The sequence below is a fragment of the Phyllopteryx taeniolatus genome, chromosome 13 (assembly GCF_024500385.1).
Source record: "Phyllopteryx taeniolatus isolate TA_2022b chromosome 13, UOR_Ptae_1.2, whole genome shotgun sequence".
In the NCBI taxonomy this organism is placed as follows: domain Eukaryota; kingdom Metazoa; phylum Chordata; class Actinopteri; order Syngnathiformes; family Syngnathidae; genus Phyllopteryx; species Phyllopteryx taeniolatus.
Genome location: NC_084514.1, coordinates 16,065,206 through 16,137,294, shown reverse-complemented (window position 1 = coordinate 16,137,294; position 72,089 = coordinate 16,065,206). Strand labels below are relative to the sequence as shown.

The 72,089-nt window shown below is 41.1% G+C and overlaps 3 protein-coding genes across 10 annotated transcripts; 2 read left to right on the top strand and 1 right to left on the bottom strand.

Moving 5' to 3' along the window:
• Nucleotides 1-24,006: 24,006 nt before the first annotated feature.
• gchfr (GTP cyclohydrolase I feedback regulator) lies at nucleotides 24,007-27,666 on the top strand. The gene is made up of 3 exons (XM_061795819.1): nucleotides 24,007-24,163; nucleotides 25,450-25,544; nucleotides 26,100-27,666. The coding sequence occupies exons 1-3, from the start codon at nucleotides 24,128-24,130 to the stop codon at nucleotides 26,227-26,229; spliced, it is 261 nt and encodes an 86-aa protein (XP_061651803.1). The 5' UTR covers nucleotides 24,007-24,127; the 3' UTR covers nucleotides 26,230-27,666.
• A 3,663-nt stretch (nucleotides 27,667-31,329) lies between these two features.
• dnajc17 (DnaJ (Hsp40) homolog, subfamily C, member 17) lies at nucleotides 31,330-66,813 on the bottom strand. Of its 6 annotated transcripts, none has more exons than XR_009791480.1 (12): nucleotides 66,621-66,813; nucleotides 59,801-59,870; nucleotides 58,544-58,602; nucleotides 58,367-58,454; nucleotides 58,153-58,229; nucleotides 57,264-57,381; nucleotides 56,037-56,131; nucleotides 54,803-54,880; nucleotides 52,872-52,952; nucleotides 52,143-52,250; nucleotides 44,941-45,016; nucleotides 31,443-31,579 (listed from the first exon to the last, which is right to left on the bottom strand). XR_009791480.1 is itself a non-coding variant. In XM_061795122.1 (12 exons), the coding sequence occupies exons 1-11, from the start codon at nucleotides 66,699-66,701 to the stop codon at nucleotides 45,002-45,004; spliced, it is 870 nt and encodes a 289-aa protein (XP_061651106.1). In that variant the 5' UTR covers nucleotides 66,702-66,813; the 3' UTR covers nucleotides 31,448-31,579; nucleotides 44,976-45,001. The 6 variants fall into 6 exon arrangements, 5 of the variants coding, with proteins under 5 accessions (XP_061651101.1, XP_061651102.1, XP_061651106.1 ...); XM_061795122.1 differs by having other exon boundaries at nucleotides 31,448-31,579; nucleotides 44,976-45,016; XM_061795123.1 differs by lacking the exon at nucleotides 31,443-31,579 and adding an exon at nucleotides 40,934-41,603 and having other exon boundaries at nucleotides 44,976-45,016.
• Nucleotides 44,956-47,543, top strand: LOC133487887 (cdc42 effector protein 3). Of its 3 annotated transcripts, none has more exons than XM_061795126.1 (3): nucleotides 44,956-45,104; nucleotides 45,247-45,336; nucleotides 46,487-47,543. In XM_061795126.1, exon 3 carries the CDS (start codon nucleotides 46,521-46,523, stop codon nucleotides 47,229-47,231), a length of 711 nt encoding a protein of 236 aa, XP_061651110.1. In that variant the 5' UTR covers nucleotides 44,956-45,104; nucleotides 45,247-45,336; nucleotides 46,487-46,520; the 3' UTR covers nucleotides 47,232-47,543. The 3 variants fall into 3 exon arrangements, with proteins under 3 accessions (XP_061651110.1, XP_061651108.1, XP_061651109.1); XM_061795125.1 differs by having other exon boundaries at nucleotides 44,992-45,104; nucleotides 45,186-45,336; XM_061795124.1 differs by having other exon boundaries at nucleotides 44,972-45,336.
• Nucleotides 66,814-72,089: the final 5,276 nt, after the last annotated feature.

The following is a 72,089-nucleotide window of genomic DNA, read 5'->3' as shown; positions in this document are numbered from 1 at the left end:
GACAAATTCCCCATACAAACACCAGAGATTTACATGTCATGATGCCAATAGAAAACCATTTTACATGGCATTTGTGTGTGAGGGGGGGGGGGGGGGGGGGGGTGAAATCAAGTTCACAGTATGACATGTCAAAGCCATGGTGATGGACAGCAATGGAGGAGCATAAGCATCTATCATAACATACTTAAGTTTCATGGTGTCCTCACGTAAGTACTGCATATAGCCACTTATCAGACAAGGCACCAATAATTCATTGCTGCTACTGCAGCATAAGCGGTCTGCTGTCTGTCACTTTCACGCTACTCTGCTCCAAGCTCTCCTCGCTGCAATGCTTTGAGCCAGACCAAAACAATTTAGCAATAAGCTATTCGCGTCTGTGGGGTTTAATTTTTAGTTGTTTTTGCATTCTCCTTTTGTAGTGGCCTCTGATTGCATGACAGAATTCCCGCCATTCGCTGAGGGAATAACGGCTGACCATTCTGCTGAAAATATGTCGCTCTGTTAAGACTCTGAACATGCAAGCATGTTGTTGACAGTGTGAGTGGGATTTGATTTCAGAATGAAAACTGAATGACAATTACACTTCTCTTTCACTTCACTTCACTGTGCCTATTTTTATGGATGAAGAAAAAAAGAACATAGAAAAAAAATGTATTCATACTTTTTTCAATATGTTCACAGTGTGCCACTCATAGTGTACATACCTACACAACGTAATTGGTCAATTGTATATTATTTCCACAAATTCCCTGGCAAAGTCCTCAGTAGCTTTTCCTGTTTGGGATTATGCCTCAAAACACTTTGGGTTAGGGAAATATTATGGCTTGGTTGTCTTGGTTGCAGTAACAACAAGAACTACAAACAAACAGCTCCTATTGCTTTTAATGGCCTTGTGTTTTGTCAAAAGTGCACGTTATTTTGCTGCGGATACTAGCAGACGATGTCTCCTGTTTTGGTGCAGGCCACGCCTTTCTTTCTCCCTAGAGATGCACCTGAAACATGCACTGTCCGCTGAACATACAGGATAGTCATGCTGGGACATAATGTACAACCCCAATTCCAATGAAGTTGGGACATTGTGTTAAACATAAAAACAGAATACAATGATTTGCAAATCATGTTCAACCTATATTTAATTGAATACACTACAAAGACAAGATATTTAATGTTCAAACTGATAAACTTTATTGTTTTTAGCAAATAATCATGAACTTAGAATTTTATGGCTGCAACACGTTCCAAAAAAGCTGGGACAAGGTCATGTTTACCACTGTGTTACATCACCTTTTCTTTTAACAACATTCAATAAACGTTTGGGAACTGAGGACACTAATTGTTGAAACTTTGTAGGTGGATTTTTTCCCCATTCTTGCTTGATGTACAGCTTCAGCTGTTCAGTCCGGGGTCTCCGTTGTTGTATTTTACGCTTCATAATGCGCCACACATTTTCAATGGTAGATAGGTCTGGACTGCAGGCAGGCCAGTCTAGTACCAGCACTCTTTTACTACGAAGCCACGCTGTTGAAACACGTGCAGAATGTGGTTTGGCATTATCTTGCTGAAATAAGAAGGGCGTCCATGAAAAAAACGTTGCTTGGATGGCAGCATATGTTTCTCCAAAACCTGTATGTACCTTTCAGTATTAATGGTGCCTTCACAGATGTGTAAGTTACCCATGCCACACTTTTCCACTTTTCATCAGTCCATCTTAGATGAGCGCGGGCCCAGAGAAGCTGGGGGTGTTTCTGGTTGTTGTTGATAAATGGCTTTTGCTCTGCATAGTAGAGATTCATGTTGCACTTAGCGGATGTAGCGCCGAACTGTATTTACTGACATTGGTTTTCTGAAGTGTTCCTGAGCCATGTGGTCATATCCTTTACACATTGATGTCGGTTTTTGATGCAGTGCCGCCTGAGGGATCGAAGGTCATGGCCATTCAATGTTGGTTTTCGGTCTTGCCACTTACATGCTGTGATTTCTCCAGATTCTCTGAACCTTTTGATGATATTATGGACCGTAGGTGATGAAATCCCTAAATTCCTTCCAATTGTACGTTGAGGAACATTGTCCTTAAACTGTTCGACTATTTTCTCATGTACTCGTTCACAAAGAGGTGAACCTTGCCCCATCTTTGCTTGTGAATGACTGAGCAATTCAGGGAAGCTCCTTTTTTACCCAATCATGGCACCCACCTGTTCCCAATTAGCCAGTTCACCTGTGGGATGTTCCAATTTGACCTGCAACACAATTCTAACCCCACAAGATGAAGTGTTTCTTATTGTTACAGCGCTGCAGCATATGCATTGGTAAAGTACTTGGTAGATTTTTTTAGCTATGTGTACTTCACTTGAGTGATTATTTTTCTGACGAGTTTTTAGTTTTACCCCCTCCTTACTTTGTCAAAATGGGCTCTTTATTTTTTCAACCCCCACGACACGACGTAAAAAGACAAGTCGAGAGAGGTCGAGTCAACTGCGGTTGAGATCCTGATTGATTGCAATCTTGGGGTCTTGGAAGGCGGAATGCTACAAGAATGATTTGTGGCGAATACATTTACTCGTGCCAGCCTGAAACACACCAGCTTCTGCATTTCAAAAATTCTCAATCTAATCTTGAAAAACACTTATAAGCAAGATGAATTTTTTCCGTTGTTATCATTGGCTAATTTAGTGTTCTTTGTTCCTCAGTTCACTGATTTAGCAAGAATATGGGAACACTTTGCTTTGATAGCATAAAAGTTAAGCCAATGCTAGCGCGCTCTACAACATGCGAGATGTAATGTGATTTTTTTGATTCAGTACAATGTAGGCTAAAAAGAGAGAAACTATTTTGTGTTTTGTGTAAGTTTTTTTTTTTTCCTCCTGCCAAGTTATCAAAATGGGCATTGTATATAATTGACAGAAATTACTGTACCTATAAGTTTAGACTGTGAGTTCTTCTGCCTCCTCTGGCATCATGATAGGTAATATTATAGGTATATTATCCAACAAAAACATACATACTGGATCAACTGAAATACGTCTGCGTTTGTGCCATGACTCAATTACTGGCCAACTTGGAGGATCCTTTTGCAGGACTCCACGTAAGAGGCTTTCAGGATGCATAGAATGTGTCTCAGAAGACCACTTGAGCTGGAGCGGAGGTGTGGGTCATAAAGGATAACATAGCGAGGATGAAGTGTGCTTATAGGGATGATGGTTGCAAGGTTTCGGAGACACCGCTTACTCCGCCTGGCAGCATTAGAGGCTTTGGCTTGCCTCTCCTCGCCTCCAGTGTGAGGAACCCAGCTCTAATCCTCCGAGGGAAAAACTGAGGCGACACCAAAGCTGATCATGCTTTGACTACTTATGTGGCCTTATTGTGTTCACCAAAGTAAGCCAAAGGAAAAATATGACATGTCAAAGCCATGGATTGCCAATGTCATATGTAAAAATAGCATTTCTGTGGCAGTTATTTATTACAACCAGATTATCAGCACCAACCACTTAGATTTTGCATTGAGCTGTTAAATTAAGAACAGCGTGCTGGATGACAACAACAAATGCACATTATAGGATTCAACCTGTGGCGTGTGACTTCATAGCATTATGTAATGTAGCTGGGCCTGTGCCAGACCCGCAGACAGGAACACCGCAGAGACATTCAGGTGCATGTTGTACAGCACGCAGCCCTCTCCGTCACTTGCCATATTTGGAAATAAAGGGTTAGACTTGATTACTGCAACAACAACACCTATACCCAAGTCTTTAATACTGAACGGGTGCCTGTGTTGCTCATGTTGACAATGGAACACATGCCTATACATATATATTTAAATTTACATTAATTAACTATGGCCAACACCACTCAAGGATGGGAATTTCTACGTTTATTTTTCCATGTTTTAGCCTTTCATCCACATGCAAACTGCATTTTGTTACAATGCTTTTCCAAAACATTTCAGCAATAAATAGATGGGGGAAAACTTTGGGGGTTGTAATAATCGTGTATTACAGTACTTAGTGGGTTACTATCTATCGCACGGGGGGATATTACACAATTATCATGTAGAAGTTGCGTGTGCGAGGGTCCATGCTTGGAGTGCGGGTGTGATTCGTCAACTATTTTGTTTCGCAATTGTCTAGTTCAGTCATGTTCAGACACATCACTCACACTCACTAAGCGGTGGAATAATCTTTACAGCAAGTCACTCAAGGGGAGAGGGAACGCAAAACGAAGGACGGCAGTGGCGAATTGTTGCATCTTTGGTTTTGTCAGTCAGTGCCTGTGGTGAAACATCCCCAAACTTCCTTCTCACCCCACAAAAAACAGCACCATCCAGAGCACACCCTAAAGACAAGAGTCAGGGGGTGTCTGCTCCAATTCTCCAAACCAGCATCACATTGCACAGGAGAACCCATGAAGCCAGTGCTGGACTTTGGCTGACTCTCCAGTAGCACAAGCGTCGCGGCATACCACCGCAACTCTCCCTCCTCTCTTCCCTCTACTCCTCCCACGCACACTCCCACCCCCCTGCCGTGTTGTATGCCAGGAACGGAGACGTATGGGCCTCTACTGAGAACTGCCTCCAAGGTAGCCGTCCTCGCCTCTGCCAGCAAAAATAAGACATTCTGCATTTTCTTTCACTCTCGCCTACCTTCTCTCCATCAGGTCTTTCAGCATCACAATGGTCAAAAAGCTGCCAGGAGCTAGCCGCAGCCAACAATAGTCCAATCCAATTTGCCCCCATTTCCCCTTTTGGATACTGGACTTGGCCCAGAAGAATTTATGTAGAATGGGGCCCACCAGCTTATGTGTTCTCAGAAACACGTTATTATGTACACACTGGAGCGCTAGTTGCCTGCATTGTTGTTTGTGTGACAGAATGTGTCCAAGACAGCACTTTTAAAATGAGACTCAGCACAGATGTGAGATAAGAATACACAAATATTGGTGTGTACAAACATATCAGGCGCTAAGACACACAAAATCACAGTGGTAGGAACAGGTAATGGACCTATTCAGGCTGTATGGTCCGTGGCTTTAATAGTAACAGCAACAACAACATGCTCCACAGTAAGCTTTATCCTAACTTTAACCTGAATCCAATCACGACTCTCTTCCAAACTCTTCATCCCTAGGCAGCCACTTTTCAAAATAATGACAAGAGTACTTAATTTGGACAATATTTGTTATTCTTGGGACATGTGATCATTCCAAGGATTGAAGAGGAAGGAAAAAAGGATTGAAGAGGAAGGGGGAAAAAATGGAGGAAATTTTGTTATGGCTCAATTGGGAAAAGGAAAACTAAATGTGCTGCAAACTTCCGTCCGTCCATCTATTTTCTGTACCGCTTATCCTCATTAGGGTCAAGGTTGAACTTGAGCCTATCCCAGCTGACTTTGGGCGAGAGGCAGGGAAGACTCTGACTTAGTAGTTTCTAATACTCTTCTCCCCTTTAGCTAAATAAGTTAATATAAGAACCACCTCTCATTGTGATGCAGTGCAGCTCTTTTTATGACTATACAGCTGCAAATGAATAATGATATTTGGCATCAGCGTATTGATAAGAGGAATCATCCCTATGTTGACCCCTGATGAACACATCTTTGCTGCAGTTTCACTGTGGACATATAAACATTTATGAGCTCGCTTGTGTCCTCCCGAAGAGAGCAGCTGAGAAAACAACACTTTCGACACAACCTGCAAGGGGGGGGGAAACAGTGAAAACAATGAAATTCTAGCGCTGAGATCCCATAGCAGTCATTTGGTTTGTCCCTACACGGCCGTCACACCTTCTCCTCAAATTCATAAAACACCGCACGAAAAGGTTTCAGCATGCAGTCCATCACTGATTTAGGACTAATCATATAAACTAAGTAGCGATGCTGGTGTAACAGGTGAGGTCTGATTGTGAAGATGAAGAACGTGATTTCACAGGAAAAAAACATACTAAAGGCCGCAGTCCAGCCACATCCAGTTCCATAATATTAGGGCATTTGTTTTACTTTCAAAAGAAGAAAATCAGGGCTCCAAGGGTTGAACAATGTTAGAATTGTTTAAAAGATAACAATTGTGTTTTCTTATTTTAAAGTACTGGTTAAGAGTCTTCAAGTCCTATTTCTTCCACTACTTTAAATGCAAGGTTCATGTCTACATAAAACATTTATTAATGCAAAATTAAACACTATCATTTTATAGTAAGATGCCTTAAAGGATGGACTCTTAAATCAAAGGATTATTGAGATATATCAGTTAATATTGGTATTATTTTTTTTTTTGTACCAAAACGTTCAGATATATATTGTACTGTATATGAATTGCTATATTTTAAAGTGTTGCTTTCACTGTTTGCAGATTTGCACAAAATCAGTTGGACAGAAACACAGCTACAATGACTCAACAGTCCCCTCAGCTTCCATTGTTTGTCTCCAACACCACTTTTTCTTCACACTCACTGTCCGCATCATGAGTCTCGCTGCCAAGCCAACAACAACTCCAAAACCAAAATAAGATGATAATATACAATAAATTACAACCAATCATCTTGCCTCTGAGCAGTCAAACTCAATCAATTGATAGTGTTTTATATGTCATAACACATCATCATCACTTTCAGTTAAGTCTCTAAGCATTGATTTATGGAGCTAACCAATATGTGTAATTGTGTATGTGAAAAGGGAAATGAGCTTTCATCAGGTCTGTGTTACATTCCAATAGTCACACATTTGCAAGTGATTATTGCATGAAATGCTTGAACATTGAAGCCAGCAGAATGTGTCTGCTTTATAAACCCATTAAAACGACTCGCTGCATTGGTGGCACTGTAGGATAAAGCCATAGTGTTAAAGTATTGAAAAGTGGTTGCACTCAGTGGCTGAATTTTTGACGGTGGCGTGTCATAGTGGAAACGTTTATGTAATGCTGCGACGGCTGAATGTACATAAATCTTCTGACCTTCGCATAGCTGAGGTTTACAAAAAAAAACAACAACAAGTGAATGCATGGTAATGACAGAATTGCAGAAACAAAGTAAATTTCAATCCATTTACCATTCTACTTGTTGGACATCAAATGTCAGAGCAGGTTGAGGGAAATTGCACTGTAACGATAAGGGACAGAAGGGAAAGATGCATTTCTTTAGGCCAGACTTCAATGGCTGTTTACTGAGTCGGTTTTTATTGGGTTGCCAATGGTCAGAGTGAAAGGGTTAAAAGGTATTTTATTTATCATCAAACACACATATTAGAATGGCAAATTGAATTTCGACTCATGTTTGTTGAAGTGCATGCTCCTCTTAATTGAGCTCAATGTTATGGCAATACAAGATTTAATATGTAACCACATTGCTACTTTGGGTCTCGAGTTGCCCCGAGTGACTTGAATGGCTAAATAAGATAAAGAGTAAATAAAGTGGATGAAAATAAACATAGCTTTCAAGGGCTACATCGCCTGTGCTATCTTTTTCACTTGATTTGCCAAGTTCCTTACATATCACTATACGTGCCAGCCTCAATGAATGGCTTTATCAAAGTCGTACTGATGCTGAAACGGTTGCGGAATGTAACATTTCTCTCAGGTAAGTACTAAGAGGAAACAGATAACGTTTTCTGTGTTCTTAATCCGGCTCATTCGCTCACCTGGCAGTCTATTGAGATGGGTGGCACAAAGAGTTTGTGGGGTTGGGGGGGAAATAGAGGAACTACACAGGAAGGTAGAGCACGCATGAAAGAAAAATAATCCTCCCAAATGAGCGCAACCGGGGGACAAAATGTGTGTCCTAACCCGGGCGAACAGCCAAGTCAAACAACCAAAGGGGGGCAAAGGGAAAGGTAAGAGTTCAAATACAGTGGATGGATGGTGGAGGGGGCTCATTTGCATATGGAAAAAGACGAAACAAAGAAGCCAGGTGGGATGCTGGGAATTGTGGCTGTGGTTACTCTACGGGAACAGTGTCTGGTTGCACGGCAACATGGAGCCGCCTGTTTAATGGTGCTTAACATAAACACAAACATGCTACACGTATTTTATATAGTGCAGAGTGCTTTCTGCATCTCTACTGCAGCCTTTGCCTTCTTCTCTTATGCACACGCACACACAACTGTGTGCTGTGTTTTCAGTGCAATGGAAAGTACTGCCAAGTCACACAGCTTGTGCAGCAGGGAGGTCCGCAAAGCCAAAGGGATGGTACGTGACAGAGAGCAGGCCGAGCATGGATGTTTGGAGGTGCAAACAAGGCCGTGCGACTGATTGCATAAACGCCTCCATACGACACGTATATGGTGAGTGGCAGTGTGCGTTGACAAGGATGTGCACGGCACGGCTTTAACAGCTGCAGAACATTGAATCGATAACATCAGCATCAGCCTTTTACCTCCTCAGCAACACTGCCAGAATCAAAATTTTACCATGAAAACCAGACTTGGAGGGACTTATTCGTGTACGGTACTTGAGAGTTTCTATATTTTTAGTGGCGCAGCAATTGCATGATTAAACAAAAGGTATCCTTTCAAACTTGAATTTGATATCATAAACAATATTTATGGTTTAAGTACCACTAAACTGTCACCGAGTTGACAATCAATTAAATTACTCATCTTAATTTCAAAATGTGTCTTTTTGGAATATATTTGATGCAATTTCAAAAGTTCTCACAATTACCCAGATCATTTAATTTATGTTCAAAATTCCATCCAACCATCCATTTTCTGGGCCGCTTTTCCTCACGTGGGTCGCGGGCGTTCTGGATCCTATCCCGACTATCTTCGGGCGAGAGGCGGGGTACACGCATGTTCAAAATTATTTTTCCTAAAAAAGATTCTTGCTTTACATGTTGAGTCCAGCGGAACGGTGAAAGACTGGTTAACATATCTGCTTCACAGTTCTGGGGACCGGGGTTCAGATCCCGGCCCCGCCTGTGTGGAGTTTGCATGTTCTCCCCGTGCCTGCGTGGGTTTTTTCCGGGCACTCCGGTTCAGGGTGTACCCCGCCTCCTCCCCGACAATAGCTGGGATAGGCTCCAGCAGCCCGCGACCCGCATGAGGATGAGCGGTAAGGAAAAATGGATGGATGGATGGATGGATGGATGGATGTTGAGTCCATTATGGACAACAAAATAATTCAAGCTAGCAGCATTATATCACAGTTGCTGATTACTGGATGAAGAGCAAAATTGACTGGTAAAAGTCTGCCAATTCACTTTATCCAAGCCTAAATCTACACCCCCTCAAAAAAACAAAAACAAAAAAAGCCAGGAAAACAATTTTTGGGGGAAAAAACCTGGCGTGGTGCAGGAAGTATAAATTATGACTACCACTTTGTGCTACATTAACAAAGGTATGTTTTATTTTACAAGCAGTCAGGATCTGGGCCACCCGTGGCCACTAAAAATATAGAAATGCTGATTTATCTCTCGGAGGTTAGACAACTGAAATGGCGTTCTCACAGGACTCGTTAAACGAGCTGAGACAGCTGCAGTACATCCAGAACGATGCTGCTCGGGTCCTGACAGGAAGTACGACCAGTCCTGACCTCAGGTCCTGACCTCTGCACTGGCTTCCTGGCTTCCTGTTGCTCAGAGAATAGACTTGAAATCAGCTTTGCTTGTGGACTGTATAAGTCTCTCCATGGCCTAGCACCAAAGTACATTTCTGACAGGTTGAAGCACATCCCGAGAACCTCCGATGCAGGTCTTCTGCTGGTGCCTAGAGTCAGAACTAACACAGTGAGGCTGTGTTTCAGTTGCATGCAGCTCAATTCTGAATCAGTAATCCTGATGACGTGAGCTAGGCGCCTATTTGGACAATGTTTAAGTCCAGGCTGAAAATGGTTCTTTTTCAGCTGAGTATTACAACTGAAAGTGTTCTACTTGCACTCTTCTATTTTACTTTATTTAGTTTGATTGATTGTTTTAATTGTAATTGTGTGATTTTAGCTTTCTTTTTTCCATTTTTTGCAAAGCAATAATTGCCCTGTGTATGAAAAGTGCTATACAAATAAATCTGCCTTGCCTTGCACGGCCGAGTTTGTTTTTGTGCGAGCAAATGGGACAGAGTACACTGACACACAACAGACACATCTGATATACATATGTTGAAACAGATTAAAAACATATTTCATTTATTTCAGTTTGTGGCTTTTCAGGGGGCTTAGTAGCTGTCTATGAAATAAAAACAAAAAATATGTGCACATTTGTCCTCTCCTTGTGGATTTCTTTGGGTGCAACTGCATGTGCATACAAACTGACTCTACCACAAAGTAGCGAAGAGAGGGCACACTGCCCTCATGGTGCACCAACTCTATTGCTTCAAACTCTGAAAGTGATTTTCTCACTGAGGAAATGATTCATTAGGCTGTGGCCCAGTTGGGATGGCTCTGACGTGGAGTAAGAAGCAGCCACCTCACCCGGGGCTCCTGCTTTTTTGGAGCGCATACCGAGAAGGATGACGGGAAGCAGGATTTTAAACAGGAGGAGTGAATGCAAAGAGAGGAAGAGCTGGAGGAGAGGAAGCTTGGCCTGCAAATGGAGGGATGGAGAGGGGACGAGGGGGACCATCTGTGCTTTTGAGTACATCAGCTCCCAGACAAGCTTTTCTTTCCTGGAACACCACAGGACAACTCAGCACAGAAAAGAATAATATCATGAACTAATCTTTCAAAGGTCAACTTGCAAACATCTTTGTCTGATGTTTGTCCAGTCACAGTACTGCAGTGGCGGGGACGCTCTGCCAGAGCATTGCTCCATATTCTGGTATGATTAACCCATTATAGGGCCCTCAATGGAATACTGTACTTACCTCACCGTACAGTACTGTTTTCCCATTATTGGGATTTTTCTTAATATATTTCTAGGGTTTTGCTTCGTAATAATGTCTATTGTTTAGTTAACCCATCCTTGTTTTAAGTTTTAAGTTCTCTAGTTAGCAAACAGTATACAGTGGACCTCCCCCTCAAAAAAGACAAAAAAGAATCGGAAAAAAAAGGTCAAACAAATTTGGAAAAAAATGTGAGAAAAGGAAATCTGCAAATGGTTGAATGCTTGAACCGCAAGTATGCACGGGTTCACTGTACCTTGCCACCGCTCTTCCTGGTCCATAAAGAATGATGAATAGCTGTACTACTCAGCTATAATCATCCGTTATGATTCTGGGGTTTGGCCAATTCCGTTGGTGTCTTAAGAGACTCAAATGTTGAAAATAAATTCCTGTATCTGGCTTCAGCTTCATCCAGATGCTAAAATAAATTAGTAGGTTATTCTTTTTCCCATGCATCACAGCTCAAATTGAATGTATTTTTTTACAGAACTGTGTTGTATTTGTCACTCTTTTTTACTGTTTGACTAATTCAAAATGACTGCTGTGAAATAGCTCATTAAAACATGTGGTGGGCAAAAACCTTTGTAAAGTACGCTATCGTAATATTATTCATTCTTTGGGAATGTAACGGTTTTACTACTTTAGAGTGAAGGGTGTGGGGTCCATTTTAAACAACCCACTTCAGTGAACAGATGTGATTGCATGACTGATAAAGGCCGACACAATAATTGAAGATCAGATTTTTTTAAAGTCTGTTTTAAAACATTTTGATAGTGCCACATATTTCACTACATAACACTATATGATATTTATTGAAGGGTTGCTTAAATGTGTCAGTGTGTGTTGACACTGAAACTGGAAAAGTCTACTGCAAGGTTTTCGTCATAGAATATGTCAAAAATGAGACCAAGATAAATCATTTCAAAGAATTTCCACCATTACTGTGACCGTTAACTTTTACAACGCAATAAAAAAATAAAAATCTATCGGAGAGCGGAAGTAAAAATAAAAAACTGAGATCATGTGGGTGCACAAGTGTACACACCAAGTTATAACTCGGGATGTAACTTTGTTCAGAATTAACCGATCACATTCAAACTCATGTTAAATCGGAGTCAGCACAAATAAAGTTCAGCCGTTCTATTAGGCTATTCCTGACATTTTTTTGCTTTCTCGCAGAAGCCTGAAGGATTTGTGCTAACACTGACTAATATTGGAACTGTTCCTAATCCTTGACTAAGGCCCCGATTACAGCTGAAGAAAAACAGTCTTTCAGCATGATGCTGCCACCACTATTAATCACTGTAGGCCTGGTGTTCTTTTGGTGGTGAGCAATGTTGTGTTTGAACTAAACATACCAAAAATGTTTCATCTGACCGTAGCACATTTCCCCACAAGCTTTTGGCAGATTACAAGTGTGTGTTATTTTTTTTTTTCTTGTAAGATAACGCACCCCATAGGCCAGACATATGACTAAAATGGGAGATTTAGGGTTAATCAGAGGCACTTTAAATGGTGGCGGGTGTGTGCTGACTCCCATGTACCATGAGTTTGAATGTAAAAGGTTCATTTTAAACACAACCACATCCCAGTTATAAGAGAGTGCGCACACTTGTGCAACCACAGTATCTTACTTCTTCTCTCTAAAATATGCATTTTTAAATTCATTTGAGTTGTACACGTTTTGGGGCACATTATCGGTGGAAAAAAGTTTGAAAATTATTTATCTTGGTCTCATTATTTTATATCACAAAAACATTTCCACCTTTTATATGCACTGTGTGTCTAGGCTAATTTAGAAATCTATTCTAGCTGTGACTTTAACAGGAATTTGAATAGAAAACTGTATCTGAATGTCATGAAGTTTCTGTTTAATTCATAATTCATTACAAAGATGCACATTGATTCAATCTAAGTAGATACTACAAGAACCTAACATACTTTCTGTTTTCCAAGTGAAAGCTCAATTTCAGTCCTGCCATTTTGCCCCAAAAAATGTTTATTTGACCTTTCTGTCTGATGGCTTTATAATATTTCCCTGATGATGAGAAAAATGATCTTCCATTATGCTGCCCTGAAAAATTATTGTGCTGTTTTTATTATTTGAGCAAAGCAACTATTTAGACATACTATAAGCCTAGTTTCGGGTGTAGTTTTGGTTGTTGATCTAATATTAAACGGATTACAGGAGGTTAGCGGTCAACCTTTTTTTGAATAGTTCTGAGAAGGCAAAATGAGCAAAAGGCCATCCCACATTATGTTTTAATTTCCTAATCTTCACTTGACAGCACCATTTACATCGATGATGTTGTCATTGCACAGAGTGGGGGGGGGGGGGGGGGAATGTTTTATCTACAAGTTCCCTTCAATGCTGTCTCCTAAAGTGTTTCACCACCATGAGTGCTAACAGGAGAAAAGGAGGACCTGACTTACTGCTATGAGGAATGTGTGGTTTTAAGGAGAGGAAAATTGAAGGCAGTAGTTTCCTAGAAGACTTTTGGGTGGGAGGAAGGTGGAGAGAAAGCAAAGAGGAGAGCAAAGACAAGGATTCAAGGGTTATATATCAAGCCTCATTACTTAGGCCCACTCTCTCTGTTTAATAAAGTGAGAGACAGAGAGAGGGTGAGATAGGAATGCAAACAGAAATAGCCCACAATCCATCCTTCCACTGTTCATCATTATAAGGAACTGGAGCCCATCCAAGCTTCTGGTGAAAGGCAATTCACACCCTGGATTGCTCACCAGTCAATCGCAGGGCACAGAGAGAGAGATAATCGTCCACATTCACATTTACATTCACACCGTCACTGAGTGAGAACAGAGCCCACGCTGCCTGCACCGGAGTGAGCCAAGTGTACCACTACATCATCAGTGATTAGCCCAAAGTCAAATTTTTTCCCACATTAATGTACACACAGCACCCCATACTGACAGAAAAAAAAAACGGAATTGATTTATTAAAAAAGAAAAACTGAAATATCACACAGCCTTAATCATTCAGACCCTTTGCTCAGTATTTAGTATAAGCACCCTTTTGAGCTAATACAGCCATGAGTCTTTTTGGGAATGATGCAAAACATTTTTCACACCTGGATTTGGGGATCATCTGCCATTCCTTGCAGATCCTCTCCAGTTCTGTCAGGTTGAATGGTGAACTTTGCTGGGCAGCCATTTTCAGGTCTTTCCAGAGATGCTCAATTGGGTTTAAGTCAGGGCTCTGGCTGGGCCATTCAAAAACAGTCACAGAGATGTTCTGAAGCCACTGTATGTATGTTAGCCTTCGGGCCAGTCTGAGGTTCTGAGCACTCTGGACAAGGTTTTTGTCCAGGATATCCCTGTACTTGGCCGCATTCATCTTTTCTTCGATTGCAACCGGTCGGCCTGTCCCTGCAGCTGTAAAATACCCCCACAGCATGATGCTGCCACCACCATGCTTGCATTGAGGACAGGCTTCCGTCTGGCCACTGCCATAAAGCCCCGACTGGTGGAGGGCTGCAGTGATGGTTGACTTTCTAGAACTTTCTCCCATCTCCCAACTGCATCTCTGGAGCTCAGCCACAGTGATCTTTGGGTTCTTCTTTACCTCTCTCACCAAGGCTCTTCTCTCCCGATTGCTCAGTTTGGCCGGACGGCCAGCTCTAGGAAGGGTTCTGATCGTCCCAAACGTCTTCCATTACAGGATTATGGAGGCCATTGTGCTCTTAGGAACCTTAAGTGCAGCACAATCTTTTTTTGTAACCTTGGCCAGATCTGTGCCTTGCCACAATTCTGTCTCTGAGCTCTTCAGGCAGTTCCTTTGACCTCATGATTCTCATTTGCGCTGACATGCACTGTGAGCTATGAGGTCTTATGTAGACAGGTGTGTAGCTTTCCTAATCAAGTCCAATCAGTATAATCAAACACAGCTGGACTCCAATGAAGATGTAGAACCATTTTAAGGATGATCAGAAGAAATGGACAGCACCTGAGTTAAATATATGAGTGTCACAGCATGAGTTACAGTGTCATCTTTGATTAGTTGTCTAAATAGTGTAGTGAGTTGCTTGTGACATCCGCATTATGGAATCAGACTTCAGACTTTGTCTGATGATGGTGAAAGAGATCTGCAGCAATCTTGATGATATCAGAACTTCACTACCCATTTCGGTTTGCTTGAACACGTCACCTCAACTTCCAATCACTGATGTGGGACACCCAAAGCAGGAAGGACAGCCCATAAGACTTAGGGCGCTGATCCGAGCCTGAATGACTACCATGACGACTGCACCTCAACGCACCCGGCTGTCAAACTCCTGAAGTTTGCAGATGACACCACTGTCATCGGCCTCATCAAGGACGGTGACAAGTCTGCATATCGACAGGAAGTGGAGTGGCTGGAGCGGCTGGAGCTGTGGTGCGGCCGACACAACCTGGAACTGAACACGCTCAAGACTGTAGAGATGATCGTGGGCTTCAGGAGGAATCCTTCGCCACAGCTGCCCCTCACCCTGTCCAGCTGCCTTGTGTCAACTGTCGAGACCTTCAAGTTCCTGGGAATTACAGTCTCTCAGGACCTGAAGTGGGCGATCAACATCAACTCCATCCTCAAAAAGGCCCAGCAGTGGATGTACTTCCTGCGGCTTCTGAGTAAGCACAGCATGCCACCGGAGGTGTTGAGGCAGTTCTACACAGCGGTCATCGAATCAGTCCTGTGTTCTTCCATCATAGTCTGGTGCTGCTACAAAAAGGACAAACTCCGACTGCAAAACTGCTGAAAGGATTGTCGGTACCCCCCTACTCACCCTTGAGGACTTGCACGCTGCCAGAACTAAGACAAGAGCGTGCAAAATCCTCTCAGACCCTCCACATCCCGGTCAGCAGCTCTTCCAGCTCCTTCCCTCAGGTAGGCGCTACCGATCAATGCAAACTAGAACTAGCAGACATTCCAACAGCTTCTTCCCTCTTGCAATCAACTTCTTAAACAGCTAACCTACAATTCCATTGCAACATGCTGGCAATTTTTTTGTCTTGAGTTTGTTGTCACATTTCTGTCGGGCCAATTATACATTACTCGTGCACTCACTGTAGTAGTCTCGCCACGCTGCACTATTTGCATATCTGTTGTTGACCAATACTGGCCACTCATGCCAGAGTAGCATCTGCCCCACTTGCAAACTGACTGAGGAGTATCTGCAACATGCATCTGGATAATGTGTTCTTACAGAGTATGCCCAGATGTATATTTAGCAGACATTAGGGCTCACCATTTGGAGCATCCACTGATTTATTAATGGAAAACCATGTCGGGCCTTCAGTGGGACAATGTAATGTCTGCTGACGCACAAAATTTAAGAGTCCTAATAAATCACAACAACAACAGGCCTCTTTTCAGGTGGAGAGTTAAGTGGTAGATAACAAGTAGCAAGGGTGACTGAAGAGAGGAATACATGGCATCAAGTGCTCCTGGAATAATGGCAACACATGCTGGTGTACAAGTGTTTAGAAATGTTTCAGTGTAAACCACTCTGCGCAAAGGAGGAAAGCCGCCTGCTATGCATTAAACAAAGTCAAGCTGTCCCGTCCCTGCTGCCAAGCTCATTGTCAGACTTGTTTCTCTAAAAGGAGCAGTTCCTCTTGGAGTGAAACTGCAGCGATACACTGAGCAGATTACGTCCTCCCAACTTGTTCGTAAACAAAAACCACATGCTGCTGCATTATAATAAAATCATGCCGATGACCAGGGGCCTGATGGGAATCATGATGTGACTCAGACCGAGCTGTATGCATCCATGCTGTCGTTCCTTTCTCCAATTAGTCTTCTCGTTTCGCCTCGCATACACGCTTTACTTGAACACATTCAGTGCTTATGAGTAACTGCAATCAGTCATTTGTACAATGTGAATAAGGATTAAATGCATTGTAACCATGTAACTTTTAACAGTGAATGTGATGTCTTCAGTCATGATCTTGCGCTCTGAAGGCCTTTTAACAGCACTGTGCACTGTCGACCGACCCATTAATTGTGTACCGGTATGTGCTGCCCTGGCACAGTGGCACAGTGCCGTACCGCGGAGGCTGGCGGCGCACGAGGTGGTCATCTGCCGCTGCGGCAGCGGTAACGCCACGTCCAATAGGCTAGATGGTGGTAGAGTGATTTCAGAGTGACAGCAGCAAGAGATTTTGGTGGAGTTCTACAGTAAATACAGCTGAGAAAAGCCAGGTCGGTTGAAAGTGGTAGAAACGTGTGATTTTAGCATTTTTAACAATAAAAATGCTACCTTAAATTATAATATAGCATAGCCACACATGCTTCACTTGTATCAGATCTTCTCTGCCTCCTTATTATAAGCAAAGCCAGAGCTGCCCGTTGTAACAGTGACATTACCCAGCTGTGGCTGACTTTACGTCAAAATCAATGGGCAAAGGCACCAGGCTACTTCCTGTTTGGTCACTTAGCAACCAGCGGAAAATATGGGCAAGCCGTCGTCCTTGTGCCGTTCTGCGTCCCACCCCGCAGCTAGCACCGCATTAAATTAACCAAGTGCAGTGTGTTACCGCTTTAACACATGGATAAGCTCCTTGATATAATTCAATATACCCTGTGTTGTTCACTAAAATAAACTGTTAAAGTAATATAATCATTACCTTTGAGTGCATTTATTCACTATAATAAACATTAAAAACTCAAAATAAGTAATGTTGTCTGAAAGAAACTTAATTTAAAGTGCAACCCCTTTTTAATGAGTGAGTTTTTGACATCTTTATTTCTATGAATAAAGGCCTGTTAATTTCAATATGTTTATTCGCATTGTTTTCCATTGGCTATTGTAATGTAATTAAGTTGTTTCTATTATTGATTGTATTAAAATATTTAAGACTTAATAGCAATGTGAAGATAAAATATGTGGCAAGGACCATTTTATTATCCATCCATCCATCCATTATCTGAGCCGCTTCTCCTCACTAGGGTCGCGGGCATGCTGGAGCCTATCTCAGGGTACACCCTGACCTGGTTGCCATTTTATTATTTTGTGACCAAAATGTTTGTAGATTATAATATTAAAACAAACTGTGTAAGGTTCCTCCCAGAGATTTTAGTGCCATTATAAAAAAATGTAAAAAAAAAAAAAACATTCCCTAAAACATCAGTGTGAAGCTTAGTAAAATATGTAATGACAAATAGTCCCACAAAATGTCCATTAGAACTTGAAAATGGAAATGAAGCAGGACTCAGACAAGGTGTGAAGTAAAAAAAAAAAATTATAATAATAATAATAAATAAATAAATAACATAACAATGCAGTATGACACAACCAAGTCATAAAGTAATTGTGAATTTTGTTTATTTTTGGTAAGATGCCAGTCAATACTGTTTGTGAGGTCTGAACTGAGATTATAGGACAAATGCGTGTGAGAGAGAGCATTGTTCCAATTTCCTGACATCACTGCTTGTAATCATTTGGATAAAGCATCCCAGAACAGATGACTGGCACCAAATGCTAATGTTATCCAGACAAATGTTTACCTGTTGACAGCATTATGCACGTGCAGCTATCATGGGTAGCGTTGTGTAACCATCAATCAGAAAAAGTGGCAAAAGACGTAGAGCTAAGGATGAAAAAAAAGGAAATGGAGCGATGAGGCAAAAAGGAGAATTATGGCTGCTGGATAATATCATCAGCTCTGAGACACTTTACGTAAACTGTGGGGTGTAATCTGTAAAACAGCAAAGGAAAGGAGGTTGGTGATCTATCTCCTTGGAGCAGAGGCCCTGCAAAGCTCTTCATAGGGAAACAATAAAGGCCCAAATAAAGGAGTCACAAAAAGAAACACATGGCTGCCCAATAAAGTGATTAATCACAATTAAGGGAATGTAAACCTATACGGTGGATAACCCTGACACTCCATCTATCAGAGGGCTGACTGCTGTCTTGAATCTCCCACAGTTTAAATTTGTCTGCTGAATATTGTAAAATCACTCCAGCATACACCTACGGTAAATCATACTTAAAGGCACACTGAGCGCTATGCAATCCATCCCAGTTCGCTCACTGATTAAAGCGATGGCTTTAGCAGGGCGGCTTTTCACCCACTCACATTCAACAAAATCTGTCTGCTACATTTATCACAGCGGGGTCAATATTGTGTGTGTGATGGGAGTGTCTGAAGCAGTATAAATTTGGCATTACAAAACACAGACTTTGTTTTGTTAAGAATGACTGCGCGTACTACAATTCTCACGTTTAAAGATGGAGTCCTGGAAAACAATTATACTGCACATCATAAATACAAAAGTATTGAGTCACAACTCTTAATGAACTAAAATGTAATGTGCAAGCCTCCCCCAAGGCTAAACAATCCTAATTTGGATGAGCATGTATGTGTGTTGATATTTATTCAACCCCTGCAGATGACGATGACATGTACAAAATATGTTAATAGAGACAGGTGAAGTCAACAGCTGATAAAACTGATTGAAAAAACATACCGATAAGGTAATTTATTTAGTTGTTGTCAATCGGTAATTTGGCATTTTTTTGTTAATCAGTTCATAAGGTTAGGAAAGCTATGGGAAGCATGTCCAGTGATTTGTGTTTCTTCTCAGTGCAAGCACTATGTATGGTATTAAAGATGGGAAACTATTTCGTATGCACGTTTTTTTTGTTTTCCTGTTGTGCAAACTTATTAAAAAGGACACTACATCATTGACAATAAAAATTCATTTAGATTTTTTACTGAAGTACAATTCAGGTCACTGGTAGTCTAGGGTTGCATACTGCTGCCTTTCATGCATACTGCAATGGGCTAGATATCCAGCCAGTGCCCCAAAGCTCATCAATGCCGGATTTAAAAAAATGGGTGACTTGTGAAAGGAAGGGAAAGGGGTGGAAAAACTGTGCCAAACAAATCATGAGAGTGACTCGCTGTGGCAACCCCTGACGAGACAAGGGCAAAGTCACAACAACTTAAGTACAGTTCAGAGTCTGTAGTTTTACTTTTACTTAAGCAAATGTGTACAGTGGTAAACCCTAGACTGGTCGCCAGTCAGTCACAGGGCATATATAGACAAAAACAACCATGAACACTCAAGTTCATATTAACACCTATGGACAGAGTATTCTTAGAGTCTCCTATGAATCTAACATGTATGTTTTTAGAATGTGGGAGAAAAACGGAAAAAAAACATGTAACCATGAGGAAACATGTAAATGCCACACAGGAGGCCTCAGTGGAGATTTCAAACCAGGACATCTCAACAATAAGGCAAACATGCTCACCACTAGGTAACCGTGCTGCCTCTTTCAGTCATTTTAGAAAATTCCAACCTATATTGTAGGAACAATTGGGCAGTGTTCCAGCATGACTGTGCCCCAGCGCACAAAGCAAGGTCCAACTCCATATTTTCTTCCATTATAACAATCTGTAGTCACGATACTTGTCACTAGAGTGCATATTGCATTCATAAAAATAAAAAAATAAAAAAAACATTGCTGTGAGCTTTTTGTTCGTTAAATTCCAAATAATTTAGTAGATAAACTTGTTTGAGCATTCCTTCAACATCACATCGCACGCCAGCTAAGAAGTTGCAAAGGCCTTCTCAAAAAGTTCAAAGAACTTCCTGTGGACCCAGCAGAGATGTTCTCCTCTATTATCAGCGGTCACAGAGGAGGTGACCCTGGGTGCCAATGACGAGCAGCAGATGAGCTAACGGAGTGGGAGTACAGGAAGATCTCTGGAGGTAACATGTTTGCCACTTCTATTGGAACAGTCCTTTTCTATTCTTTTTTCTCAACAACTGCATTGTTTTTACTGTAGGTGGAATATTATCTATTTCAATGACTACTGAAAGTAACAGAGTAGAAAAGTATTGTAGTGTACTATACTGTACTTTTTGGATGACAATGATCTCAGGAGCCAGTAGGTGGCAATATTCTCAGCCATGCTCAATAAACACCTGTGTAGGGTCTCTGAGAGTGAAGGGCCTACAGATTGAAAGCTGTTGATGCTTTCTGGAGGGTTCGTCACATTGTTGTGCCTGATGCTCTTTGCAGTAAACAATACAGTAAGGAGGAACTGCAATATATGTGATAGAAAGAGAAGTATCAAATACCTGTACTACCCAAAGCGTGATCAATGCAGTCTGGTTTGTTCAGATGTCTACCTATCGTCAAAACAATTAAACATTATTGTGGTTGAAATAATCTGTTCTGTTCAGAACGACACAATGACAGTATTATGGCCAGCACATAAGGCTTCTCAGCACATCACATTTATTGTTGATTTTATCAGTGCCCGGCTTGGTTGTTTGCCTCTGGTCTTTCATTTCCTCTCGTCAGGATGCGCTAGCACCATGGAGGAAATTTATCCATCCTGGAGGAGGAAATTACATCTCTACCTGGAGACACGGTAAATGTAAAGTAACATCAATATGCACAAAAGCAACATTAATTAGACAATTTGATTTGAATAATGTGAAAAGGGGAGATGCAACATTTTAGCATTTGTACCTAAACCTAAACATTCTCACAATATTAAGAAATGCAAGCAGTCTAATGAGATCCGATTCACTATTTAGTTAGATGTTTTTCATTGTTTGTTGTAATTTTCAGTATTTAACCGCATTGTACCATACTGGGATATGTTTCTAATAAATAGGTTACCTTAAATAACTACCTAAGAGGATGAAAATATTTTTTTTGCATCGAAAAGGAAATGTGTCTGAACAGAATTGAAATTTGCAATGCATAAGGCTATAGTGTCTTTATTAAACAGAATGGAAATGTATGTGGAAATTTGGACTAAATACTGGGAACAGCTGCACAATCGAATGGAATCTAACCAACCATTTTTTTTTTAGATGTTTATTATGTTGGTTATATAATTTGCAGTCATGTAATGCACTGAATCAACAGGTACATGCTCTATATATACGAGGTGGCTAGGAACACGTTATATTTACACCGTTACATTTAATCCGTTACATTTACTCAGTTAACATTTTGGATAAATTGTACTTGTCAGAGTAGTTTTAATGAAGCATAGTTTTTACTTTTACTCGAGTATTTATGTTGAGAAGAAACGGTACTTTTGCTTCGTTGCAATGATCTACATGCCGCTCGCTAGTTTCATTTATCAATAATTGCGTGCGCAATCTATTTTTAGACTTTTTGTTTTCGACTTCCGCATCGGGCGCCGTTGCTCCAATCCACCATGATTACCACAGTGATGTTTGACTCAAGTTCACCAATCAAACGACACAAGAAAGTCCCGTTCGCACACAAAGTCTTCTATTGGGCTTCGCGGGCCAATCAAAGTGAGTCGTGACAGCAGCGCACAACTCGTGTTTACATTACAGACTATGAAATAGTAGTGTGCGATACTACATATTTTGGTATCAATCCGATACCAAGTAAATACAGAGCCAGTATCACTGGTACCGATACCGATACCTTTCAATAATTAATGTTGATGCATTATCGAATTGCTAAATATAGATTTTCACGACCTTTAAGTATTTTTGTGAGGTTTTCTTTTTTTAAATTGTTATTAAATAAAGAATTAGGACAAAGTTTATTGGTTAAGATAAGTCACTAAAATATATGTATTATTTAAATAAATTTAAAAAACTGTGGAACAGTAACAAAACAATTCTTCCCCGTTCATTGTCTTGTCTGGATTTTTTTTTTTTGTATTTATTAACCTGTCCTGTTCAGCTGCATAGCCTTGCAGAATGCTGGATCTGTATGCCTTTTGTGGTGGAACAGTTTTGCTGTGCAACAGGGGAGTTTAAGGAGTAAGGGAGTATCATTTATTAATTATTCTGATTTTTATTGAAAATGCATCCGGACAGAGAAGGGTTTTAGTGGACAGACAGAGGGACAGAACGGACAAGGGGAATAGGGCTGCAAACCACAGCAGAACAATAGTTAGACAGTCGTTAGTCAGCGAGCCCCTCCAGCAGGGGACCATACCAGGGGGACGCCACCCACTCCCCAGGAACCGCGGCGATTCCCCAGCCCAAACGAAGCGCCCCGACCAGTCCCAAAGGGAGCGGCATGGGTACCGGACTACAACCCCCCATCAACATTTCAATTGGGTTAATGTATTATATCAAGGTCTTAACATAATTTATTTTTTTGACTTGGCTAAGGTAACAAATGGACAGTTTAACTTCGCAAATGAATTGCTGGTGGGCTGGCGGACCCGAGCCGGTAGTTTGCTTGCTTGTTTGCTTTGCGCTGCTAAGTCATGTGACAGCACAACATCGAAACAGTGAGTCTGGCGCTACCTATTTGATAAAACCGAAGCAGTGCATACTAGACCAAAAAAGGAAACTACTGTATCGATATTTCCACACTAGTATCAAGCCGATACCGATACTGACTTGGCAAAGATATTATCGATATTTGGATCGATCCGCCCACCACTGCTATGAAAAACAACAGCTTTAATATGCAGCATAGCTTTGTCAGTGCCCAAACTTCAACTTCAATTTCAGCTTGCGGTAAGTTACAGATTAATTCATACATTCATCTTCCACATCTGCCTCACAGTTCTGAGAACGCGGGTTAAAATCCAGCCTCGCCTGTGTGGAGTTTGCATGTGGGTTTTCTCCGGGTACTCCGGTTTCCTCCCACATCCCAAAAACATGCACGGAAGGTTAATTGAAGACTCTAAATTGCCCGTGGGTGTGAATGGTTGTTGTTGTTGTTTGTCCATATGTGCCGTGCGATTAGCTGGCGACCAGTTCAGGGTGTACGCCGCCTTTCGCCCAGTTAGCTGAGATAGGCGCCACCGTGACCCTCATGAGGAGAAACGGTTCAGAAAATGGATGGATGGATGGATGCTTCTGTAAGGCCCTGTGCCTGTGTTGTTGTTGTTTTTCCACTTCATTGAAATAGTGACAAGTGTGTGCGTGGACTCCCATTGAACATGAGTTTCTCCTCAGAACTCCATATAACAACCACTATAATTTGCAACAAACACACTGTAAAATGTATGCCTCTCTGACCATTCTGATTAGTATTGTGTTTTGAAAGGCATGATTCTCAGTACGGCTATACGTTGGATATCATTAGATGATATCCTTTTACCTAACGAAGTGGGTGTAAATCGAGCTAAAACGGAGAAATACATGCATGTTTGCGTTTTGTAGAACTCCAAAGTGGTATTTATGTTTAATAATCCGGTCAGTAGATCGAGGCGCGCTGTGATTGGTCCATGGCGGTGGGTGTTTCCGCATTCTGCAAATAGCTGTCAGTCGAAGCTCAACATGCAAAAGGGGAACTGTCGCCTCAGGAACCTCCTCGGTGTCAATATTCGAGGGAAGAGACGTGCGAATCTACGGAGGAGACATGCCTTACATACTGATCAGCACGCAGATCCGACTGGTGCGTAAATACAGGGTTTGGCTGTCGTGTCTCGTGTTGTACTTGTTTAGTGAGGGTGGAGCTGCAGGTCATTTATTTATTTATTATTTTGTTAAGTGGCCATTGCAACATTGTGCATGCTACAAATGAATGGGGGAAAATGTGCAGTGCAGACAGATGTTTGGCCATAGTACATTCAAATCAATTTTGCATAGGAAGATAGAAAGTGTAGATCTGCTTTTGCAAAGATATTCAGTTAACAATATAGTTTGTATGCTATTTATTATTTTTTGGTTGTGTGATGTGCCATTTGTAATATTTTAATAACCTCCTACGTTAGCTAGAGCTCCATTATGGTGCAGTACAGTTCCACACCACTGCAAGCTACAATACTAAACATATTGTTAAGTTAGTGTCCCACAAGTCACAAAAGATCTTTTTTTTTTCTGTCATTGATGCTCACAGTGTAGTACAAGCACCATTTGTGGTACGCTGCCTCCTGCTCGTTGCATGTGAAAGAATCACCGCCTAAGTACATTTCATATTCAAGAACTGTTTATTTCTAAACTATTATTTAGGTACATTTTTATTTAACTTGTGTGCAATACATTTTATTTGAATAATTATTTAGGAACAAAAAAGTTTAAGTAAAAAGTTTGAGAACCGATGATCTATGTAAATGCTGATTTTTTTTGATACGGCTCTAATATGGGATATCTTAAACGCAAAGATTCTAGATTCTGGTCATAGTATTGTGGCAGGCCGGTGTATACTTGCATCACATACAGTATCTGCAGAATAATTACATCTCCAGAAACATCACTTTTCAGGAAACAACAAAAAAAAAGAAGCCATTTGTTGAGCCATTAACATTGCATCATCAAAGAGAGGAAGCCTTTTGCAACTCTTTAGAGTGGTCAATAATTTGTAACAAATAACAGACCCGTGTCAGGGCTGACCAATAGTATAGATGTGTAAAAAAAAAAAAAAAAAAGATGTTGACCAAATTTGGACATAGTAGGTTTCAGCTCCAGCGATATACACTTTTCACACACAAAATAAATCTTAAAAATCTCAATGGTAAAAGACTAAAAGAATATTGCCCTAGTTTCCATTGTTGCCTGTACAGCTGAACTCACACAGTCTAATTCACTTCCCTAGCTGTGAGAATTGGATCATCTATTTATAGGTGGTCCACTTACATGTGTTTGGGGATTAGTATGCACACCTGCAAGTGAAACTAAACTTGAGTTGCACAACACCAGCAAGCAGAACTCAAATAAACGTGCTTCATTGCTGTCTTTCAGGAGAACGGCCCAACCAATGTGGGAGATGAGCATTCTGATCCAGCTGTCATGAATTACTTGGGAGCAAGGAAAACAACCATGCTGGGAAATCATTTGTGAGTACTGAATTGAGCGCTTCCCCATTGGTTGCAGGTAGACTTAATAAGGTACCTGCAGTAGGTAATAGTTTGACATTAAAGGAAGTCGTCGTTAACCGTACATCCTATCCTGATGTAATTATATTTGGGTGATGCATCATCCAGCTTGGGGATAATAAAGTGTAATGGCTTGTTCCTAATGCTGCTCGCAGGTCTTGTGGTTTTCAAATTCCCATATGTACAAAATGGTGTTAACTTTAATGGCGCAATAAACATGTCCATGGTGTCATCAGAACACAGTCACATGGAAGTATAAGCCCTCATATGTGGTGAGAAAGGCAACACTGCTGCTTTGCACGTTTTGAATAAGGCTTGTCAGTGTGATGGGAAACAGACTGGGGAGTTGTTGTCATTGGCAACAAGATCCAAACGCTGCTGGGAAATGGATGAAGGTGTGGAGAGAAGTGAACAAACTGCAGAACAATTAACAAGATTCAAACCCCCGAACAAAGTTTAGTGAGAACCCACATCTGCGGACAGTACTGGAATATTAACTCTGTTTATCTCATTTAGTTCAGAGTACCAAGTGGACGAGCCTCCTCGCCTGGTGTTGGACAAGCTGGAGAAGATCGGCTACCGCATGCTGACGATGACGGGGGTGGGGCAGACGCTGGTGTGGTGCCTTCACAAGGAGATAGAGTGACAATAAGACAGGCAGACATGGAAACATGCTAAGGACCTTTATTTTTTACTGCGGAATTTTCAGTGCTGCCAAATTATCTATCTATCATTCCATCCAGCCAGCCTTGTAAGTGCGCGTGTCCCTATTTCGGGTCGTGGATGAGCTGGAGCGAGGCTGGATTTTTTTTTTTTATCATTAATCAATATGTGATGACCAAATGTACATTTAGGGAGTGTCAGGTACTTTACTGTCTATGGGTATTGAAATACAAACCTCCAATGGAAACATGTGATGTGATATGATGACCTAAGAGTGTCTGTTTAATGATAATATCCAACATAACCCTGATATCTTCTCACGATCAGATGAGGAAAAGATTAAGTGGCTGTTTGATTTTGATGTTATTTCGAAATGCAGATTTTATTTTTAAAGCTTGAAAAAGAAGACAAACATTTTTAAAGCTTGAAAAAGAAGACAAGAAAGACATGACTTTGTGGCACTTCGGTCCTGGTGCTTGACTAATTGATTTTGTTGTTGTTTTAAAAGCCCCTATGGGCTGGGTGTACATTTGTATGCATGACACAATAATAATATTTCATTCATTGATATGAAACACTGTGCTTGATGTGTTTAAATTGACAATAATCTTGGCAATGCTTTGCACAAGTCTCAAATGCTTATGATGAAATGCCGGTACTTATTACTATTGGAAGTGGGCAATATGGGCTTAGTATTATAGAAAGAAATACTGAGATTTGTATTCTGCTCATTAAGCTAAAATGAGAATACAAAACATTGCTAATTTAAGATGTGGTAAAAAAAAAAAGACCTATTGTTACAGGCGGCACGGTGAACCACTGGTTAGAGCGTCTGCCTCACAGTTCTGAGGACTGGGGTTCAATCCCCGGTCCCGCCAGTGTGGAGTTTGCATGTTCTCCCCCGTGCCTGCGTGGGTTTTCTCCGGGCACTCCGGTTTCCTCCCACATCCCAAAAACATGCATGGTAGGTTAATTGACAACTCTAAAGTTGCCCGTAGGTGTGAATGTGAGTGTGAATGATTGTTTGTTTGTATGTGCCCTGCGATTGGCTGGCAACCAGTTCAGGGTGTACCCCGCCTCCTGCCCGATGATAGCTGGGATAGGCTCCAGCACGCCCGCGACCCTGGTGAGGAGAAGCGACAAAGAAAATGGATGGATGTTGTTACAGAACTCGAGCCGGGTGTTAAAAAAAAAAGAGAAAAAGGAAATGACAATGACGTCATTCAAAACAAGTTTTTGTTTTGTTTTTTCCTTCTGCGATTTGCTTCAATTCTCCTAAATACCAAACAAGCTTTGAAACAGTATTTTCCTATGGCATTAACTTGCACTAACATCCATAGAAATAATGAGAAAATGTTTTTTGCAGATCATGTGCAAATATAATTTTTAAAAAATTAAACAAGTAAACATCAAACGTCAACGTATCACCTGGTCCACGTTTTTTGTTCTCGTAGTATAATGCACGTCAGCGGGGGCTCGCGTTGAAGAAAAAAAAAAAATTAACTTGAATTATTCGGTAAAACTGATTAATCTCCAAGTGCTGCAGGAGTTGAAAATGGAAAAACGGTAGAAAGTAGCACTGGTGTGCTGTATTTCAGCTACAACAGTTTCCCACAGACAGTTGTGATGTGATTTTGTAGTGCGTGGGATTTTTTTGTCAAAGCATCGAGAAGAGAATTTGAAGAAACAAGAGATGACAGTTTATTGGGGTTAACATTGAATCACTCAAATTGTTCCACACCAGTCATCCAGCAATGCCTTGCCCCAAAAATGACCTCCCCCCTGTTTCCACAAACTTTGAAGCATACTTTGACTGAGATGACAAATTAAAATTCGAAGGGGTTGGAGACAGGATGCAAAGCAAAGAAGCTGATTCCAAGGATTGGGGTCCCAGTTGCGTGGTGGTTATTTTATTTATTATTATTACCGCATGCTTACTGAATGAAAGGTGATGATGACCCCTGTATAAATCAAAGTAATGATGATGATGATGGTGACGATTATTATTAGTCATAGTACTATTTGTGCAAACACTTTCATATGTCTACAGACATGACATCTTCAGCAGAGATGCGTGGAAGGTTCTGCTGGTAATGGTTTACAAAGGGGGAAGACCAACAGGCCCATCCTACCATCCTGGTTCGCATGCAAGCCATTGTGGGCTCAGAGCAGGTCTGGTAGTAAATTGGTTTCCTGTAATTACATTTCCTCTGTTGTCGTTTGAACAGATTTTTTTTTTGTATTTGTGGAATTTTTCTCTGTTGTTCAAAAAAGCCTACACATAAATAAACCCATGAGATGAAGGGATAAAGGGATATTGCAGGAGGAGAAGAGCAGATGTCTTCCACCGCACCACCATGTTCCACAGCTGGACATTGTGTAACAAAGCCACACAGCAGAGGTGGGAGTGGCACAGAGGTTGGATGCTGTGAAGCTCCCATGTGGCTCCTAAATAACGCAATGTCAGCAGAAAAAGCCACCACATGGGCTCACTTACGTCATAAAACTTCAAATGCAGGGAAAAAAATAAGACGCTTGTATGACTATTTGAGAGCATATAGATTAGTGACAACTTCTTTAGTGACACCGGCACACAAAAGCGGTGTCAGAAAGTTTTGAATAACAGAGTTGAATTATTGTGGTTGTAATCTGTGCACTGCATCATATTGGGAAGGGTTTCTAATATTTATATTAACTTATATAGCTACATGAGACGTGCAGTATTACATCACATAAGTGCAGGTGCAGCCAATGTTTTGGCCAGTAGATGCCTGCAAATGGTAAACTGTAATATGAAAAATTGATGATGATGATGAAAGTGATACCAGCTCTGCAAGATACAATACAGAGCACTTTTAGAGTGCATGTAAGAGGAACACAGTGCATGTTGATTTTAGTGCGGAATGCACTTCAAGCTTGTTCATGGATAGAAAAGATAGAAGTGTCAAATTGAAACTTTGAGATGAAGCTGTTGCCTGGGTCACCCCAAAATTCGAACATGAAATGAAACCAAATCTGGGCTCACCCCTATTGCTACATCATCATAATTTCAGAAAAAAATTCAAAATTTGTGTCCCGGCTGTGTGGTGTTTCCATGTTCTCCCCGTACCTGGGTGGGTTTTCTCCGGACACTCCGGTTTCCTCCCACATCCCAAAAAACATGCGTGGTAGGTTGATTGATTGCCCGTAGGTGTGAATGTGAGTGTGAATGGTTGTTTGTTTCTATGTGCCCTGCGATTGGCTGGCGAACGGTTTAGGGTGTATCCCGCCTCCCGCCCGTAGATAGCTGGGATAGGCTCCAGCAGCCCGCGACCCTATTGAGAATAAGCGGTAAAAAAAAAAAAAAAAATGGATGTGTACTCATGAGGAAGTTACAAATTATTTAAAGACTCTTTAAAGTAAAGCTTTTTAAAAATTGATTTAGAGTGGGAAGGAAAAAAACCTTTGGAATTTATTACATTTCTATAAATTAGGTCATAAAATGTGGTCTGATCTTCATTTAAATCATAAGAATAAACAATGAGTCTGCTAGAACAAATGTTATTGATAATAACACATTTTTAACTATAATATATAATAACTACATTTTTAGTGATAATTCACTGGACAGAATGAAAAGGGAAGTGAATCCTTGGATTAAGGTGCCTACCTCACTGGTGTAGAAGTCGCCAAGAATGGTGAGACCGATCAGTCGCGGAGACTCCAAGACCTGGGAAATATTAAAAATATTGCACCAGGAAGACGTCTCAGACACGTCTCCAGACAAGCTGACAACCTATTCACCCAGAAGTCGCTGATGTAGGCCTGTATTCATTCTTCAAATACATTTCTAATGTATATTGTGTGTGTTTATTAAAAATACAGAAATGGAAAGTTAATATTGATTCATTGCCGAGAGAGTGAGACGTCGGTTTCCATGATTAATTGAATGAATTAAATGCAGACCGGCTTTACAACAGCTTGCGATTCGAATGAAACTGTTTACACTTTTAACATACTGGCTTGGCAATTAATAAAATGTTAATCTTGATTTCAATTTTGGCTTCTCACAATTATATAAAAAAAAAAAAGCAGTTCTTGTTGCGTGCAGGCACAGCTGCAGGTGCAGATAGAGCTTGCTTACGTCACTAATAATTTATGTATTCTTTTGCTATCTGAGCATGTCAGTCAAGACTGAGTTGTCAATAAAACTCTCGTATTGTATCTCATGAAGATTGTGAAGGGGTGACGTTTGCAGTGGCTGCTTGAAAGCAAAGAACACCTTGCCAATTGCTTCTTATATTTAGTCATGTCTTCCTCAAAAAAGATACCCAAGCAAAATAAACAACATCATGTTGTCTAGTGTTAGTCCCAAATGCTCCCCACTGTTTTAAAAGTAAAGTTTTCAAATACATGAATAATTATGTAAAGCAATGATGGATGGCCTCTTGCGTGTGTATTTTATCACGAGACGTTCTCAAGTTCTACCTATAACGTACTAAAGTTGGCTTGAGGGTTGGTTCGTGGGGGAGAAATGAAATCCAAACAGTCACGGACTGTGGTTTGGATCGCTACACGTCTCAGCTGCTTTCACTGAGTTACTGGACAAGTGTATGGGCATGACACTGATGAAGGATGTTGGCTACATTGAAGAGTTGTCTCCCTTTGCCAGAAAAATCATACCTATTTGAATACATTGAGGTTTCAACAATGACTAAATTGCAACTGGATTTAATGGGCGTTAAATAATTTAACTAATGCAACCTTAACAATGGTGCAAGAGAATGTATCGTTCATTTTTGACTCAAAATTTTTCAACATCAGGAGGAAAGCATGGAAGCTTGCGAAATGAAGCATCTTAGGCCAGCCAACTTAATTAGATTGTTAGTTTTGCCTGAACCAGACTAAAACGTTGCAGTGATGTAGTCCACCTTATGCAAACACTGATATCCATGCATCCATACAATAATTACTGTACCTAAGACTTTATGCAGCACAATCCATACTTGCGTCCTGTAATCTCTGAGACCACATAACCCTGAATCCTACCAGCGCCCTCTCTTCGCTAGAGGAGAAACACAGCATGCAAATGAAAACCACAGACTTTATGTGGTCATTGATGATTTATTTGGCTGATTCAACACAAAACAACACGTTGAAAAATTAAACCTTAAAACAGGTGTTCTGTTTATTGGCTGCGGGCGGGTGCTGAGCCGGGTCCTCTGGCGCTAAGACATAGCTTCTTCTTCATCATCCTCCTTCTGTATCTGTTCAATGAGCCGCTGTCGCTCAGCTGCCTGTCTCATCCTCATCATCACCACACTCTCATAGTCACGTTCATTGGACAGGGAGCCCTGTAGAAGGAACACACACACACACACACACACACAAACACTCTCAAAAAGGTCGCCCATAAGAGAGACAACAGGTTAATGAAGTTTATTGTCACGTGTGATAAGCAATACAGTATACAGTAATATGCGCTTATTTTTCCAATACCCTTGTATACTATTTGTCCATCTTATCTACTCTCAACAAATTTTAGACTGGCACAAAGTTACTGGCCAGTTAAGGAGTTTGTTTATTTCATTTCATGGCAACACTGTCACCGTTTACTGTATGTTTGCTTTCACAACCATGCTGCATGCTCTCATCTCTCTAACCATCGCCATGACGGTAGGGAGGGTGAACATGCATGAGACAGCAGCCTGGACAGCAAGTGTGACAGGGTAATTCCGTTGCCGGAGGTCATTATACAGCCTGCATTGGGCCTGGCAGTGGCCTGGCCTCTAACGGTCTATGCCTGATTGCTTTGCAGGGTTTGGACTTAGACAAAGATACCAAGAGTTTCTCCTTACAGTGGGAAATCAGAAAATGGTCACTGGTTAATGGCTAATCAAGCAGTGTGGAACATAGAATATATCTCACTCACTCAGACGCACACAATTTGCGCAGTTACGGATGTCACACACAGGGCAGCACGCACAACAGAGTACACAAACATGGACCGTATAGGAGAAGACATGCAATTGTTGTAAATGTGAGCATAATTCTTTTTCGGGTTTGGAGGCCAAGCATCCCCAGAGAAAGCCGTTGTTTTATATGATCATAGCCAGAAAGTCTCCCGGGCCAAGGAAGTGTCTCTTTAATGAGACATTGTACTGCAGCAGAGATCAAGTGGGTCTGTGCAAGAAGGTCTGGGGGAGAGCTCCAGTGATCCAAAGAGGAAAGGTAGGTTTTGTCTATGCGCTCACTGGACTACAGCATCTGGAAAGCATCATGGGGACTCCAGCATCCATGTGCTGAGAGAATGAGGGTAAGTGTCGAGGAAGAGGAGGAGGGTCGGTGAGGGGAGGTTCGCCCCTACTCCCCCCACCATGCGGCCCCTGGATTGGGGAAAGCTGCTATTATCATTCCAGCAATGTGAGCTCAAGCCCTTGTCTGACACGTAACTATGAAACATCACGCAAACGCTATTAGATAGACTGAATACCTCTTGCATCATCAAATTAAACAGGACACAAGCAAGTATACAAGCATGCTGTTAAAAATGCAGTCACTTTGGCAACATACCGTATTTTCACGACCATAAGGCACACTTAAAAGTCTTATATTTTCTCCAAAATGGACGTGGCGCCTGATAATAAACCGAGTTCCAAAATCTGTAAATGTTGTTGTGTGACTTTGATGAGCTTGACTGACTGGGAGCATTTCCTGCCGACACGCTGCTTATATATAGGAAAGGCGGACGTGACTGAGGACAGCATGCGGACGTTAAAGGGGGAAGGGTGCGCGTGAAAGAGGACGCTCACGACACGCCCCCAGTAGGTATAAGCACTGTGCAAAACAACATCGCTTTGGCTAAGGACCCCCGAAAATAGCACCTACGAAGAGACACGCTTACGAAGCACAGTTTAAACTGCAAGCTATCAGTTACGCGGAGGAACATGGGAATCGAGCAGCCGCGAGAGAATTCAAGATCAACGAATCCATGGTTCACAAGTGGAGGAAGCAGGAAAAACGCCGGCATCATTGCTGAACAGCCCCGCGGCAACGAGACTGACTCCGACAATGACGAGAGGGAACCCGGCATGTTTGATGGAGAACTTGCCGAGCTGTTCATTTCGGATACAGAAGATGAGGACTTTGATGGATTTGTGGATGAGGATTGATCAAAAAATAACGTGAGTACATTGTTAAATACTTCGATAAGTACAACCGAACTCAGTTTTGCTCCCGCTGCCTTTTTAAAAACATACACTAGCATGCATGCTAGCGTATGTTTTAGCGTGCACGCATGCTACCGTATGTTTTGAGCTAGCGTATGTTTTACCATGCCTGCGCCCAATAATATGTGTATGTGTTAAATACAGAAATAGACCCCGTAACTGAGACTGCGCCTTTTAATACGCTGCACCTTATGGTCCCAAAAATACGGTAGTTGAACCCCAACCGCCCTCTAATGGTCACAATAGTGGTGTGCAAATCAGAACAGATAGGACCGTCATTACCAAGCTATGCCAGAGAAGTCAGATGTTTTATGGGCAGTGTAACACATTTCCTTGCCCATGGTTCCAACTAACAACGTACATGTTTAGCCAGTGCATCACTCCTGTTAACTCAACACTTGCTGTGCACATATACATGCATGTGTGCGTTGTTATAATGCTGGTAAGTAGGAAACCACAAAACACAAACAAGGGGGCCTGTGTAAAGTCAAGGGAGGCGTGAACAAGGCCACCACAGAGGCAGGATGGGAGTAAAACTCACACACGCACAATGAAACAAGCTGAGGATTAGCCCTGTGACATCAGCACATGGCTAGGCCTCAAAACAGCACACACGAGGCTGACCCCAGGCCAGTAATGACATCATGAATACCTCCAGTTCTGTGAGTCAGTAAAGTGTGCAAACGGATAGTCTGACACTCCTTCTCAGACACAGCAGGTGGCAGTTGTGTGTGTGTGTGTGGTGTACATAGACATGAATGAGTGCCAGTGAGTGAGCAACTGGACTGCCAGTGAGTGAGCAACTGGACTGAGAAAATTAACTCTAAGCACAGGGATAACACAATACAACAACTCCACAAGATTCAAACCCAGAACCTCTCGACTGGGGGGCAGAACTGCTAACCTGCATGCTGCCTCAACATGAATGAATGAATGACATTGCAAATGATCTTAAATCACAGAGCAGTATTTTCTGTTGCTCTGAATCCACTGCAGTAGACCAGATGTTATGCCACCAAGAAGTTAACAGAAATCAAGGTTTTCTTCTTTTATTTTTATAGAGGAACCCCCTTGTACAATTTCTGTATTTTGCTTTTTCTTTGGAATTGGATATATGTACACCAAAAGAAGGATGAGCCTAAAAAGGAGGAGTGGATAATATTTACCATCTTAAATTTAAAGCAGTATTCTTTCACACAGAATTTCCACAAAATTGACTCATCAGGTACATAATACAGCTGGCCTCTTTTTCACCCATTTTTTTTAACAGAATCCAATGAAGCGGGTCATTGCATCGTCTGTGTGCAGATTTATACCGTGGCATAGCTTCTTGCAAACAGATTAGATGTGTGCTTCTTCTTACACATGTATGAGAGTTAAGAATGTTAAAAACTGTTCATTGAAACATTGCCAGTACCGTTAATAATGTTTTATGATGGCAGGGACAGAATATTTTTTATTTCTATTGTTCACTGATAGGAAAAAAAAAACTGTTTTGTAATCCAAACAGATCAGAGGTCAATTAGCATCCTGTAACTGATTGTGTTTTCCAAGACTGAACACACAAATAACAGATTTGCATCCTTGTCCTTGTGCATCAAACTGGAAAAACATCCGCATTTTAAATAAAATTTTAGCAACTCTTACAGGTTCAAGATTCTTGCATCAAGACCCCATGGAAAATGTGGAAAACTGAAATGGAGTGGCATCGACGAGTGAAGTCTTTTAGATTACATATTACATGTCTTTTAGATTAAATATTACATGGTCCTTATCTTGAAGTCACAAAGGTGTTCAGGTTGTTTTTGATAATGGATTACTCATTAAAGCCATCCTCATATACCTTAAACTCAGTCGTCTCTGAGCAAAGAAAATTTGCAGGCATTGCTGCCAAAAAAGATATGGTAGCCTTGTGTGTCTCAACCAGCTTCTCTGCTTTTAATGCACCGGGTGAATTTAATCAAGGAACTATTTATCTGTTGGTGTGTGTGTTGCGTTTGTAGGACTGTTTGTGTCACAGAGAGATAGAGGAAATGATTTATGAGGGATTAACCCTTATGTAGAGATTATATGCGTGTATGTTTGAAAGAGAGTGTGTCCTGCTAAATGAAACAAACAGACAAGCAGGGTAATGCACACGCAAAAAAAGTGAATTCATGGACTCAAAGCTCTGGAAATGATGGTGGATTAATTATCACTCATTATGAAACACGGCAGACATAAAACCCCAAAGGTCTGGTCAATTACAGTGTTTTTCCTATTAGTGAAGAACAAACACAACACAGAGATTAAGGCCCAAATTGACTTCCTGCATATAAGCATTTACATGCATGTCTTGAGAACATCTGGTTCCCTAATGGAAGACCGCCTACGATCCAGCCATCCATCCTTCCATTTTCTTCTGCTTATCCGAGGTCGGATCGCGGGGGCAGTAGCTTTAGCAGTAGTTTTATGTCTCCCAGCCGGGAGACATAGTCTCTCCAGCGTGTCCTGGGTCATCCCCGGGGTCACCTCCCGGTGGGACAGGCCTGGAACACCTCACCAGGGAGGCAGGCGTCCAGGAGGCATCCTAATCAAATGCCCCAGCCACCTTATCTGGCTCCTCTCAATGCAGTGGAGCAGCAGCTCTACTCTGAGCTCCGCCCAGATGACCGAGCTTCTCACCCTATTTCTAAGGGAGAGCCCGCATACCCTGCAGAGGAAACTCATTTCGGCCGCTTGTATCCGGGATCTTGTTCTTTCGGCCCACAGCTGGTGACCATAGATGAGGGTAGGAACGTAGATCAACCAGTAAATTGAGAGCTTCACCTTTTGGCTTAGCTCCTTCTTCGCCACAACGGACCAATACAAAGTCCGCATCACTGCAGACGCTGCACCGATCCGCCTGTCGATCTCCTGTTCCATTCTTTCCTCACTCGTGAACAAGACCCCAAGATACGTGAACTCCTCCACTTGGGGCAGGATCTCATCCCCGACCTGGAGAGGGCACGCCACCCTTTTCCGACTGAGGACCATGGTCTCAGATTTGGAGGTGCTGATTCTCATACCAGCCGCTTCACACTCGGCTGCGAACTGCTCCAATGAGAGTTGGAGGTCACGGCTTGATGAAGCCAACAGAACCACATCATCTGCAAAAAGCAGAGATGCAATACTGAGGCCACCAAACCGGAACCCCTCTACGCCTCGGCTGCGCCTAGAAATTCTGTCCATAAAAGTTATGAACAGAATCGTTGACAAAGGGCAGGCTTGGCGAAGTCCAACCCTCACCGGAAACGAGTCCGACTTACTGCCGGATATGCGGACCAAACTCTGACTCCGGTCGTACAGGGACCGAACAGCCCGTATCAGGGGGTTCGGTACCCCATACTCCCGAAGCACCCCCCACAGGATCACCCGAGGGACACGGTCGAACGCCTTCTCCAAGTCCACAAAACACATGTAGACTGGTTGGGTGAACTCCCATGCACTCTCGAGGACCCTGCCAAGGGTGTAGAGCTGGTCCACTGTTCCACAACCAGGACGAAAACCACACTGCTCCTCCTGAATCTGGGATTCAACTTCCCGACGGACCCTCCTCTCCAGCACCCCTGAATAGACCTTAACAGGGAGGCTGAGGAGTGTGAGCCCCCTGTAGTTGGAACACACCTCCGGTCCCCCTTCTTAAAAAGGGGGACCATCACCCCAGTCTGCCAATCCAGAGGCACTGTCCGCGATGTCCACGCGATGTTGCAGATGCGTGTCAACCAGGACAGCCCTACAACATCCAGAGCCTTGAGGAACTCTGCCTGAGTTGCTGCTTCAGCGACCACCAAAGCTGCATTCCGTTTGGCCAGCCGGTACCCATCAGCTGCCTCAGGAGTCCCACAGGCCAAAAAGGCCCGATAGGACTCCTTCTTCAGCTTGACAGCATCCCTCACCATTGGTGTCCACCAACGGGTTCGGAGATTGCCGCCACGACAGGCACCGACCACCTTACGGCCACAGCTCCGGTCGGCCGCCTCAGCAATGGAGGCGCGGAACATGGTCTACTCGGACTCGATGTCCCCCGCCTCCCCCGGAACATGAGCAAAGTTCTGTCGGAGGTGGGAGTCGAAACTCCTTCTGACAGGGGATTCCGCCAGACGTTCCCAGCAGACCCTCACAATACGTTTGGGCCTGCCACGTCAGACCGGCATCTTTCCCCACCATCGGAGCCAACTCACCACCAGGTGGTGATCAGTTGACAGCTCCGCCCCTCTCTTTACCCGAGTGTCCAAGACATGCGCCCGCAAGTCCGATGACACGACCACAAAGTCGATCATCGAACTGCGACCTAAGGTGTGTACTGGTGCCAAGTGCACGTGTGGACACCCTTATGCTTGAACATGGTGTTCGTTATGGACAATCTGTGACGAGCACAGAAGTCCAATAACAGAACACCGCTCGGGTTCTGATCGGGGGAAACATTCCTCCCAATCACGTCCTTCAGGGTCTCATTGTCATTGCCCATGTGAGCACTGAAGTCCCCCAGCAGAACGATGGAGTCGCCAGCTGTTGATACCCTTGGCCAACCTGTTCGATGTCTGTTGCTCACTACACCAGTAGTTTCTTTCGTTTTCAGTGCATTCACAATTGTTGTATTGTCTATGCCCAGTGTTTGTGCAATAGCTCTGATCGATTTTCCCTCTTCTCTCTGTTTCAAAATGGTTTTCTTTTCTCCCATAGACAGCTTTATGGTCTTCATGTTTGCTTAACAGCAAATGCAGTTTTCACAGGTGAAACCCAAGGCCAAAAATAAGCACGATCTGTTTAAGTAATCAATCAAAAAAGGCAACTCCTGAGCAACTAGAAACACCCATCAGTCACATGTTCCAATACTTTTGCTCACTTGAAAAGTGGGTGAGTTCAAACAAAAGGTGCTCTGTCCTGAGTTGTTTAACACATCTAGATGTAAATACCATGAAATAAAAGCTGGAATTCTGAATTTCTATCTCAGATTAATTTTTTGATCTGAACCCCAAATGTCTCCGGTATACAACAAAAACAAAGGAATTGACCTTGCCCTTCCAATACCTTTGGTGGGGCCTGTATATGCAGATGTGTATGCAGTTGCATGTGGTCACACTATTGGACAGACTTGAGACCTTTGGACAGAGGTGTTTGGAAACGGTTAAATCAAAAGAAATAAACAGTGAAAAGAGAAACTGCAACAGAGGCCTGAACTCCTGGTGCCCTTGCATTTCTCTGTATGATGGATGGGCTCAGGGATCCCAGAATAGCAAGTTGTGGGGGTTTGGCTTCTTTAATATCCAACAACATATCGTTATACAAGCAAAATTATGTCTTTCAGGTCCTAGCCTTCCAGGAAAACCTCTCTGATGGCAACAGATTTCCCACTAAAGCATTCTTACCGTAAGACTGGTAAGAATGCAGTCCCAGCCTTGGAGATGTGAAAAAAAGGTCAGGCGTTATAACTGCCGAAAAGAAATGTTGAAATGCAAGTTCCAAATAAACAGACGGGTCGTGTCAGTTTCGTCTGCATTGCCATGTTAAAAAGACTCCTTATCATTTATAGTCCAGAACTGGTGGAACGTGTCCATGCTGTGGACTCCTTACTTGAAAGTTCTGCGTATAATGTAAATACCGCATGACTTAATAATTATTAATGATCACATGCCAAAAGATATACAGTAGCTTTACAATCTTAGCCTGCCCACCCACATATACAACAAAAAAGGTGTGGATCATTTCTAAGAGTATGTCCACTGTCCAGTACAGCAAATGCACAACAGAATTTCAGATGCAAAGAATGTATTTGTATTCATTAGGATCATTTCGAATGGAGGTATGGTCCTGTCTCATCCATCCATCCATTTTCTGAGCCGCTTCTCCTCACGAGGGTCGCGGGCGTGCTGGAGCCTATCCCAGCTATCGGGCAGGAGGCGGGGTACACCCTGAACTGGTTGCCAGCCAATCGCAGGGCACATACAAACAACCATTCGCTCTCACAGTCACCTACGGGAAATTTAGAGTTGTCAATTAACCTACCATGCATGTTTTTGAGTTGTGGGAGGAAACCGGAGTGCCCGGAGAAAACCCACGCAGGCACGGGGAGAACATGCAAACTCCACACAGGCGGGGCCGGAGATTGAACCCAGGTCCTCAGAACTGTGAGGCAGACGCTCTAACCAGTCGTCCACCGAGCCGCCTGTACCTAATTAATACAACCCCAATTCCGATGAAGTTGGGACCTTGTGTTAAACATAAATAAAAACAGAATACAATGATTTGCAAATCATGTTCAACCTATATTTAATTGAATACACTACAAAGACAAGATATTTAATATCCAAATTGATAAACGTTATTGTTTTTAGCAAATAATCATTAACTCAGAATTTTATGGCTGCAACACATTCCAAAAAAGCTGGGACAGGTGGCAAAAAAGACTGAAAAAGTTGAGGAATCCTCATCAAACACCTGTTTGGAACATCCCACAGGTGAACAGGCTAATTGGGAACAGGTGGGTGCCATGATTGGGTATAAAAGGAGCTTCCCTGAATTGCTCAGTCATTCACAAGCAAAGATGGCCTTGTAGACTTCTGCTTCTGAGAGCATCTTCCCCACCTGTGCCTCGTTTACCCTAATTACCCTATGCATTTAACTTTGTGTCTCATTCTTTCTGGTCGCCAGTTCCTTGTACCTTGTTGTCAGGTTCCAGCATTCCTTGTTTCCACGTCACTGACTCGTAGTAAGCCTAGACTCTGTTTTGATTATTGACCTTGCCTGTGCCTCACGTTTTTGGATACTGTTGCCTTCGCGGGTTGCCTGTCTGTGTACCAACCCGTGCCCGTTTATTAAACTACTCTTTTTGAAACTGTCCATTGTATTGGAGTCGTGCTTTTTGGGTCCTGTCCTTTGTTCTGCCCATGACAGTATCAGACCTACTTCTAAGTCAAAGGGTCTATAGCCTATTTTCTCCACATAATTCTTAAGTAAACTTCCCTACAAATGTATTGGTGATAAAACAGTGAGGTTCATGTCCAGACTTTGCATGTTCTGCCCGTGCTTGTGTGGGTTTTCCCCTGGTACTCCGGCTTCCTCCCACATTCCAAAAACATGCATGTTTGGTTTATTGAAAGTTCTAAATTGGCCATAGATGTGAACATGAGTGTGAAAGCTTGTCTATATGTGCCCTGTGATTGGCTAGTGACAAGTCCACGGTGTAACCTGCCTGTCTTCCAAAGTCAGCTGGGATAGGCTCCAATTCACCCACAACCCTAATCAGAAGTGCTATCGAAAATGGGTGGATGATTTTTCTGATCTAGTCCAAAAGATGCCTCACACACACAATTTTCGCAAAGGCAATCTCTAACACTTAAATGGAGTGACAAGGACTTTTTACTAGTGAATTAAATATTATATTATAATAATATAATTATTATAATAATATAATATTAAATATATACATTAAATATGATATAGCCATTGTGTTATTTGGTTATTCTGGTGTTATTTGGTTATTCTGCCCTAATCTTAAAGCCACAGAGCTGGCCAGGTTTTATTTGATAACAGCTCAACTTTATTTAAAGAACACTTTCACAACACCCTCAGCTGTAACAGTGTTGTACATAAGATGTAACATAAAACATAAACCAGAAGAAGAAAGAATGAATATTCTTTTTTAATTTTAGTCCATAAGAGCTCCTTTCACATTGGCATCGAGCATACAGGAGGTCCATAGTTTGAGTCCCTTTTGTTGCACAGTTCAACATGCTGTGTGAAGTTGTATGTAGATGCGAGAGAGGAACATGACTAAAGTCTCCTACGATGAGTGTGTATGTGTGCCGGAATGCTAAAATTGTAATCTTGCGATCACAGCGCGCATGTCACTGGCATTTGCTGCCATAGCTCAAGTTTGAATGTAAACAAACGAGTGCAGTTGTCTAACAGCCATTAGTTTGTCTAATGGCAAGCAACAGACATGCAGAAGGAATGGTTCAAATCCTTTCAACATTTAGTCCTTGCTCTCGCTTCACTTTACTTTATAGCCGGCCTCAAACCTCTCCATATCTCCTCCGGGAGCCATTTTTTGCCGAGTGGATGCCAGCTGGCTCCATGTTGGTGAGAAGCTCCTCGCTGTTGTAGGATCGTAGACACACGATATTCTCTGCTAAGAAAAATATCATTGCTAAAACGTTGCAATACAGTAGTACAAACGGTTTTGGAAGACACAAAAAGAATTAAGGGTGGAAAGTGTAAATAAAGGAGAAATTTAATGGTGCTGTAAACAGGCTGCCGATTCACATTCGCACAACAAAAACAAGAGCTGATATTCTCTGCTTTAAACTCAATAATCTCTTAGCCAAGAACAAACAGGCATCACTGCCGTGAGAAGAAATTCTGGGAGGTTTTATGGAATGATTAGATGGGGTGTCAAACTCATTCTTGTTGTGGGGCACTTTGTAGTTATGCCTTCCCTCAGAGGGCCCTTATAACTGTGAACACAAAAATGTATGATCGCCTCATATTATTACATACATGCAAAAAAAATTATGGATAACTACTTTGAGATCAGAAGCCAGGAAGAAGTTGTTTGTTAAACTATTATTCTGTTTGTTTTGAAAGGGGATTGGAGGGGAACAAATAAAAAAAATTAAAATAAATATAGAAAAATTCTCTCCATTTTATTAAAAGTGAAGACAACTTGCAATTTTGGTATTTTAGCAAGAAACATGAAGTCGCTGCACATGATTTGCTGTCGCAGCCCACATAAAATGATGTGGCGGCCCGGATCTGGCCCCCAGGCTGCAAGTTTGACACCTGTGGATTAGACCTTTACCTTTATCAAAGTGATACAATGGCTCAAGCTTCAAGAAATAAATGATCTGCTCATGATCTCAAACATCGAATCGCATCTGTGAAACTCAGTGGATATTAAAGTCAGGAATCTGGCGACAGAAATATCTTGTCTACTAATTTAAGGAAAGATGCAACCAAACTGATTAGATCTTTTATCAGGCAAAATGACCCAAATCACACTGCCAAAAACACAACAGAGTTATGTATTTTTAATTAGTGCTGTTTGCATCAACACACATTAGGACATGAGATAGCATTTTTGGTAGTGTCTCACCATTCACTATCAAGCCTGTTAATCTCCCCACTACACCTGCCCTGATGCACTATTGCTGAGATGAATTGAGGCTACTGTAAGATTTGTCAAGGACTGTTAGTCTCACCCTAAGAGTCAATGTCACACCTGGACTTTGAGTACCGGTGGATTAGTTTGTCTTGTGCCCATCTCGCAACAGAGTGCATGCGCTTCCTCTTTGTGAAGTTTCTTTTGGAGCATTGTCAAACCTATTCAGCCTTGAGTCATCTCAAAGGAGACAAACAATGATGAAAAATGCTCACTGAGGCTTTTCTCAGCTAAATTACTGGAAGGGGATCACAAAAGATAGCTACTAGGAAATAAATGTTTTAGCGATGACCACAGAAACTGGGCAACTAGTGAGCTACTCAAGTGAGCTGCTCTATTATGAGGAGAGAAAATGGGTGATCTTATCATAATTTCAGAATTTAAGTAAGCTAAAGGTACAACAGACAAAATGTGCCACCAAAAATGTTTCTTGTGTGAGATAATCACATACAGAGGTCACTGTAACAATTTAGCTACATAGAGTGGAAGCTGCAGCGTCCAAAATAACATGCCAAAGTAATCCAGAAAAGTCTCAGTTTGGGATTCTTGTATGAGTCAAAGAAATACCTGGAAACAGTTTTATTCTGTGGTGACAGAAATACACAGCATCCCAGATTTCAGACCCAGCATAGCTGCATCCACCACACTGGCCACTCTGGTCAGGAGACTTACACAGAAATCCAGTCAGGAATAGAGGGATCAGCCCAAAGGCTATATAGCATGACAACAAACCTAACACAGTAAGCCCATTCTTGGTGAGTCGGGGGGGGGGGCATGTGATCTCATTCCCATCCATCAATCCATTTTCTATACCGCTTATCCTCACTAGGGTCGCGGGCGTGCTGGAGCCTATCCCAGCTATCTTCGGGCGAGAGGTGGGGTACACGCTGAACTGGTCACCAACCAATCGCAGGGCGCATATAAACAAACAACCATTCGCACTTACATTCACACCTATGGGCAATTTAGAGTCCTCAACCAACCTACCACGTATGTTCTTGGGATGTGGGAGGAAACCGGAGTACCCGGAGAAAACCCACGCAGGCACGGGGAGAACATGCAAAATTCCACACACGTGGGGCCGAGATCTCATTCCCAAATACCTTAAATAACACTAGCTTCAGTCTGATTGCAGACAAGAGCATGAAAGTAGTTCTATTTCTACGGTTATAGGTGGATGTAGGAGAGGGCTTCTCAGAGGACAAATGTTCATTAATGTTGTGTTTCCCTGTTGAGTAAATGTTATGATAATTTCATTTGCGTGAGTAATTGCGTCTGGTGTTCTGGCATCAGTGTGTGTAGCGAGAGAACAAGAGGGGCAAAGCCTATTGTTTAACAGATCAATGTGAGAGATACCATTTGTCCATTTCCATTGCATCCTGCATGTTTATTATTACGGAACAAAAGGAAAGCACTGAACATGGACGAACTCCGTTTAATAAACATGATGGTAGTATCAGAGCAGGGTGGTAACCTCAATCTGTCAACTGAATGAAATAAGTGAAAGAAAAAAAAGCATCTGAAAAGGCTTTTCAACACAAGTTGCAAGAGATGCCAGTAAAAAAATAACAATGGCCTGTCCTTCACACCAGTAAAGGTTGTTTTTTGTTTTATATATAATTTCCATTCCTGTATCACTATTACATTCCAAAGTCAGGAGATGCGACAATTACAACTGTAAACAGTCAACAGTCTTGCGCTTATCTCTCTTGTGTAACCAGTGCAACATGTCTGTGTGTGATACTGTGCTTTGATTACACAGGGAAGCTGTAGGCCTCCAGTCAGGCAGAAGGGCCTGTAGAGTGGTAATACTTATGGGCTTTAGACAAGCCAACAGCAGTCAGGAAATCAGCAGACTAGCGGGACAATGTCATGGAGATTAGGGATCGGTTAACCTCCTCCTCTGGGCAGCTGGCCTGTCTGCTCACTGACCGTGACTTCCGGCTTTTTACAAAGGCACACACACGCTATGGAGCAGGCACACTCTAAAACACAACTTGTTGCACTATTGAAATTCAACCACTCTCACCCTTTCAATCTATAATGCAATTACACACTGGGCAGTAGTTGTGTACTTCAGTCTATCGCTGGATCAGTACCTTAATCAGTAGCTTTAACCCTGCGCCCACCCTCTCCCATAGGTAATACGTGCAGCCAAGCATCCGGCAGGACTTACTTTGACACTGGTGACTAAAGAACTAACTCACTTGGCAACCTGGATGATATCATCTGACGGCTGGCAACTATCCTAGAATGGAATGATTGTAAGGTGAAGTAAGAAATACCATTGTAAAAGCGCTACTACCTGGATGCTTTGACGCACTTGGACTCTGACCTCACCTGGTTTATCCCTCATGCAAAGACTTTCAACGGCAACACACCTGGAGAGTTCCACAGAGAAAATGGGAGTTAGCACAGGGAAGGATTATTGAAGAAAAGACCAGAGCTCTAATGGACTGAAAGCAAAAGGTAGATGCATATCTTAATGTAAAAACTCTGTTGTGTCACTGAGGAAAATCCCATTTTAGCTCAGTTGGTTTATGTCCCAAGGCTGCCTATTGAAGTCTTCTCTGCAACAGTTGAACAAGCCCCGTCATGTCATGTTTGTCAGTGTTCAGGTACGAGGCACAGCCAAGTTTCATGACAGATTCGAGTGTGCAAGCTTGGAGTTCAAATATCCAGTATTTGCTCAAGAACACAGGTAAGAACCAATCAATCTTTTTGGGGAAGGAAAAGCTTTAAATCATTCATTCTTAATGTTGGTTAATGTTTTCAAGGGTTACATTCCTAATCTTAAAGGTGGATCATTTATGTCAGTATTTAGAGACCATTTAGAGTGTTTCTTGGCCTATCTGCTTTAATGGGCTTCTTTAATTTAAACTTGGCAATGTCGAGCGTTTCCTGGACAAAAACCCATGGCTGAGTCTCCTCCTTGGCCAAACTGACATGTTGGGATAGGAATGCTGCTCTGTCCGTGAGCTCCAATCTCCTGCTGCTACTAAAGCGCCGATAAAACGTTTACGGGCCAACAAAACCTGTTTGCTGTAGTGGTTTACAAATTTACAAAGTGAGTGTTTCAAGTCACGAACACAGATCTAATGTGGACAAAGCTGTTTGGGAAATCACAGACCCTGACACGATTATTTAATCTACATGCCAGGGTTGGTCCACTCAGTTTGGTTTTACTTAATACAATAATTAAAAGTCACAAAAGGTGAAAGGTTCGACCTTTTCCATGAACACAGATTTTTTTTTCAAATATTACTGTTTGTTTGATTCCAACCTTCCCATTGTTTTTCAATTTCTTGAATAATTTTAAACTCTGTTTGAATTATTCACAAAGAAGACAATATTTTCATGGTAGCGTTCCAAGCTATTATTACAGAAGTAACGATAAATAAAACTAAGACCTTCAAGGACACGCAAGATACTAATTTGCGTAGCTACACTTACTGGAAGTCTCGAGCTGGCAAACAGTCTTCTGCTGGAAGATACACAACAGACCACACCTGCTCTTATGGGAAAAATGTGGATTTGAAAAGTAAATATTTGAAGATTATAGCTTCAAAGCACACTTAGAACACACACAGCTGCAAAATAATACTGAATTTCATTAAACCAAAATCAAGTGGCGCAGGTGCAACCGCTAAATAAAGGCTGCCAATTGATATAGCAAAGTCTCACGTTAGGCCCTGCATGATGACAAAGAACAGAACCAGAACAGATGTGATCGAAAACAAATTGATGAAATTATTTTACTCATAAAAGACATGTGACAGATACCAAAAGGAAGAAAATATTATATTTAGTCCATGACAATTAATTATTTTTTCTTTTTCTTTTTTTGGCAGATGATTCTCCCAAAATGTCAAATTCCAAGTATTGATGGTTGAACAAAGAAGGACACACAAAAGGGTTCAACGACTTTGGAGATCACATAGGACATATAAAGAACCTAATTCTTTATTAAAGACTGCCAAGATGCCACTTAGAGCATCCTTGCACAGAAAGCCAACTTCTGGTCGTTGGTCAAGCAGACATTCAAAGCGCAGAGAGGTTCTCTCTGTCAACATGATCAGTCTACCACTAGCTGATTTCCGCCATATCTCACATATTGGAAATGATGCCCATAGAGACAGCTTTGGAGATCTTTCGTTCCTAAAAATGGGCCACAGCCTGCTTCTACAAAGCTCCCAAAGTGAGCAAAATCTCTTCCTGGCCTGCTCTCCACCCCCAAAGCCACCTCGTCTAAATATGGAGCCAGAGGGTTCCAAGAGCACGGACTGGCCTGTGGACCACCAGGAGAATGCCAGCCAGAAGAGGAAGAAATGCAGCTCTATGCCACTACTGGACAGCGAGGAAGGTGAGACTGTATTGGTGGACAGGTATGAAAGGGAAAACAACGTTGCAACCCATCAGTTTTCCAGTGCTGGGTGGGACAACATGAGCGCGGACAGCAATAGAGACTACTCGGTGGTCGGTGACAAAAGTGAAGGACAACAGAAAGAGGAGGACAATGGCTTTTCTTTTAGCCTCGACCTGGGTCCTTCCATTTTGGACGATGTCCTGCAGGTGATGGACAAACTTCAACATTGAATGAAATAGCTAAGAATACATAGAGAAAATGAGAAAATCAAACTCCAGTTTCTTCTGGGAAACACAAATCATTAGCTCTCCGGCATAGTGAAAAACTTCCATGACTTTTGGGGAAAGCAAGTGAACAACTAAGATATAGAGATGAATTTGGTGAAAACGTCCGCATTGTAGTAAAATGGTTTGGAATCATCGGCAGATGTTAAGTGTGCCATGTAATTTGTTTATGAAAAAAAAAATTGTTTAACCAGAGGTATTCTGCTTAATATTCCACTTTGTGGTGATATTGATATTAAACTTTTGAGTTGTAAATTTTCCATTTTGTGGACTGACTTTGCTATTATTGTTATACCCCAAACCACACTGTACAATTGACAGCTGTTATTGCTTAAGTAGTGTAGCGTAGAAAAAAAAACAGCAGCTAGAACCCAAGGTCCTCGAGCTGTAATGTCTTGGTGTGTTTGCCAATCTGATGTGTGCAGAGGGCAATTTTTCCTCCGCACGCATCTCTGAGGCCCCACTCAAAGGTAGACCAAGGTACCCCCCATCTCTCATTCCTAACAATGGAGTGAAAACAAACACTTAACTCTGCTTCCAATAAAAGTCATAGCCAGTGGTGGCAGGTTTCACCGTGGCCCATGCCGGGCCACAGGTCCAAGACCTCAGGGAAGAGGGAAAAAAACTGAGCAGGCTGTTTTCTCAGCTGCAAACAGAGTCCAAACGGCTGGTGAATGGCACATGAGAGAGAAAGTGGTAAATGGTAAAGTGATACTTCCATATACGCAGGGGTGTTGAGGTAAGAGGACCAGAGACATTCATTACAGCTGTGAAAGTCTTGATGAGGATTTAAACACAACCTTCTGACCAAACAAACCTCTGGTGTGAAAAATATATGCTTGTATGTCACACACTCTTGCCCACATGTAAAAGGAAGAGAATACATGCAAATGTGGGCACATGTGGAATGAAGAAGACACAGCTCCAGTCAGTCATCTTTCATAGCGGTAAGAAAGATGGTAAAGCCAATTGTGGGGTAAAGCCACAATGAGCCACATACCAAAGTGCTGCACGGGTCATGTACAAAACACAAGTCTCCCACTGCTAGGAAATAGACTAAGAATTATGTGCATGTCCAACAGAAACAGCAATGTTGTGGGTGCGCCTGCACTATATCTGTTTGGATCGCTCCTATTTTAAACTGGGCGTGATTGTCCCGGATTTTTTTATATTTTAAATCAGAAAAAAAGATTGTGAAAAAAATGTACTGTTTTGTATTTTGGAGAAGTAAAGAAACGCACATTTAAAATTCCAAGACTGATGGTTTTGTGGCTAGAACTACCCTGGTCAACACTAGAGACAATGGCATTTGATGACCAGACAATATAGCTTTTCAAAGAATAAGCCATTGTGAAGAAATGAGTCTTGGTCTGACAAATTAAGGTTTATTAAAGAAAAATTGTAGATACAGACTAAAAGAGCATCACTGCAGTAAGCTGAAATGCTACTAGGCAATTTGCATGTAAAGATGTGGACATAATTCCATGTCTGATACAGGGGCGCTTTTGTCAGTTGTTTGTTAAGTTTGTTTATCAGAGGAAAGAACCGTGAAATGTTAACGCCCAAAGATGTAAAGCTTTATTCGGAAGGGCAAATGCACAAAAAATAGTGGCATTTATGTGAGGTCATATTTGTGGAGGTAAAGTGTGACGAATCACAAAGTACAGCTCAACAAGTGGTCAGCCACATGATTGATACAAGAAGAGGGGCGCAATATTTGAAAACCAATGTTATTGCCTGCACAATACAAAACTAAATCCCATCTGGTACTGCTTCTCTCCATCCAAAAATCTAAAGTTGCTGTCACACAGAAAACCAAAAGCACTGTCATCTCTCGAGTGTAGCTCTTATGATTTATGAATGTTGTCAGGGACTATCTAAACATTGAAAATATTGTTTTGGCAAATGAGAGATGTGTCCTTCAGATGTACTCAAATCTCCCAGCACAACTTGATGCTACTGAAATATGTTTCAGGTTTCACACACACACACACACACAAGGTCATCTTGTGAAATTGATATTGTTTGAGCTGTCTGTTAAGTCGTGTCAGAACATTTTATCAGACTAAAGTTTGGGACCAAAGCAATCCAAAACAGATATTCATTCTTGTGATAGTCACAAAGAAAAGGCTCGTACCACAATAATTTTGACATCTTGACCACACTAAAAATCACATAAAATCTTTCCAAAACTAATGAAAAATGCAAACATCTCTTTTGTATATTTCACACTAATTTAAACCAGTGCATCCTTTCGATAAACTAGGACACTTTTTTTTGGAGCAAACTACAACCCCAATTCCAATGAAGTTGCCACAAAATAAAAACAGAATACAATGATTTGCAAATCAATCACGTATCAATTTGAACATTAAATATCTTGAATGTGTTGCAGCCATAAAATTCTAAGTTAATGATTATTTGCTAAAAACAATCAAGTTTATCAATTTGGATATTAAATATCTTGTCTTTGTAGTGTATTCAATTAAATATAGGTTGAACATGATTTGCAAATCATTGTATTCTGTTTTTATTTATGATTAACACAACGTCCCAACTTCATTGGAATTGGGGTTGTACTATATATTATTGACAATATGAAATGTGTTCCCGTAAGAAGTTAGTCGGAAATTGTATAAAAGGTTAAGCTAAATTACATTCACAATGCAACATTTGTCAAAGCAACATGGTTGTCATGGTCTTCATGATTTGAAAGTTTGGTACAACACCAGCAACAACATAATCCAAAGCAATAAGGGGTCCTGCTTCAAAACACTCCACAAGCATGGTGGACAAGATCAATGCCTTGAATAAACCACAAAATGTCAGTTTTTTTTTTTTTGTTTTTTTTTAAATTGAGGGCATTATGTGTTCTATAATCCTATCGGATAATTGTTTTCTCTGTCACTCTCCTTCAACTCTCTCCGTACAGCATGGAGCACAATAATTGCATAACATACTAAACGGGAGTAAGCTATTTATGCTCCGCTTGGATCTCCTTCTAAAATGACAAATGCCCACCACCCATATTTGAAAGAGCACTCGATCAGGTTATACAATGCATGAGGCTGCATGTACTTGATGACATACATAGAGTGCATTTCCTCCAGACTTTAAGGGCTAATTTGGGTGAAAGTGGCGTTTTCAAGCACTAGCAAACTGACGACCTGAAAAAACAATCCCAGCGGGGATTATCCGCTGAATCTGGTGTGTGTCACGACAAGTCGGCAATGCCTCTCCAGATCGAGAGGGGAAACTCAAGCATGGACATGCACAAACATAAATCCTGTATGATGGATTCACTTCAAATATGGTATACTATTGTGGAGGACACAATACATACTTAAGCAATATATACTGTATAGCAAATCTTAGTGTAAAAGCATTTTTACTTTTGGCAGGGACAAAGTTTATGTAAGGTTTGTTGTGCACATATATATATATATATATATATATATATATATATATATATATATATACACATACACACACACACACACACAGAAAGAGAAAGAGAGAGAGTGATCATCTGTGTGTGATCTGGGGGGACACTACAGTGTGCCGCTAAGATTACTGCATAAGATTAATAAATAGAACCCCCTTCGCACTGAGACAGGGCCAAGGAAAACATATGGTCACTGTTCTTTTAGGCCTCATTTTTGGACCCTGTGTCTGAAGTCTCATACTAAATGTGTGTGTACGCGTCTGCTCCCCGCAGAGAGTACTACATTTGGACTGGGAGCCATTCCTCGCAGGAGCTTCTCCTTGTGTGTTTGCAGCTGGCTGATGTGAAGAGGTGATAGTGGGATGGATAAATAGGAGAGGGATCTGATTGTTTGATTTCAGATAATATCCAATGAGATGGGTCCTCTAAGGTTTTGGCCACCGACCTTAAACCAGATGTGGATCAACATTATGTCATGTGGGCCCTCCTTATTGAGAACACTTCCCAGAGAGCACTAAAATCCCCCTACAACTGCGTTGTTTTCAGTCTCGGGTGCAGAGTTAAATCTATGAAGTAATCAGTTTTGAGTATCAGTAAGGCTAACTAGGTTACTGTAATAACATTTTAAAAAGATTAGTGTGACACTTCCCAGTGCACAGCCTAAATTTCACTTGGCAAGGGGGCTTGAGGGAGTAAAACAGAGTTTCTTAACTCTGGAGACTCAGAGAGGTGATGGGGTAACTTAGGTCATTGATTAATTTAATACACTCTTGGTATGCGCAGGTGCAAAAATCGCTTAAAAGCACGCAATAAAAAATATGGACTACTGTGGTTTTTTAAAACATAATTGGCAATATATTTTAAAAAGGTAAATAAGATATATGTTATATAATTTGCATCAAGAAGCAAAGTAATCTTATGTCTTCCTTAAATCCACAGGTTTAGATTTAAATGGTCAAAAAGAGGATTTCAATTTCAGAAGCTATGCAGGTACACAGTCCTGCCATTTAGTGATGTGCCAGCTTAACATTATAGCACAGTGCACTCTCTGGGTCACTATGTGAAGAACAACATTCCTAGGTCCCCCCCCCGGTCAGGACCACTAATGAGCACCGACCAAGCGGCTTCAAGCCAGCCTCTCGACTTCAAAGCAAATAAACTGAACATCATTTCACCAAACAAATTGTTGAAAGCCAGGCAAACTGGAGCACAAGCCTGGCTGCACTCTTTGTACCAAGGATACAAAATAAAACCACAGAAGGTTTACATACCTCTCGTTTGTGGGACAGTGTTTCGGAAGTAGCATTTGTATTGGAAGCAGCAGCATGAGAAGATATTTCTAATAAGAAGCTGGTGTTTATCATGAAAAGTGGATAGAATTCCAACAGTTTCAGGTTAGTCTCCATCTGTACCTGTGTAGACATGCACTGAGATGCAGGAGCAACTTCTGGCTGGCCTTCAAGCCACAAAATCTTCAATGGATTTTCACTCAGGCCACTTTCATTCTTTACTGCCAGCTCCTAAGGATTTAAAATGTATTAGAGGTTAATAAAGTGGTGGTGGAAAGATGCATCCTTATTGTGATTTCCAGATAATTATAAGATTAAACCATTTTTTTACAGATAAAATACATATATGGACTACATACTGAATATTTAGCATCTAAAACAGACACTGAAAGAGCATCCACTATCAGCGTACTCAAAGATTTTGCAATATCACGAGCCAAAATCAAGGCTTTAACCTAAATATGGGTGGGCAGATACAACATAGATTGTACCAGGCGAGTAGCAGAAAGGATCTTTGGGTAAAAAACTAAAGTACAGCATGTCAGAGGAAGGCCTGCGGATTTAGACAGTGTGGAACAACGACTAATGCCATTCATCCAGAAGCTCACATCAGCATCAAGATCTTCATAAAATTATCAACCAAACATCGAGTGAGGTAGCAGATATCTTCCTGTGGGTAAAGCATCCCTGAAGGGTGTTGTGGTTTGAATAAATCAGACTGCATTAATGTTAATGAACTGGGACTTTGAAGAATCAAGATGTGAATAAATGTGACTTTATGTAAATTTGTGCATCAGATATTATTCTTAACAAACAAAATAAGGACTGTTAGAACAAGAGTTAGGTACTTACAGCTGCCCTCACAGTTGCAAATTCAACCACAGCGCTTCCTTTCTTCTTACTTGATACGATTACATTCAAAACATCTCCGTACTACAGGAAAGAAATGAGAGGAAAGCAGTCAAAGAGGGGAAGAGATGAATATTTCCAAAAAAAATTGTAGTTTATTTCAAAACCCCTTAACAAGACAAAAAAATGTGTGGAATGAAACATTGAAAATGCTGGTAAATAGGACTAAATATTGGAATAAAAGTTAGGCTTCAATTTGTACTTCGGAGTTAAATATACAAATATATACACTATAGGTTTCCCGTGTGAAGGACTGAGTCAGTGAGGCAAGAACAGGAGAGGTCATAATTTGAGCTACTCCTTGGGAACAGAATACATTTGATGAATAAAATGAAATAAATTCTCTCTCATCCAGGCTACTGTAGGCATGAAAGCAAAAAGGTAGGAATTATTATTTTTAATAATACTAATAATAATAAAAAAAAAAACAACAGCGGCAGGGTGATCAACTGGTTAGCACATCTGCCTCACAGTTTTGAGAACATGGGTTCAAATCCGGCCTCGCCTGCGTGGAGTTTGCATGTTCTCCCCGTGACTGCGTGGGTTTTCTCCAGGTACTCCGGTTTCCTTCCAAATTCCCAAAACATGCACGGTAGGTTAATTGAAAACTCTAACTTGCCCGTAGGTGTAACTGTAAGTGGGAATGATTGTTTATATGTGCCCAGCGATTGGTTGGCGACCAGTTCAGAGTGTACCCCGTCTCTCGCCCAGAGTCAGCTGGGATAGGCTCCAGCACGCCTCTGACCTTAGTGAGGACATGGAAAATGGATGGATAGACAAAAACACCTCGATTGTCCTGCTATGACCCAAATGCACGGGCAAGAAGAAGTTGTCCTTTCAGACTTTAATTCTATCAAAATTAAACTTAGTTAACTGGAATGTAATTGAACGTAAATGTTTATTAAAGACACTCCAGAGCTAACTTACATAGTGACAAAAATTACTCTCAAGGGGGTCCATTACATAAAAATATCAGAATTGTAAACCCCCCCAACCACAAATAAAAGGAAACCATGAAGATTTATTATTCTAAATGGCACAAGGACATGTAAGCAAAGTCTCCCACATTCCACACTTGTTTTCCCACACAGCAGTGGCTATTTCTTTTAGTCAAAACATGAACTGTCACTCAATACATGTTGCCGTGTCAAACAAAAGTTTTTTTTCTCCGACATTTCCTCCAAAAAAGGCAACAGTCTCATTTTCCAAAGTCTTAACCCTGACACAGCCCTCCCAGCTAGGTTCCTCTTGAATGAGTGCGTGCCGGGGAGAAATTCAAACGCCTTTTTCCACGCAGCTTGACGTCAGCGACACTTGCCCTATCCTCATTTCAGGCCGGCCTATGCCCTGCAATAGCTCATGTGAGGGATTGAAGCATAAGGTGGTGCATGAGTTGCATGAGAAGAGCACATTTCCTCATGCCTCCCTTGGCACTACTTAATCACCTGGTGAGAGGAGCACGAACAATAGCGTGCAGGCCTTTAAAAGGACGCAACATTGCCCTCAGCACTTTCACCGCAACAAAACTTAATGGGCCTTGTTTAAAAGGAAGAAAAAAATAAAACTATCTACAATTCTGAAATCACGCAGCCCTCAAATGTGTGCGTATTAGTAAGCAGGTTTGTTATCTTGGATCACTGCTTTGGAACACATTAAAATGAGGAGTGTTAAACAAATTTTGTAAAGTCCGTAAACTATGGCTGATATTATATGAATGTACATTTTTGTTGAGGCAAAAACACAAGTATTTTGCATAATGCCTTGCAATATTTTATGGAAACAATGCTATCTCCCAACATTAACCTTTCCTGAACCAAGCGTGAGATCATCTTTTCAATCACTTTTCTTGCAAGGAATTTGTCATCAGTCAATACCTTTCGTAGAAGTTTAAGAATGAAGTCTTGACAGTAGCCACCATTTGTACAATCATCCTTTTTACACTTCCACTTCAACTAAAAAGAGAAAGAAAACATGAGAAGTTAGTGAGAATTATATGTGGAATGAAAAAGGGTGCTTTGATATTCTATCATGCAATCAAGAGCTGCAGGGACTATTTAGATCCACAATATGATGAGTGTTTAAAAGCTTCATATCCATCTAAATGATGGTTAACTCATTTTCTGTAGAAACAAGGATTCTATACTTTTAACTCGCCTTCATTTCCACCACATTACATGATGTTGTTTTAGAGATTAATGGGCAAGCCTTTGTAGAAGAGTAGCTTCCACAGAAATGTGCAACAGAGGCACGATATTCATGAGTTCCTGTGCTGCTAAAACCAGATCTTGTGCAACCTCTCCAATCAATCACCATGATATGGCCTAGCAAATATCACAAAAATAAAACAGTATTATTAATGGCAAGCTCAAAGTGTTGCTTCAGCTCCAGCTCTCTGCTTGCTGTCAAAGAAGAAGCTGAATTTCTGGGAATGTGAATGTTTATGCAGCCTCTTTTACCCACAATAATACTGAAAGTGAAATGTTAAGTATTTGCTTGATGTGATGTCTAAGGTTTCAGCTCACAATTCTCTGGTTCAAATGAAATAAAATATTAAGATGCGAGTGAAAAATGTTAACAATGAATAGCAAAACATATCAAAAGGGAACAAGAAAAGAAATTAGATTTCAAAGCGTTGTCAAGGATGAAATGTGGTAAGGGGAATTTTGTGTCTGACCATTTACAAAAAACACAGCCTTTCCAAAATAAAAACAATAAAATAGAAACTCAGTACACCCGGTATACAATGCAATAAGGCTTCATGTCCATAAACATGGGCCCTGACATTGTCCGCCATGGGGCTGCAGTTTGTTGTTGTTCTGAAGAGAAAAATTGGAGGGAATTCCTTCCTGCACTGAACAGCTATCACATTTTAAAACCAGATTTAATGTTTAAAAAACATTATCTAACATCCCCAGTGTCTGTTAATATTTCAGGTCATTACTAGGGGTAAATATAATTGCCGTTTTTTGGCAATTTAAAATGTCGGGCAACATCAACGGGCAACCGAGATTGGGGCTCAGTGGTGAGTTATGCCAATGTCTTTCAGAAGCTCCATATCACCTGTCGGGGATAAGGGACCGAAGATAGAATGTCAAGCCTCATTTTTACCTCTCTTCCCAGCCTTGACACCCAAATAAGACCACACAGATCTACCTTTAATTTAGGGGTGACGTTGCTACTGGAACATCTCCCCAATCCAGAGTCTGAAAAAAAAAAACATGAGGCATGAAGTTGAAGAAGTTATAAGATAAAGAAACAAATGTTTTGTTCAGGCAGCCATGCACTAATGCATATGGATAGCAATTTTTATTTGACTGTCACATGATGAATGCTACAGACTTAAGATCTACAGTGTCTCTTAAGAGACAGCACTGCTCCAGACTTTGGGGGGCCTGACTGCGTGCAAGTTGAAGATGTGCTGACATGAGTAATTGCCCTACCACAAGAAGAGGTCTTATCTCAGGCCAACACTTCCAATTTCCCTTACGTTCACACATATCCATAGAATTGATTTATTAGATTTTTTCCCTCATGTCTCCAACATGGGAACACAGAAATTTTCATGCAAAAATATGCTCACGAGGTCAAGTTCGATGTTTGAGTGGGTGTCTGTATGTGTGTGTGTTTGCGTGTGTATGAGGAGTATCTGTAACATTTGCACAACCAACATTGTCCCAAATTATCGCACTACTCGTCACTTTAAACCGCATACACTCCTTGAAGTCTCAGCGCCCTTTGCACAATGGTCATTGCACCGGACTATTGCAATATTAGTCATTCGAAATGCTCTAAGTGCTAGAGGACTCTGCATCTTTTTGCACAATTGTTTTTTGTCAATGTCTTTATGTCTCCAAAGTGTTCTGTAAATTGACTGTCTGTTGTACTAGAGCGGCTCCAACTACCGGAGACAAGTTCCGTGTGTGTTTTTTTCGACATACTTGGCAAATAAAGATGATTCTGATTCTGATTCTGATGTGTCTGCGTGTGTATGTGTTTGAGTGCGATATTTAGCATGCTTATTTAAATATGCCAAATACCTATCTGCCAACAAAATAAAATTTCAAATTGTTATGCCAATTTCAAATTGTTATGCCAAATATTCACATATACATCTCGTTATTATTTTTGTGTGACTAATATCTGGTGAACCACAGGCCGCCTGGGGAATGCTGACAGCTCCACTGACAGTTTGATTATGGGGTTTCACTCAAAAAAAACGATTTTGTTAGTGCAAACTCAACTGAGGCAGGCAAGACAGAACTCCATGGTGCTGGCCGAGTCTATTTAACCCAAACAAGCACAATGGATCAGGTTATAAATTGAAAATGGAAGTACTTCTGTGAATATAGTCGCCTGTGTTCTGCTGTTCTTCTCTTTCCCTTTGGATCTGCTCTCTGATGAGCCTCTGTTCTTCCTCAAGTTGTCTAGATCCCTCCTCCCTCAAACGAGTAATCTGGTGGAAAAAGACATACAATAGGTAACAACTTAAGAGGGCTGGAAAAATATGATTCTTGTCTTTTCATTTAGCAACAATAAATCAATGTCAATATCAGACTTATCAGAATGTAAGTAAATAATTCATATGATTCCAGAAGATGAAGCTTCCAGAGGTGTACACAGAATGTGTGCATTCATAATTAAAAATAATGCATTTTAATCATGAGTAAGTTATGCAGACATCTGAAAGCTGGTCATATTGTTAATCGCCACGTCCCACTGATGTAAAGATCCAAATAAAATTTGCAATGACTTATGAATGTAAAAAGAGCAGTCAGATACAAAAAGGAAAAGAAATCGTATCTTGGGACTTGATTGAAAACAAGACAATGCCCCCTACTGGTGAGATTCTCTCCTTCAAGGCAGGAAACCATAAAGCATCATTTACTACCGGTATGACTCGACCTGGAAGCATGTACATCATTTTCATTGATCATAGCCTCTCTGGACTACGTGTGTCAAATCAAGTCATGCAACATCACTTAATGGGGTTATACGTAATTATGCTATGGCAATGAAAACATGGAGAATCTATTTATTTCCCTTAACATTGGAAGGTTTCAACTCAATAAGAATGGAGAAATTGATGAAAAACAGGGCGGGGGAAAAAACACTTAGGTAAACTCCAGAGTGTTTTACTGTACCACAATGTATCGTTACCTTAAACGCATGGGGCCTGGTAGTTGCTTGAAATTAGTTTTTACAGCCTCTGCACTCCTTTGCTCACCTGTTCTTCAAGTGTTCTTGTGATTTGCACTTCATCTTGGGTCTGAACTTCTGCTTGTCGCTCTCTTGCCTCAAGGTCTGTCAAGTGCAGAGAAAAAGGGAATCAGTCCCGTTTGAGATCGTATGTGGTTCTACACAAATAACATCACATAACACTTTAAAACTGAATTAAAACACAAACCAGTTGCAATTGGCCTTTTATACAGGGAACCTACCAAGCTTAATTTTCTTTCTCTTGTCATCAAGTTTGCGGTTTCGTTCTTCTGCTTGTTTTTTGGCAGCGCAAATCTTGTCATAGGCGGCCTGAAAACACCATCATAAATCTCAGGATAAATGATTTGTGAGTGTGCGTATCACGATCTATCAAAGAAGGGTAGGGGGGCTCAGTGTACCTTGGCAGCAGCATCGGTAAGCACCTCCAGAGCCTGAGACAACTGGTGGAAGAGCTCCGCTAGAGCAATGCAGAGAAAATGACCAAATTAAAAACTGAAACTGTAACCCACAAGCTTTGTATTTTTAATAAAATAAAACAGCCCAATTTGTAAGTTTGATGCATAGGTTTTGAGAAGGTTTTGTTTTAAAGGTGACACAACCCTGCAATACCGTACAAACCCCATGACTTCCACTAGCACGCCTAGAGGGGCCAATGCCGCAATCATCACTGTCACGCAATATTCCCCACCGCCTCAGTTGTCATCTGACACACACACACACACGAAAGCATACAAGAAAACCACAAGTGCTCACTATCATGCAACGCTACTGCACTATACCAGCCAGAGTTAATTATTTTCTTATGGGAGGGCTGGCGGGGTGGTATGGTTACTCCCAGTGGGTATTGACAAATTCAAACTAACAGGAGGATCTGGGGATCAGACTGCCAGCAGAGGTCAGGTTACCTGCACGCACATACTGTAACAGGCTAGAATGAAATCCAATTGGGAGAGACCTGCCATGCCCAAATTGTTACAAAGTTTGGAGTTGAGGGCAACGGAATTGTGGGCAGTGGGGGACATAGATGACACCCAAATGAAAAAAATCACCACCCCTCACAAATGCATGCAACTTTCCCCGGAGAAGCTGCACATCCCAGACTGGTTGCAGTCTCGTGCGATTGGGACAAAGTCTGTCCATGTGTGGGTTCAAGTGTTGAGGCCCTCCAAACCGCTTCTTTTCCATTTCTGGGAACCCGACCCCCTCCTTTTACATTATCCCTCTCAAGCCCCAACCCCACCAATTTCGCTTTCTTCCGCATGACATAATCATGAATTGTTTGAGCCATCCAAAAACCACATAAACCTCACTTGAAATACTGGTCAGACTTTTTTTCCAAGGTGTCTTTTTGCCCTTCTGACAAAAAAAAGCTACACAGAGATTTCTTTGCATGATTATGCATTTGCTGATTTGCGAATGCCTGCCAGACGATTCAAGAAAGCAAAAACGGTACATAATTTGACTGGTTCCATCTGGCTAGAAAATCAGGGAGCACTAAGACCCGACTAAATGCATCTATTGTTGATCTTACTGGACCTTTACGGATATTTTTAAACCACATTTTCAAAGCAAGCCCACCAAGATTCCAGATTGTTATATGACTGACTGGTTGATGGTTCCGGAGGCAAAGAATAAGCTTGAAAACATTCACTTACCTGCTTTTGGGTTGTCGGGGTTCTTATCTGGATGGCATTTCAAAGCTTTCTGTCGATAGGCTTTTTTGATCTAAAGGAAAGGAATAACACAAAAATGTACAGTATGTACTTCACAGTGGAATATGTTCAGACGGACACAAAAAGAACAAACTATCCACTTTGGCACAGGCTTTGGCAAAACTAAAAGTATAATTCTATCTTTCAGGACCGTCTGTGTTTAAATTAAAGTCAGGGACTGTATTCTTTGGATGAAATCAGCACCTGAGCTGATCCTGTTTCCTGTCCTGACACATTAATGGAAAGGAACCGCTGCGGCACATACCACAGTAAACTACCCACACAGGGCTGGGTTTGAATTGCAACATATATATGAACCGAACACTAGTCAATCTATAGTTAAAACATCTTAAAAACACAAAAATAAAAGTATACAGATAGCCATTTAGAATAACCACAGGAATGTCAGAACTATCAGGCTAGTAGACAAAACTTTCGTGGGGCTCATACCCAAGTAATATACCTGTAATGTTGTTTAACGATTTAAATACAAACTTTTTTAACGCTGGGTCATTGTCTGGAATGTTACCCATTCTTTTGTTGTTCCTGGGACGAGTTGAGTGCAACGTAACTCTCATTAAAGGAAGGAAGTGGGCTATGCGATGACACTCTGGAGCTTTCCGTACAAAAAAAATGTCACTGCATTGCACAAGTTATGATTATTCTCTCCCAGTGGTGTCAATCAGCTTTGCCTCTATTCTACATGATGTTCACATACCTGTAGTTCGTCTGAGCATAAATCAGTCTCCTGCCAATATGTTACAGGTCAAATGAAACACCTCTCATTACTCATTTGCGACAAACACATTGGCCCTCTGGCATGAATGTTCTTTTTGTCATGTTGTCCTGATTTACATGGGGATGTGTCACAAATCCTGTTTTCTCACTCAATTTTTTAAATGTATGGTTCAAACTATAAATAGCTCAAGGAGAGACCAGCCATTATAAGAGAGCTTTTCGTCTTGACTTGGCAAACACTTCGTACGGCTGCAAACTGACACGCAAAGCTGGGGCATGGTGCCATACACATGCTTATAGTTGTTCTAAGCCTACTCGCCATTTTTGCCTCCCTCTGCCGGTTCCTCCTTTTTTTCTGTGCATCCTATAAATCTCAAGTTGGAACAAATTGTAATTTACTGACATTCAAATATTACTAGATTGGAACAAATTGTAATTTCTTGATATTCAAATATTACTTTAAGGACATGGAGTAGATACTTGGACAAATCACATTTCACAAAACCAAATGGAACTGCAAAAAACATTTGATGTTTTTTTTTTTTTTTTGACTCTAGCAATATTCCTCAACTATATTCAAACTTTTCCTGCTATTTGTAGCATACTACAAACAAAGAAACAGAGAATATACTGTGGAGTATGGATTGTTAAGTATTTTTTTGTTATGTGATGAACCATTTTCTTGAAATACTTTTTATAATTGTTCAAGTTATTTTCCCTTCAGTGTTCAGGGAGCTTGTAAAAACATTGTTCTCACAATTATCTACTGGGAAATCAGATGACAACGTAAACAAGAACTATGTATTTAGAGAATTTGAACAAACATTAGATTAAATAAGGCTATTTTTTGGAACATATTTATTATTATATTTAGCCATATTTGTGAAGCAATTGGGAACAAGGCATGTTTTAATAACTAATTAATGATTGAAAAACTTTGGCCTCTTATTTTTTGCCATCTTAAAACAATTTTGACCATGAAAGGTGAAAACATTTTGACACAAATTCATGCAAGCTTTGTGGAAAGGTAGATAGCCAAACAGATGATGATGTAAGGTTTTGTACAAGAAACATTATTGGAATTGGTTAAAAACCTGACTTGACTTGTCATATTTATCAACATCTGCAGCAAGTAGACAAGCTAAACATGTCGTTGAATCTGCTATAAAGCTAGCAGATGTTTGACAATATTAGGACAAGCTCTACTGTTGGACTACTAGACTCTTATCATCTGTATTGTAGTCTGGCAGGGAGCAGCTATTTTGCAAATCATCATCATTGGCTCACTGCACAATTCAGGTCTTGGATGCAGTTAACTCATAGTGGTATGAATGTTCACTATTCTGGCTTATTCTGCCCCTGATTTGTTTGCATATCAAAACAAAAGTTTACAATTTGAATAATTCCTTTCTATGGAAATGGGGGGGGGGGTGGAAAAAGAAACTTGTTTCTCATTAGAATGAGAAACAAGTTTTTTTGTTTTTTTTTTCCCATGTCCCTTTGGGGCCTCCGTAGCTTTCAGATAAAACAGTCACAATTATACAACTTTTATTAAATGTACCGACGTGATTTAAGTAATATTAGTAACAAGTAGGTTTGCACGTACAGTATGTATTAGTTTAAAAAAGGTCATATTGACGAATGAGGAGGGGTAATAACCAATAATACCGGATAAAATCTTAAAACATAATGCTGCCTCTTGATCGCAAGTGACAAGAATATGGCAGCTAGCTAGCAGCTAGTGCACGACGCTAACATAGCAGTCGAGATAACAGTCGTCAAATTTAATGCCAGCAGCCAGATCCGGCCTTGTTTTGTATTTTGTCCCGAGTGCTGGGCGATATGTGCTTAATTAGATATCGCGATATTATTTTTCCTGATGTCGATATTTGATATGACTCGATATGTATTATATTAAAGTTTATAAATGTATAAAACCGGACCAGACAAAGTAATTTACATTATAAAGCAGAGAGTTTATTTAACAATTATAAACTACACAAAGAAATAAATACATTTTGCCGGCTTCGTATTTCAAAATACAAAGATCTCAAAATAAGAGAAGCCACTGTAGAAACCTGACCTGATTCTCTACATCCAGCTTTGGAAAATTTAAGGCATCTTTAAGTCCTTATGCAATTGTCCCATCAGTATGATCTTCGGGTGCATAGCTTGTCTGCAAATAGGTAGCTACTTTTCAGCTCCCAGTCTTCAAGGTAGTGAAGTACGTTGCACTGTGCGACGACTCCACCGGTCGATAGTTGTAGAAAAGTGTTGACAAACTTGCTGTTAACTTTCTCCCTGACATCCTTTTTGGATCCATCATTTTCCACTGTATAAATAGGAATCATGTCCTGGCTGTAGTATATAAATAGAATGACGTTACCGCCCTCCATTTGGTGCTCAACTTCTCATAACGAGAGGAGCGGAACATAGATCCTGTTAAGTTTGTTTTGTTGCGGTGACAGGAGAAGCACAGGGAGTCGCGGCTCTCTTTCGCGTGATCCCCTTTTTCCGTATTTGAGTAGTAATAAAATATTGATCAAATTGAGCTTAACAATATATCACCCAGCACTATTTGTCCCTTACTGTACCGTTACACCCCTAGCAATTACACATCTATGTGGTTTCAGTTATAACTAACCCACTGAGGGCAACCATAACTATAATGTGGCCCGCGATGAGTTTGACAGTTTGACACCCCGGAAGTGCTATTTCTTGTCAAACAGACACAAACACATGGGATTCAAATGTACAAAGAAAAGAAAATCAAAATAAAAGACATTTGTCCACCAAAAAAATGCTCAACGTCGAGTCAGGCTGAGAGTCCTATGAAGCATTTATTGTTTATTGAGCCAAAGCACATATTTTACATTATACAAATCTCACAGCACACCACCTAAGAAAAATGTCACAAAAATATATATACTGAAAAATTGATGATCTCATCTCACTTTACTCACAAATCTAATAAAGTTGTCATTACTGCTTAGATGACCACAAAACTGATACGCTCGCAGGAAGCCAAAATGGCAACAGGTGGATACATGGGTAAGTTGTACCTTTTGCCATCTAGTGGGACAGCATTTAATTGTTCTGCCTGTCATGATATGTTGCTGTCACTGAAATAGGTAGATGAAAAAAGATGTGTATTAAATTTTAAAAAAATCAGACCAATGAAGTGAACTTGGATCATTTCTTGCAGTACACCTGATGATTTCTCATGTGACACTAATGGCCGCTGCACACCGGTTGGCAATCACTTCTATGAAGCGCAATGGGATGGGAACAAAAACATGCCATTTGAAAAAAAACAAACACATATGCAGCTTAAACCGTTGACGCTGATTTAAATTAATTCTAGTGAGGTGTGTTGACAGCTCACTTGATATGCTAACATAACATAACATGACAGTTGGACACATTTTTACTACATTTGAGAAATATTGTTCTTAAATTTTGGGAGATTTGAGGTTCCGCTGTACTTCAGAGCTTTAGTTAGCAAAGAATGAATACCTGGAAGGCCAGCAAATGTTAAAGCAGACCAACAGTAGCCGAAGAGAGTGGTGAAAAATTTCTGTGATGCCCTGATCCCAGTCCGGAGTGCCCGGAGAAAACCCACCCAGGCACGGGGAGAAGATGCAAACTCCACACAAGCGGGGCCGGGATTTGAACCCCGGTCCCCAGGACTGTGAGGCAGATGTGCTAACCAGTCTCCACCATGCCGGATAACTTGTCCAAGTCAACTTTTTTTTTTTCAGCTTTTTGAGAGTGGAAGTAAAAATAAACAACTGAGATAATGTCGCTGCACAAATGCACATACCCGCTTATAACTGAAGATGTGGCTGTGTTCAGAATTAACCAATCAGATTCAAACTTCTGTTAAAAGCGAGTCAGGAAACACGTCACCATTTTTAAAAAATAGCTCTGTTTAACCCCAAATAAAGTTCAGAAGTTCTAGTAGGCTGTTCCTGACATTTTCTTTTCTTTGCAGCAGAAGTTTTGTCCAGCCTTAGTTTCATCAGATTATAACAAATTCTCCCAATCACATGTAGGAAAATCTGTTTTGGACCCATGAAGCAAAGCTTTCACTTTTTGGCAATAATTCCAAAAGGTATGTTTAGCACAAACACAACACTTCTCTCCACCAAAAGAACAGCATACATACAGTGAAGCACGTGGAAGAAGCATCATGCTTTTGGGTGCTTTTTCTTCAGCTGGAACAGGGCCTAAGGCTAGGTGGATGGAATTATGAGCAGTTCGATATACCAGCCAGTGTTTGTACAAAACAATCAGGCTTCTGCTAGGAAGCAAAATAAAAATAATTAACAAGAAAAAAAAAAACTACAACAGTTTACGTGTATTTGGAGTTAATCAGAGGCACTTCAAATGGTGGTAGGTTTGTGCCGACTCCCATTTAACAAGAGTAAGAATGTGATTGGTTAATTATGACCACAGCCACTCCCAGTTATAAGAGGGCGTGCACGCTTGTGCAACCACATTATTTCTATATTATCATTTGTTTATCTTTACTTACCCTCTCAGAAATATTTTGTTACAATTGAGTTGTACAGGTTAAAGGTCACATTATCCGTGGAAAAAGTTTTGAAATTATTTATGAAACCTGGTATTTAAACAGGGTTGTGTATAAAGTACTTTTTGCAGCCACTGTATGTTGTGTGGCATCTTGGCTGTTTGTCTCACCAAGTAATCAGTGGAAGTTAAATCTGCCTTTAGGTCATTGTGAGCTAATGCTTGTTGATATGCATGGGCACAGAGTATATACTGTACATAAGTGCACCCCAATTTTAAATCACAGGTCAATCATAAGCTCCCATTTGCCAGCTTCCACGGTATTGCTCAGTCAACAGAAGTGACGGCAAAATTGAAGCAGAAGATGAAGAATGCAAATCTCGGATGTCAATAGAATAGTTTTTACAAGCCATGACAAAGCCCACAGTAATATGCTCTAGGATGAGTTTCTTCCCTTTTTTGTGATAAACAACATCGAGCAGTAGGCCAAACAAATGCCCATCAGCTGACATCTGTCTTCATTGTGTAATGGTTGAAGACCCCACAGACTAAATGTACTGCCCACAAAAATATCACATCCCTCACAGCAATCAACAGACCTCACGGAACCAGTCAATTGAGTTTTAGAATCTGTTTTAATTCTGGCCCCAAAACAACCACTGAGTTCTTGCAGCATAATCCTCTGGAGAGCACATGGCTTTTTTTCCAATTAAAAAATTGACTCCTTCTCTTATTTTGGCAGCAATCTTGACTTGCCATCTAGCTTGTGGATTTAAGATGTTGGATGCTGGGAGGAGAATTGATCAAGAAGGCGCCAGATGCCGAAAGGTCAACCACTTTGGAATGTGAAATAAGATGAATAGGAAAATGGGCATAAGTAAATTAGTGTGGTCCTTGTAAAAATTACAAATAAGTGTAACTATTTATGAATAAACAGAGAATGTATTCCAAATGTCTATTGAGCCACACATTCACATTGAGGTTTAAAAAGAAGATCTTTTTTGGGGTGGGGGTGCTCGTTTAAGGGTAAAACTAAAGATCACGTCTACTAAATGTGTACCATTATTCATTCCATTTCGAATCGTTTTTGTGAACGACTAAAACCTGCGCAACGTCACCACCTAGCGGCCTTTTGAATCAACCACACGCAATACATCCACAAAGTCTGGGAAGTGTATTGGTTTTGGATCGTATTGCTCTGAAGACCCTTCCTTCTATCGTAATTACTTACAAAACAAATTACTGACCCTAAAAAGAACGTATTCATCTCAACAACCAAAAAGATTACGGAATACATGCTCCATGATAGAAACATTTATAGTTCACTGCTTACAGACATGGAATATACAACGGTTAGTCTCTCGTTACTCACGCACACCTTTGCAAGTTGATAAGCATATAAATACTCGGCAAATGCGACATTATTATTATTATTATCACACAAAAAGCTCTCCTTAGTAACACCCTGTTAGATAGTATATACAGTACGTACCTCCTTCGCTGTAGCAGTGTTTTCAATCCCAAGCAAACCATAAAGGTCCAGCTGCAGAATATCCTTTGCCTTTCCAGACATTTCTGCCCACCGTAGGTTTCCGTATTAATGCCAGAATATCAATAGAAACTGTAAAAACGACGCCCCGTTCGACAATTGTTAATGTTTGTTGTGGTTGGCGCCTTGTAATGACGTAGTAGCCGCAAAGCACCCCGGGAAATGTTATTTTCTTTTCGTGCCGCTTTTTTTCAAGTGCAACTAAACGCCCAATGCCCTTCACTGGTTCATTTACATTTCACACACAAAAACTAAACGAAACATAATACATATTGTTCTTTATCAACACTTGACTTGTACGTTTAATAAATAATTGCTTTGAAGAAGAAGGAAAGAAAGGTAAAAGCAAATGCACCCTCAAAGAATTAATTATTGGAGGTGAGTGGGATTATTTTTTTCCAAGTACAGTACGGATAAAGTATATCCGAGTGGGATTTAACGCATCTGCGGTGGCGGTGCTTGGTCGCTCTCTAGTGGAAAAAGGATGCAATTACACTGACTCTCAATGAAATGAGGAAGTGAAACTTGTGTTTTGCTATATATTTCAATTCATTATGCCACGCCAATTGTTTAATTCAAGGTATTCCTACTAGTATTGAAAACCTGTATGTTGGGCGATAGGAAGAATACACCCTGGATTAGTCGCCAGTCAATCACAGGGCACATAGAGACAGACAACTACTCACACTCACATTCACACCTTAATATAGTATATACAAATACATCATCACTAACTAATATATCACATCATGTAACTTCACATCACATTAGATAACAGGCAGTGGGCGAGTGGTCAGCACATTGGGTTGGGGGTTCAAATTTGGACTTCCTCTGCGCAGTTGGCATGTTCTCCCCATGTTTGTGTGGGCTCCCATATTCCTAAAGCCTGCATGTTAGTTCTTCTAAATTGTCTTTACCTTTGAAAATGAATGGTCGCTCGTCTCAATGTGACCTGCGAATGGCTGGCGACCAGTCCAGGGTGTACCACTAGCCCACATCTCGCAAAATGACTCCTAAAAAGGTTAAAATGCCAGTGGAGCTCTTCAAAGCAATCTGGTGACTGTCCGTCCGTCATTTTCTATACCACTTGTCCTCATTAGGGTCAGCCTATGAAACCCATCCCAGCTGATTTTGGGCAAGGGGCGGGGTACACCCTGCATTGGTCACCAGGCAATCGCAGGGCACACACAGAAAAATAACTATTCACGCTCACATTCCAACCTATTAACAATTTAGAGACTTCATTTCACCAAATATGCATTATTTGGAATGAGGGAGGAAGCCAAAGTGCCCAGAAACATTCCACACAAGAACGAGGAAATCATGCAAACGCTACACAGGACCTGAGCCAAGATCCGTACCCAGAACCTCTCGACTGTGAGGCAGACATGCTAACCACTAGGTCAATATGTAAATAAATATTATGTAATTACAATCATTCACAATCAACTGAAGTAATATCGTCTTAGTTATACAGCAGCTCTGTCTAAAATCATGTAACATCATCATTTTCATGCATCTTTTTCACAATAATTTTAAACAAGAATCTGATCTGATTGAAAATCATGAAAGACAGATGAACTACTGGCTTAGCGTAATGACCAAGATCGTCCATTTTTGCAACATTTCCTGTAAGCAGGATCCATCTTGATCTTAATCACTTAACATGCCCTGACTTGGGTTAAAGGAGTACTTTTTTCTTGTTTTTTTTTTTTTTTTAAAAAGCTTCATGAAGCTCATGCATTCACTGAACAAAGTGAATTGTCACACTGCCTCTTTTGTCGTTGACATAATTTGTGATCACCCGCTTCCATCAATATAGGCTATATCTTATCACCGAGACGGGACACACCCTGAGAGTAAAATCATTTCGTCTGCATGCATTTTTGTTGATTTAAGTTGACACCTACGTGTACATTTACTTAGATTTTTATCCTGTAGAGATCTTACGCTGTTGGTACAGCCCTAAGTGTACATAAGGAGGGAAGTTGCCTCAGCTTCGTAGAACTGTTAAGTTAAATGGTGTTTGATGATACAATATAAAACAATGCACAGGCCTGAATTGCAGCAGTCGTGCATTTGTTTATTCTTGTGGTTTGTCAGCGCTTTCAAATAATGGCCCCTTATGTCTCTGGATGAGCAAACGCTCTCATTGTGATAACACTTTAGGCTCCAGCTACACAATAGGAATTACTTTTCCTCCAAAATCCTCCAGTTTACACTAATAATCGCCACAGAAAAATATGAATAGAATATTTTTCAGATTTTGATCTAACACATTCCATTTTGCATAATCATTCAATTGTTTCAGCAGCGCGGTGGTCTAATGGTTAGCACGTCTGCCTCACAGCTCTGAGGCTCTAAAATCGTACCTTAGCAACTGCCTTCCTGTGTGGACTTTGCATGTTCTTTGTTTGTGTGGGGTAAAACATGCATCTTAGATGAATTAAAGATTCTAAATTGGCCAAAAGTGTGAATTTGAGTTTTAGTCTGAATGGTTGTTTTGTTTGTGTATATGTGTCTGATTAACTGGCGACCAGTCCAGGGTGTACCTCACCTCTCGGCAAAAGCCTGATGGCATAGGCTCAAAGCCCACCCGTGACTGACCCCAAAGAGGCCAAATGCAATAAGAAATTGATTAAATCAATTAAAGACAATATACAGCGGCTGAAATAAGTATTTAACACGTCATAATTTTTCTCAGTAAATATTTCCAAAGGTGCTATTGACATGGAAGTTTCACCAGATGTTGGGAGCAACAAGTAATTCATACATACAAAGAAAGTAAAACCAATAAGATCAGAAATTAAGTTGTGTGTAATAATGTGAAATGACACAGGGAAAAAATATTGAACACGCCAACTGGTATTTTTTAAATACTTTGGACAAAAGCCGCGGCATGGTAGCCGACTGGTTAGAGCGTCAACCTCACAGTTCTGAGGACCCAGGTTCAATCCCCGGCCCCGCCTGTGTGGAGTTTGCATGTTCTCCCCGTGCCTGCGTGGGTTTTCTCCGGGCACTCCGGTTTCCTCCTAGATCCCAAAAACATGCATTAATTGGAGACTCTAAATTGCCCGTAGGCATGACTGGGAGTGCGAATGGTTGTTTGTTTCTATGTGCCCTGCGATTGGCTGGCAACCAGTTCAGGGTGTACCTGCCCGATGACAGCTGGGATAGGCTCCAGCACGCCCGCGACCCTAGTGAGGAGAAGCGGCTCAGAAAATGGATGGATGTACAAAAGCCTTTGTTTGCAATGACAGCTTCAAGATGCCTCCTGTATGGAGAAACTAGTCGCATGCATTGCTCTGGTGTGATTTTGGAAATTCCTCCACACAAGCAGTCTTAAAATTTTGAAGGTTCCGTGGGCTTCTTTTATGGACCTTGAGTTCCAGTTCTTTCCATAGATTTTCGATTGGATTCAAATCAGGTGATTGGCTGGGCCATACTTGCAGCTTTATTTTATTTTTCTTTGAAACCAATTGAGTTTCCTTGACAGTATGTTATGGATCATTATACTGATGAAATGTTCACCCTCGTTTCATTTTCATCATCCTCGTAGATGGCAGCAGATTTTTGTCAAGAATGTCTTGATACATTTGCCCATTCATCCTACCTTCAATAATGTGAAGTTCACCAGTACCATTTGCTGAAAAGCAGCCCCACACCACCATGTTCCCACCTCCAAACTTCACTGCTGGTGTGGTGTTTTAGGGTGCATTGTGGTATCCAAACAGTTTTACTCTCATCAGACCAGACTATATTCTCCCAGTATTGAACTTGCTTGTCCAAATTTTGTTCAGCAAACTTTAAACAAGCTTTGACATGTTTCTTTTTTTTTCAGCAGTGTGGTCTTGCGTGGTGAGTGTTTCTACAGGCCATGGTGGCAGAGTACATTACTCACTGTTTTACTTGTGACAACACTTCCTGCTAATTCAAGGTCTTTTAAGCTCCACAGGTCCTTGGCTCTTGGACAACTCTTCTGATTATTCTTATCACTCCTCCGTCAGAAATCTTGCGAGGAGCACCTCCATCCATCCATTTTCTGAGCCGCTTCTCCTCACTAGGGTCGCGGGCGTGCTGGAGCCTATCCCAGCTGTCATCGGGCAGGAGGCGGGGTACACCCTGAATTGGTTGCCAGCCAATCGCAGGGCACATACAAACAAACAACCATTCTCACTCACATTCACACCTACGGGCAATTTAGAGTCTCCAATTAATGCATGTTTTTGGGATGTGGGAGGAAACCGGAGTGCCCGGAGAAATCCCACGCAGGCACGGGGAGAACATGCAAACTCCACACAGGCGGGGACGGGGATTGAACCCCGCACCTCAGAACTGTGAGGCTGACGCTCTAACCAGTCGGCCACCGTGCCGGCCGCGAGGAGCACCTGATCGAGGCAAATTTATGGTGGTATGATTGGCTTTCCACTTACGTATTATGGTATGGCCCCAACCATGCTCACTGGAACATTCAGAAGCTTAGATATGCGCCTGTTACCAATGCCATCGTTATGTTTTGCAACAATTACTTTGCGATGGTCTTGAGACAGCTCTCCACTCTTACCCATCATGAGATGCGTCTTGACTCACACCTTGGCAATAAGACCTTTTTGTAGGCCATAAATTAGGACTGAAACAGCTAATACATATTTGCACTGACAAGGGGCTGAGTTGCTATTTGATTATTGATAGACATTAGGTGTTGTCTTGGCTTTCCATGCCTTTTTGCACCTCCCTTTCTTCATGTGTTCAATACTTCCCCCCTGACATTTCACATTATTACACACAACTTATTTTCTGAGCTTATTTGTTCTACTTTCTTTGTATGTATGGATTACTTAGGTTGCCCCCAACATTTGATAGAAATTTCATGTCAATAGCACTTTTGGAAATATATTTAGTGAGAAAAATGTACATTTTTATTTTGCATTGCGCAAAACTACATTCTTTACCAAACAGTCATAAGCATACACCCAATGATAATTTTCCCACTTGCTTCATCCTAACTTGCTTATTTTAATGTGGGAGAAAAAAATGCAAACATGTTCTTTTGGCAGTTTTGTCTTGATTTGTGAAACACCTTGATTATTTCTGTTCAGACAAGACCAGTCTACTGTAAACAAACTTGTCTTATGGTTGGCATTATCTTTTATACTGTTTCAGCAATTGACTGTTGGTCAAAATGTTTAAAAAAATGCATTTTAATAAAACAAATAAATGTGACTAACAAAAACAAAATGTCTCCACCATGTCTTTTTATTAATTAAAAAAAACATAAGTTTAGTTACAAAGTAAGACCACTACTGTACTTCAATAGGTTTTTCAGGTACAGTATCTTAAATTTCTGATGACTTTTTAATTTAATTCCATTCATGTGATCAGAGATCTATACTTTCTAGTCCTTGCTTTGTC

Excerpts from the sequence above, each read along its gene's own strand:
- gchfr (XM_061795819.1), top strand. The coding sequence starts at position 24,128 with ATGCCTTACATACTGATCAGCACGCAGATCCGACTG. Across the intron at positions 24,164-25,449 it reads TCAGCACGCAGATCCGACTG|GAGAACGGCCCAACCAATGT; the intron begins GTGCGTAAATAC and ends GCTGTCTTTCAG. Across the intron at positions 25,545-26,099 it reads ACCATGCTGGGAAATCATTT|TTCAGAGTACCAAGTGGACG; the intron begins GTGAGTACTGAA and ends TATCTCATTTAG.
- LOC133487887 (XM_061795126.1), top strand. The coding sequence starts at position 46,521 with ATGGTTGAACAAAGAAGGACACACAAAAGGGTTCAACGACTTTGGAGA.
- dnajc17 (XM_061795117.1), bottom strand. The coding sequence starts at position 66,701 with ATGTCTGGAAAGGCAAAGGATATTCTGCAGCTGGACCTTTATGGTTTG. Across the intron at positions 52,953-54,802 it reads TTCTTAAACTTCTACGAAAG|TACGGAGATGTTTTGAATGT; the intron begins GTATTGACTGAT and ends TCTTTCCTGTAG. Across the intron at positions 31,580-52,142 it reads CTCAGTGCATGTCTACACAG|GGCTCCCTGTCCAATGAACG; the intron begins GTACAGATGGAG and ends TTCCTTCTACAG.